The 61,838-nt window shown below is 32.1% G+C and overlaps 5 protein-coding genes across 5 annotated transcripts; 3 read left to right on the top strand and 2 right to left on the bottom strand.

Moving 5' to 3' along the window:
• The first annotated feature begins 10,550 nt into the window (after positions 1–10,550).
• Positions 10,551–23,389, top strand: LOC132740294 (uncharacterized). The gene is made up of 2 exons (XM_060728173.1): positions 10,551–10,837; positions 22,322–23,389. Exon 2 carries the CDS (start codon positions 22,351–22,353, stop codon positions 23,320–23,322), a length of 972 nt encoding a protein of 323 aa, XP_060584156.1. The 5' UTR covers positions 10,551–10,837; positions 22,322–22,350; the 3' UTR covers positions 23,323–23,389.
• Positions 23,390–28,945: 5,556 nt separating this feature from the next.
• On the top strand, positions 28,946–33,182 carry LOC132740292 (multidrug resistance-associated protein 1-like). Its single transcript, XM_060728171.1, has 3 exons — positions 28,946–29,083; positions 32,304–32,470; positions 33,035–33,182. The coding sequence occupies exons 1-3, from the start codon at positions 28,946–28,948 to the stop codon at positions 33,180–33,182; spliced, it is 453 nt and encodes a 150-aa protein (XP_060584154.1).
• A 432-nt stretch (positions 33,183–33,614) lies between these two features.
• Positions 33,615–37,022, top strand: LOC132740295 (multidrug resistance-associated protein 1-like). The gene is made up of 5 exons (XM_060728174.1): positions 33,615–33,641; positions 35,017–35,183; positions 35,764–35,878; positions 36,164–36,288; positions 36,596–37,022. The coding sequence occupies exons 1-5, from the start codon at positions 33,615–33,617 to the stop codon at positions 36,705–36,707; spliced, it is 546 nt and encodes a 181-aa protein (XP_060584157.1). The 3' UTR covers positions 36,708–37,022.
• Positions 37,023–38,770: 1,748 nt separating this feature from the next.
• LOC132740291 (uncharacterized) lies at positions 38,771–42,438 on the bottom strand. Its single transcript, XM_060728170.1, has 3 exons — positions 42,293–42,438; positions 39,130–40,487; positions 38,771–38,866 (listed from the first exon to the last, which is right to left on the bottom strand). The coding sequence occupies exons 1-3, from the start codon at positions 42,345–42,347 to the stop codon at positions 38,816–38,818; spliced, it is 1,464 nt and encodes a 487-aa protein (XP_060584153.1). The 5' UTR covers positions 42,348–42,438; the 3' UTR covers positions 38,771–38,815.
• An 8,178-nt stretch (positions 42,439–50,616) lies between these two features.
• LOC132740293 (uncharacterized) lies at positions 50,617–54,158 on the bottom strand. The gene is made up of 3 exons (XM_060728172.1): positions 54,070–54,158; positions 51,418–52,802; positions 50,617–50,800 (listed from the first exon to the last, which is right to left on the bottom strand). The coding sequence occupies exons 1-3, from the start codon at positions 54,122–54,124 to the stop codon at positions 50,720–50,722; spliced, it is 1,521 nt and encodes a 506-aa protein (XP_060584155.1). The 5' UTR covers positions 54,125–54,158; the 3' UTR covers positions 50,617–50,719.
• Between the last annotated feature and the right edge of the window lie 7,680 nt (positions 54,159–61,838).

The following is a 61,838-nucleotide window of genomic DNA, read 5'->3' as shown; positions in this document are numbered from 1 at the left end:
AGTAGTAGTAGTAGTAGTAGTAGTAGTAAGTAGTAGTAGTAGTAGTAGTAGTAGTAGTAGTATAGTAGTAGTAGTAGTAGTAGTAGTAGTAGTAGTAGTAGTAGTAGTAGTAGTAGTAGTAGTAGTAGTAGTAGTAGTAGTAGTAGTAGTAGTAGTAGTAGTAGTAGTAGTAGTAGTAGTAGTAGTAGTAGTAGTAGTAGTAATAGTAGTATAATAATTATTATTATTATTATTATTATTATTATTATTATTACAATGAACTATTATTATTATAATTATTATTATTATTATTATTATTAAAGATTTGTTTCTGTCATAGATAAGGTATGCTGCACCTAGAATATTTTATCCGTTGACCCAAGTTTGCTATGATGAGTATAATTGACAGGCATTTTTGCATAATAAGCCGGGTGTAATAAATCTTTCAGGACACTATGCGAATCATTACATTCTTCCGTGACAGCTCTTGTATTGAATAATAATTGAGCAACATTTTGCAAGGCGTCTGTGATTTAATCGCATGTGTGTATTTATCATACAAAGTGATGATTTGATTGATACGCATAAATGAAACCTGTAACATTAAATTCTCTGAATATGTTCCAAGAAATGTTGCAGATATTTGCAGCTAAATTCCAGTATTATAATCCAGCATTCATGCAGAAAGAATTCTCTTCAATAAACGATTATTTGTCAACAGGGGCGCTTTAAAGGAAACGCTTTCTTAAGCTGTGTCTACTTTCTTGTGTGAATTTATGAAGAACCACTTTTTTCACTCCGATTGATAAAAATAAAATCGTAATGTTTCTTACTAGTGTAGGGAAACATGAATTTGTTAAGAAGTTGATATAAAACTAGCAAATGAGATTAGTCCTTCTATTTCGCTAAATTTTAGCGGTCCGATCAAATCATGATACTGCTCGCACAGGCGGTCACTAGGCATGAATATTATACAATTTAAAGGCCCACTGAGTCTTATTTTAAATTTAAAAAAATGAGCTTACATTGTATTTAAGTTAGGTATAATATAAATGAATTATGACAACACAAAATCAATCAATAAATCAAAGCTAAATAAATCGCTTTGCTAAAACTTCAGCAATATAAAACAAACTGTTCACATCTATTTATTACAGACTTGATGTAGCAATAATTAGAATTTCTTTAAATTCGGTTGATTTGCTAAATTGAATGAAATTTCAGCGTTTTCAAAGAAATGTTACAGGTATTTTACGATGATTCATCGACTTGAATGCTATGTTTAAACTCCAGACAAGTTTATTGAGATTATTTCATGATTTGAACAGGTGTTAATGTTTAATAAAGGAAACTATTTCAATATAATTATAATCGTACAAAAAAGATATATTACAGTTTTAATGGAAAATGCCATTTGGATAATTTGGCTATGCATACTCTGATGTTGCTCCGTGTAACACGTGATGTCCTCATGGCATGTCCATGCGTTTACAGATAAAAATATCAGCTACATTAGATGAATTCTTTATTTGCAAACTGAGAAAAACATCTTCGTGAGAACAATCGGAAGCGAACGACATATGTTGTTTGATTCTGTTGAAATCATCAAAACACCTGTCAAAACAGTAAATGTGAGCATTATTATGATTCCCGACGGTCGCATTGGTGAAGGGAAAAAATAAAGATCTATTTAAATGTTCTTAGAAGTGGTCACGCATACTTCAAAGATTTTTTTTGTTTCACGTCAGAATGATGAATCTACAACGCATCATTTAGCGCGAAATGTGAATTTTTAAAATAAACAAGACCAATAAAATAGAAACGTTACTATACTACTCATCTTTCGCTAAATGACAACGTTTTAGTGTGAATATTTTCAGCAGTGATTTGATAACCTTCGTACAAATGAATTTAAGACCCACTTTAAGATTTTGAACACCCAACTTTTTCAAAATTTCACAACCTCATTCATGTTTACAAGTTAAGACTCACTAGTGCGTGTGTGCACCAGGTGAGCTGATATCCGTATCTGAAACTCATATAAAGTATGCACAATTTAATTCAGATCGGGTGATCGAGCACGCCAGTCAGGGCTCTCCATACCCTTTTCCCCTCTTTACGTAGTCACGGCCCATCCAGGCCCTATTGGACCGCGCATTATCGACCATTAAAATGAACTGATCGCCGATTGTTATATCGGATATTCAATTTCTCTGCTCCCCACTTAAAAAAAGAGACATACGCGGGTTGCAAGCTTTCCGTTACCACGTTGCGAGACCTAACCGATAATCATTTTGCGTTAGGTTGGGGTAATCTTAAAACATTGCTTAATCAAACTATGCAAAAAATGAATCTTTTTTAATACTATCCATAATATAGTGAGAAACTGTTGGTACTTAGCAAAATTTGAGAAGTATATATTTTCCCCCACATCAAAGACTTAGAACCCTTCAAACACAAACAAACGTAATCATAAAAGACTTAAGATGATTTATTTTTTATTTCTTAGTTCTCTCCATTCATAAATCTCGTTTGAAGTTAGACTCGACAAGTTATAGACGAGAATCAAGTTTAGACTAGTGTAGTTAATTTTTTACTTTAGTTTATGCTCAGGTTTATTTCACATCCTCAAATATATATCACGACAAAATGAAAACACCGACACCATAGGAAGTGTAATTTCTGTATCAATATCACCAAAAATGCCTTTATTCATAATTTGCTTCTATTTCATTAAAGTGTCATTATGTTCATTATTTAATTGCCAAGTTGAGCTGAATTGTCTATCTTTCAAAAGATTGACTGTTGTAATGGTGATTGACTAACAGGTGACATTGGCAAATATTTAGGATCAAGTATAAATCTGTCTAAAATGTAAAAGAAAGTGCCCCATTACATTTCTGGTAAATTCTGATGGATATTTACAGAAATTTCCAGAAGCCATGTTAGTTATTTATCACTCATGCGAATGTGAGGGATTATGGAAAAATGTAAAGTTATTTTGACTTCCACCTGTTCACTCACTGTATACCCTTCGATGGGTATAGTGTCACTTTAATTTTATGTTGAATGGAAATAATGTTTAATTGATCCGTTTTGCCAGTGCTGAACTTTATGACAAAATATTCATTTACTTCTGTCCCATCATATATATCATACATAAAATGAATCATATTGACTGGTTTGCTGGTTTATGGACGGTACTGGAAAGTACAAGCTACTGTCCACGCATTCCCCATCGGCCTTTATTCAGAAAACATATGATATCAATCCGGTGATGTTTTAAACACAATTAAAGCTAGAATTACTTTTGCCTGTTAAACAGGCAAAAGTAATTCTAGCTTTAATTGTAGAGTTTATCATTTTGTCCCACATGTCTGTGATTTCTTTATAGTTATTACTAGCAACATTCAAGGCGCACTGAACATTAATTCTAATATAGCTAGCAAATTACATGCTGGTGCCATTTGTTTATCCATGATCTTACTTGAATCGGTCGACCCGGGTTCGATTCCCGGACGTCGCAGGTTACTTTCGTTGTGATTTATCATGAAGTCTTTTCTACGGTCATTCGCATTATACTTCTGCTCTTGATTGTACAGACGTCATCAGTTCCTTGCGAAAGTGAAGGCAACTTGTACTGGTAAACTGGTTGACAACCTGCGGTTGCTGAACTGAGTAACTCTGGTAAATTCAGTGTGGGTTACCGCCGTGATTCCGAGTAAAAACTACTACCACTACCACAACCACCACCACCGACACACCACGCTTTTCCCGCTGCTTCAACTGGAATGTTAGGGACTTTATTGTTTCTAAATTTATGTCACAATTTCTTTTTTATACTACTTTTATACGCTTTATTTAAACGTCTAACATCGGTTAGCTGCAGACTTGTTAAATTATTACAATGTGTTGTTTTAACTGTGTCATAAATAAACTGCATCCCCATGGAAAAGAAAGTATAAATATTCATAATGGAGATATCTTTTTACTTTACGAAAAGCTATCTATTTAACAAAGTTTATCAACCTCCAACGTTTCTTGGGTTGGCTGTTGATTTACTAATTTTATTAATTAATCAATTAATCTTCTATTTTATACTTTGTTATCTACAGATTGATACAGGAAATCAGAAATTACATTTTCCTATATTGATTTGTATATAACGTTATTACAAAAACACAAAACATATACCCAGAATTATGATCATGGACCTTCAGAGGAGCAAAACGCATTTAGAAAGAGATCAAATAACTCCACGTATTGACTGTTTTTAGTTGTTGTTGTTTTTTTTCTATATGGAACTTGTTTACAGGAAATATACAAATGAATGACTTTAAGTTCATTGCTATTTGTTCTTTCTTTGTTCTGGTATGACTCACTTCATAGACCTTGTGACGCACTTTGTTTATGGTTTAATAAATTTTTGTTAATATCATTATCATTATCTTCTACTGTTTTTTTAAAGCAAAATGAATCAAAGTCAAAACCAAATAATATTTTTCGAAACTTTGATAGTTTAGATCAATATTGAAATTAAAACATGCATCGATCATGAAAAGTGCAATTATAAATAAATGATAATATATTCTGATGTAAAATGATGCATGCTTGTAAATATGCTAAATAAAATATGTTTAAACTAAATCTGATGCTCAAATGAAAGTTTATCAACACTGTAAGTTTTAAGAAGCATATTTTGTAAAGATATTTTCGAATTTAACATTTCATGTAAATTAAGGAAGGTTATTAAAAAAAAATATGATAAAGTATAAACCAGTTCGTTTTATTTCCTTTATTTTTTGTTGTTGTTGTTTTGTTGTCTTTTTGTTGTTGTTGTTGTTGTTGTTGTTGTTGTTGTTGTTGTTGTTGTTGTTGTTGTTTGGAAATTGTTTTAGAAGAATAACTATAAATATAAATAAAAGTTTGCTTAAATGTATGTTACATCCTTAATTACAACATATAGGATCTTTAAAAGACAGGTAAATCATTTAAGTCCCCATGTAAATTTCTGTGCATGCAGCACATGAAAGCATGATAAACGAAATAGACATAAAATACAACCCTTAAGTTTTGAGTTTCTCTTACCGGTTGAAAAACTCATCATCGTGCACAAGAGGAAGGAGGAAATGTAAGCATTATCAATTTTTTATATTTTAGATGCCTATACAACATTGGTAATTTGATTTTATATAGTTATAAAATCTGCAAAGGAAAAGAGAATGTACATCTTCCCTTATGACCAATAAAGTCAGATTTCTTAATCAGGCCACTACCTGTCTCAGATAAATTTCATTTGATAATACAATTAGCAGTTTTTCATAGCTTCTTGGTATATTAGTTAAATTCATGTGAAACGATATCAATTCTGTAAAACAATTTTAAATGTGTCTGTCAATAATGTTCAATTCAATTCAATATCTTTATTGCATTAAACATTTTACAATGCTTATAGCACATACAAATATATAGATTGGCAAATGAAAACGTATCCAAAAAGAGAAAAAAAGCATACAAATTCTTTTAACAAATATATTTTTGTGTAAGTTTTTTTTTTACAAAGACTTGTGTATATATGAATATAGGTTATAGGTAATCCTGGCAACGCTATGACTATACTGGCTACCAGCAATATGAAAGGTCTACATCATTAATTTAAGACAGTAAAATATGGAAACGTTAATGGTTTTTCAAAACGACAAATTTGACAATGTTGCAGGCTCTTGCTTGAGACTGTTCATGGACTGCAGTGGTAAATGTCAGCTGCCGCATCAATCCCTGGCACTGTCTAGAACTTACTTCAAAATTCTATAGAATATGGTCACTAAACAAATACCAGAATTGTGGTCATGAACCTTCAACGGAGCAAACAATACTTAGAAAGAGGTCAAAGAGTTCTCTCTTTTTTCTTCTTTTTATGGAGATTGTTTACAGGATATATACAAATGAATGATTCATGTTGAAACTGTAAACATTGATAATAAGCTCGATCTTCGTGTCCGTCGTCATTGCTATTAGTTCTTTCTTTATTTAGATACGACTTACTACAAAAGACAGGAAACACATGAATTATTTTAGTCACCATGTAAATTTTTTTTTGCAGTACATCAAAACATAATAAACGTCTATTCTGCTTACCGCCTATATAAAAGGTCTACATCATTATTTTAAGATAGTAAAAGGTTAAAGGTTTGCCAAACAACAATGTTGCAGGCTCTTGCTTGAAACAGTTCGTGGACAGCAAGGTGCCGTCAACAAACCCTAGAACTCTTTTGAACATATTTTAAAATTTCAAATATGATATGGTATGAAAGTTTACAGGAAATATACAACTGAATGAGGCTATAAAAACCTGAACAGATTTAATATAAGCTTGTCTCTCTTGACACTGAGATCATTTCTATAAGAGATCATGAAATTGTTTTATTTTAGTATAGATGAACAAAGGAACTCATCGTTGTATGAAAGCTAGTCACCAAACTGGCAGAATAAAAAAGGATTAATATCCATTTGAGTCTCATTATAAGACACTTGACTGTAATAAGCTATATACAAACTCTTACTAGTTGTCGATTTAGAATTAAAATTTATTATTTAGTTGATAGATGCCTTTTTACATGATTGCACGGAAGTGTCACGTTCTTTAAACTTGCTGTATGAACAATTCTATTGACGATATACAATTCTAAACACATTTTATTTTCTTATTAAAATATTGAATTCCGCATTGGCTGACGATAGTGGCTTGCATTTATAACAGTTGTCAATGAAAGATTCAATTCAGCCGACCCTCCAACATTTTGTCGTATTTGTCCTTCAGCATTTCCTCTTTTGTCTATTCAAATACAAAAATCATATATACCCTTCTTTATTTTGTTTTGAATAAGAAAATGTGGATTCCCTAAAGAACGAAAATGTAACAAAAATGTTGCAGGCTCTGTTTTATAAGTTCTACGATTTTTTTGGATTTTTTTTTCTATAAAACCAAGATGAATGGCGATTAATTTGGTTGAGAACCGATTGGCAATTGATTGTTCTAAATAGAATCAGTATTTTAATAATGTACTAAAAACAATGATATAGACTGTCTTTCGTTCCATGGTTTCCAGTCAATATATAATTTTATATAAATACAATAGCAATGATATCAATGGTTAGTGCATTTGAAAATCACAAATATCGTGAAGAACACTTTATTGTATCTGCAGTGCAACATCTGTTTCTATCCATTAAAACGTTTTTAAGTGCATGCAGTCAGAGATGTTCTTTTTTGAAATCGTTCGGAACGACCTTATTGTTGTGTCTGTTGTACTTTTTGTTTAATTCTTGTTTACTGTGTTATTTCTTTTTTATTTCGCCGTTTCTACCGGTTATTCCAGTGCTCCTAAATTGATATTGGATATTTTCTCTGGTATTGGTACGCGTTTAACTTTTGAGGCATGAAGGAACACGTGACCTGTTTTTGGTACATGGAGGAGCATGTGATATGTAAACCGTACATGATTGGTTAATTGACCTTTTCGAAAACCTAGCTAAATACCGTTTGCCGGTACGTTACGGATTTACCTGTAGGGAATTAGTAAGATCAAAAAACTATTACGTGATATTTCTAATTTTCTATAATTATTTTACCGTTTAAGGTGGAAAAACATGAATGATGTGTTTGAAAATTATCAATGTTTCTTTAATATCTATCTCAAATTTTACAAACAATAAATTGTTTATACTGAAAATCTACAAAATTAAAATATTCGTAGTGGCATCTGCCATAATAAATAGAGTTATTTTCTGCGTTATTTTCTGCGTGAACTTGTGTGTTTACTCTCGGAATTATTCATAAAATGGTAGGCTTTTCTTAAAAAGGAATAATTGTTTTATGTTCGACCTTCTCTGGTCTTCAACGGTCTCCAGTTTCCAAAGACCTTCGTCTATAGTGATCGTTTATTCAATTGCCAACTATATTCCTGATACAAACGTTTATTTATTCCCCCCCCCCCCAAAAAAAATGTTAAAAATAGTTAAATGAAATATCATTATATCATTAAAATGTTCACCACAGGAAACCGTTTTACTTGTATTGTCTTTATGTTTTCTTTTTGACGATTGTATGAGTTTGCAGGTTTTATAATTCCGATTCCCTCTCAAAGACCTTTTCTTTTCGGTTTTGTCCATTTTTTTCCTTTCGGGTCTTTAAATATTCTTGGGTGCCACTCATAGATTTTCATAAAATGCACAACAATGTCACATATTGGGAGTTTCGTGATCATGATTATATGTCTGCATATATTACTGATTTCTATATTATATGTGTACTTATTTCCACATTTAAATGTTTCAATTTTACTTTAGTTCTAGGACAGAAAGATACATTTTTGTCCCAGTTTAGTCGCTTTGTTAATTTTATGTTTTGTTGTTGTTGATTTTTTCTCTTTTCTATATAAAGGTATAACTAAATTTAAAAGAAATGTAAATCATCTAAGCCCTTATCAAAATTATATCAAAACATGATGAACAAAATTTTACATAAACTACAACCCTAACCATTTAAGAAGTCAGTCGACCATTAAAAACATAAATAATTGACTATTATTCAATCAAACAAAGTGCAAGGGGTTTCGGAAGCTGAATTAACCTACTGATCTAAATTTTAAAGTTTTGAATTTCTCTCAACGGTTAAAAAGCAGTGCACTAAAGAACGGATATCAAGAATTGAACCAAAAAATAACAAGAATAAAGATCAACAAGGTAAAGGCAACGTTCACAGGACGCTGCCCCCGGACACACCAAAGTAGGACACCCAGAAGGCACCAAACAAAAACCTGTGGACACAAGGGCGAAAGGAGAGGGACATGTAATGTGAAATAATATAAACAAAAAGCCTTGTCATTATATTTATGTACGTACATGTCCATACAATATTGGGAACTTAATTTAAGCTTTGAAATCTGAAACGATCCAGCCAGATAAAGAGGGTATATACATACATTAATAATCGAGAAAGGCAGATATACGTTAATGTTCTGGGGGTGCAAAAAAGCACTGTTTGACTACAAATCAAGAAACGACAAATTTAAATTTTCTTTAGGAAATACAATAAGTCGTTTGTTGGTATATTATTTGTATTTATATGAAATGATTTTTCTATAACGCTCGTTTATATGTAGTTATCTGAAATGATGTGTATGTATTATAATTGTTATAACCTAAGATCATTGTATGTATTATCATTTAAAGTATTATGCACCTTTTGAAATTGCTTTTTAAGTCGTCAATGGTTTTAGATTTGTGTGACCTGAAGAGAAAACGGTTTAGTGGACAAATACTTGATAGTTGTAAACATGGACTTCATCAACCTGAACAAAGTCAAACTTCATGCAGTCTTATTCAATTTTAGGCCTACCTGATTACACATCAGTCACTCCTTGTGATTGAGGGGTTGACTATTAGGGTTGAGGAATCAGGATTGCAGCTACCGTTTATCCGTGATTGATCGTAAAAGGCGACTAGATGAGTTTGAATAATTGGAGTCTATGTATCCCTAAACTCTAGCAGGTCAGCTGGTTTTGACCCCTGGTGTCGCTTTAAGTTAGAAGTTAGAAGTAAGTAGTTAGTTTAGAAATGATCCATAATTTTACAATGTACGTGTGTCATTTAATAAAACATGAATTGATCACTTTTTGTAAAAACAAAAAAATGAAAAAGTACATCATGTCAGGAGAAAAAGAACAAATCGAGAAACTACTGAAACTGCATTTTTTCTATTAAGAATACTAGCATTGCTACTGGGTTTATGCTGACATAGTAATAGATTTATATCTTTTGCTCAATAACCAATTTTAATTTAAATATTTTTACACGGTTATGTATTTGCACTCTTCTTTTTTCAAATAATTTAGCAAGCAATTGTATAAGTTTCTATACATATATATATACCCAGCCCGTCTGGAAATAGGGATATAAAATGATACTGACAGCAAATTGGCAGATTCGTTTATTACCTTTGAAATAGAAACGGGTAATTAAATCAAGTGTTATTTTATAGACATGATTTGATGGCATGTCCCTGAATACCTACCTACTTTTAACGCACTGAAGTTTAGTTAGGATGAAGTACTAGTAGATCTATATAAAGATTATATAGAAAGTAATCCAAGGTAAATGAAATTACTGTTACTAGCATACTTTTCAATATTTGTCAAAATTGCACGGGGTAGATTTGTTTTCAATATGGTCCTTGATTAAAGTCTATCAAAGAGTTAATATGAAATCTCAGATATTTTTACATGGGATTCAGCAAAATTATTCATCTAAGCTTTGCATTTTTGTTTGTAAATTTAATGACGTCAGTGTTATTTTCTATGCTTGTTAAATTTTACTGGTTTTCACTAGCTCGAGACATTCCTATCTGAAGAATCTTGAAAATCGTGTCTAGCTTTTTTCAACCCATTATGCTGGTTCCCACATATTTCACAGGTGAGACTACTTACAAAAATTTGCTGTTATTTCTCCCCGAATGGGAACCAGACAACGATGAAGCATACCTGGAATTCCTGAATGATAAGAAGCCGAACAAAGATACAACCGGTGAATGTATTGATGTCAGGTAGTCTTTGGGGTAACACTAAACAGACTATAACGATTCTGCGGAATATTTGTAAAATATTTTGACATTTCTTGGAAATTTATGATGAAATATTTCTGAGAAAAAATAATATTTTTGAAAAGAAGCATAAACTTATTATTTTCATGCTCTAAGAGAGATTTAAGTTGGAAAATGGACACTTGTTTTACTATTTTCATTTAAGAAAGTAGCTTAATTCTAAGTTTAAAACATCAGTTTCTGGATTACACAAAACAGGTAGGTTATGTTGCTGTTTTATAACATTCTTTATATTATGAACGTATATTCAATACATGTTACAAGGCATCAAAAGTATAAGTATGTTCTTTACAAAGGCTTTGCCATATACTCCGGGTAACTAAGAACAGACAAAATTTATAAATTTTATATAGAACTGAATCGAACGGACCAACATTATTTAGTACTAGTGGTTGAACCGTCTCATTACATAATGTGTTAGATAAAAATAAAATGAGTGCGCAGGAACCATTCTTATTTACTTGTACTTTTGTTTGTTTCTTATAACAACAAGAAATCGAGATAAAAAAACAATAAACGATTAGATCAAACACCATAAAAACCTGTTAAACCACTAACAAAACGTGATTTAGTTTTATATTTATATTTCAAAATAGAGCAAATGTTTATCTATACTGTAGTCAAATCGCGTTGCGAATGTATCAAGCAATCGTATTTTACATGTTTAGAGTTTCAAGTTCATATTCTATTCGTTTCATATATATAGTCAGTCCCTTCCCGCTGTGGGTTTGAAACCCGCTGAAAACTTCGAATTCTTTCACGCCATGTGCCCCGGTTTTTGTCTAAAAGAATGAACAGATGGGCACCTTTGGTCTTCCTCCATAAGTAAAGTTTGACCAGCGGTACCCCTACATATGGTACTGCATAAACCATTTATTAATAAAATCAAATCTATATTACATTAACAAATGTGTGTACAGTATAAGTGAAGATAATTGGAACAGTATACTGTTTCAGTGCTATTTTAGGCGACATAAGAGTGAGGCAGTAAAAACAAATGTTTTCGAATCACTACACTGAGTGTAGTGTTTGCAAAAAGTGTAATTATTCGCTTTGAATAACTACAAAGAATGTAGTGATTTGTTTAGAGATAGTAGAATAGAGTTATAAGATTTTTAGTGCAATAGTGTAAGTGTTGAATGAATTGTAGCGTTTTAAAACAGTGTTTCTATTTGTTTTGAATTACAGTGTTGATTCTATTGAAAAGGCGATTCAAATCGATAAAGTTGAATATACAAATGTAATAGCATCGAGAACACATTAATTATATATTCGATATTTTTGTTAACTTTTTATTAATACATATACATGTACAAAGAATTATAAACAAATCGATATCACAAGCACCAGTAAACACACACTATATACATTTTCTCTGTACATTTCTATCTTAAAACGCAAACAGGACAGCCTAGCTCGAATGTGTTCGAATGTGTTCATACTGGTAGTCTGTAGGAAATGTATAATTGTTATTCTGTAAAATATCTTAAATGATAATCTTTCAATCTGGACAAAATCATCACTTTTAGCTGAAATGTTCAAAATATGTACTGACTAAATAGCGAACAGTGCAGACTAGCTATGATCAGATATCATGGTCCTGTCGGCTGCTCTTGGTCTGCGTAAAATCAGTTGCCAACAGCAAGCTGAGGGTTAACTGATATTGCACGGTTCGAGTAAAGATGCGTATAATATATACTGTAATAATACTGGTATACTGAAAAAATCCTTAATACAAACCGAATAAAATAATTATAAAATATTAAGAAATTCTAGTCCTCATTAAGAAATGGATAAGGAATGGCTTTTTTGTCTTAACTGCTCGTGGTAAGATATTTTGTATTTTTTGTAGTGTGAAGAGGAAGATGCCATGTTAATGATGTAAAAGTCTGAATAAGTTTTTGTATGCAAATGTGTTATATCTTTGAGATCCAATATTTTTTTCTCTTAATATTTCAAAAACAATATTTTTTCGCATCCTACGGAGATTATTTGATGTCGGTATACCTGTTAATGCTGTAGCTGTTGTTATTGTTACACCTTTTGCTGGTGATTGTTGCACACGATAAATGTTATATAAACAAAATGATAGACGGAAATAACATTGATAACGTTAATTATCTGATCCAGGCATACAATCATGCACTCTTTTCCGGAAATAATCAGATCAGACCCGTACCTGAAATTGTTTCTGCGTTTAACTGTTTAACTGTTTGTTTCTGCTACGCACGTGCGTCTAGATTTGCATCAAGTCTTTATAGATTATCGCATTGTCACTTTTGAAGATTCAAAAATAAAAATTCAAAGTTTGGCAACCAACAATTAAGAGCCTGGTCAGAAGTAGCATTGCACCTTGTGTCGAAAATAATGACTAGGGTATTTAAAGACATTTATAAAATCTTTATTTTACATCATTTATTTATAGTAGTCTAGGAAATACATTGGTACTTCAGTTGTCATGGTTACGTAATATGTTTTTTAAAGATTTGTAAGCATCGTTTATGTAAAGTGTAAGAAAATACTCGTATATTTGTAGGTTATAACCTACGTCCGATATATATACATATAATTTGTCACTGAAGAAACAGGCATAGTCTCAGAGAAACACAAAAGCACTGCAGGTATTAATTAGGTTGGTAATAGGTGGGCTTTGATTGATGCTTTTATTATTATTATTATTATTATTATTAATTCACCTATAACTCATAACAATTACATTTACATTTATATACAATGTCAATATTAGCATGGGGGGTGGAGGGGAGAGAAAATGGGGTCGTTCCTTAACTTAACTGTATTGGGAAAGCATGATATTAAACTTCGAAAATCATGATCATAATGATGGGGGAACTACTTAGTATACCGTAGTGCTAAGCAATCAAAATATCTATGATATATTTTATTACTTTCAGTAATATTACATGGGGAGAAACAATCGAATCTTTTCTTATGATTAATAAATACCTGTACGTTGCCAAATCACATATACATTTAGAAACTGCATCTTTTATTGGCTGCTGCACCAAAAGATAAATTGAAAATGTACATTAGATGAAACAAAATGGCCTTGATACGGAATGGCTGTGTCTATAGGGAAGTAAAAACGTAAAAAAGCTGTTAATTACGAATAAAAAATTTCAATGTTTCTTATAAACCTCCAGAATCTATTTAGTGAGACAAGTTGAAGGAAACCTCCTGTTTTATAAGATATTAATGGAAATTATTTTCATGTTTTTGAGGGAAATGGTGCACCAGATAAGGTTGATGTTTTTTGATATTTCGCTGAACTTGACATATGAATGGAAACGCTCTGATCTTATCTGATAATCATATGCACTCATCCTTGAATAAAACATATTACCTGATATTATCTGCCCATTGCCCCTGGCTAGACTAATAGGTATATGAATTTTGATGTACATGTATATATCTAGAATTTTAAAAAACATCTTGATCGCAATTTTAGTGTAATCTTTGGTAATCTTCATATAGCACCAGTGAAAGAGGATTGGTCTATATACAATGGGTATATTTCCATAAATATTTTTAAAAAAATTGATAAATATAGAAATGTATCATTTGGATATTAAAATGAGATGAAATATTGCTTGAAAAAAATGTTGATAAAGTTCTAAGTGATTATAGTATGAGCATTTATATGAATAACAATATTTTGTTCATGATTATTTGCTATACAAATAAATTTAATACAGGATCATGTATCTCATACGTGCCAGCATCTTCCATAGATAATTATTTCGTGGTGTGTTGTTATTTTAGAAGGTCCTATAATTCTAGAAAATTGTCGTACATGTTTTCTTTGATGTTAAAAGATGGAATGAAAAGTGAATAGTAGAATTTTAGTAATTCAAAGAAATGCTGAAAACTGATTCCACTACAGGTCATGTGGAATAAAGACAACATGCAAAGTCTTTTCAATATGTTAACGGTTTTGTTTTTTGTTGTTTGTTTTTTTTTTCAGTCAAAATTTATTTAACCTGTATGTACGAATATATTAAAATTCAAATCCAAAATTCAAATTTTATGGAATATACTTGCATGTGAAACTTATAGATATGAATGTCGGAAAATAGTATACACCGGTATTCCTTTCATTTTGATATTATTTTTCTTCTGTATTGCCGTAAAACTTCGGGGCGAAATGGGGAAATGCATTTTGCGTAGTAAAAAGCTAACCTCGTTCATTTATCTTAAATGTTTATATCCAAAAACTAATCACGTAATCTCCGTTGATATTACAGACAAGAACACTGATCTCTATTTCCCTATGTGGTCCAGTGTACTTGAACTTATTTTATTTTTCTGGATTTCTTGTTAAAAATGTACTCCTACGATGAATTCTAACAGGGGTAACTAGGTTTACAGAGGGTTGGATATTGCTCATAAAATCTTTTTAGTATTAATCAAGAATTATACGCCCAAAAATTGATAAACAAAACAGAATATAGCAACGAAATTCCAAAGTTTGCATTTTACCCCAATGATTCCGTACACAAGGTTGCCGAATGATGAAATACTGATGTTGAATGGGCTGTAATTGTAGGTAGCATCTGGAAAACAGGTACTGCTTTCAAATTTCTTGGCAAAGAAAATGAAATTGTAACTAAATGATACATAGATAAGTGGGTATATTTGTTTTTACTAGTGATGGTATATGCGGTTACATAGCAAATTATGAGAAATAAGGCACAAGCAAAGTGGACTTATTATAACTTCGCATCTCTAATAACTCCCATTTGATTCTGTTCAAAATAAAAAAAATGCAAAAAAAGGTTGACAACTGTTGCCTGTTTGAATATAATCATGTTCGTTCGTTTATATTTGAGACTGTGTGTTTATAAGCTTTTGTTATTAATTAACGTAACTCCACCGAGGTACATAGGCCTGAAATATGGAATTCATACATAGATCAACTAGGGCATTTAAAACGGAATATTATTATTATTATTATTATTGTTATTATTTTTATTATTATAATGATGATGATAATGATGATGATCATGAATATGATAATGAAGATGAATTGATGATGAATATGATGATGAATATGATGATGATGATAATAATGAAGATGATGATGATGACGACGACGACGGAGATAACGATGACGATGATGACGACGACGACGATGATGATGATAATGATGGAAATTCAAATAGTTTACAGCTGTTATGAAAATCGCCATTTCTATTCCAATATAAACAGTACACAGCTGTTCGTCTGAAAGGAAATGAAGCGAGTAATAGAAGGTTGTTATGTTTATATACATGTTTATTAATGGCAGACATTCATTACTTACCTGTATCTACAAAATCTTCAGGTGGCTTCTTCCATTCTTGATCAACGGATGCAGAAAAACAGTTACAGCTAGCTGCGTAAGAATAAATTTCGTGCATGTTTTGCATACTTATTCGACAACTTGAGTTTATTTTAAGACGCTTTCAAGTCCTTTGTACTCACGATTAAAACACATCTTACGAAAATTTGTCAGGAGTATGCCAACTTGGTTTCCAAACATACTTGATGTAATACTGTAACCCAACGAATATTCGCGACCAATTAATATTCGCTTTATTCGCGGATGGCCACGAAGCGCGAATATTTGTTTGCGCGAATAAGTCCGCACGATTTCGCAGAGAAATTTTTATTTTAGACGTTGTTCATGCAAAGCTACTTGACCGGATATATTCGAATTTTCTGGGCACCTGTTTATAATAGGAAGTAATGAAATGTTATGAATATTGCCATAAAGCAATAAAAACACAAACTAAGTAAACTACTACTATTTTATAAATATCAAAAGAACTCTATGTCAATATAGCAATCAAAATAAACATCCACATTTTAATACAGTTCATGAACTATTGTCAATCACGTTATGTATAGGGTACTATACGGAGCATATGTCAGTTTTAAGTTTCTTCATATTTACACTTCTATACTAAGTATTGTATCGACCTGTTTGGACCCTATAAAATAAATGTTTGAATAAATCGTTTGACAAAAGTGGGAAAACTATCGAGCATCACAAAAGGCTATTGTTTTTGGATCCTATAAAATAATAGCATCACAAAAGGGTATTGGGTGTACATAATTACAAACAGTGAAATACAAGATGGTTTCATTTTACCCGTCCAACTTAACAGCCTGTGTAGCTCAGTTGGTTAGATTGCGGACTCATACAACATACTTTTCTCGGCGTTGGTTCGATAGGTATTTTTTTCTGAGGGTTTATTTTTTATCAACCACCCTTTTAACGACATGTTTAGAAATGTGTTGAATATATTGTCTTGAAGTCAACAAGATCTTTGATTTAAACATGAATGTAAAGTTATTATTTTTCAATTAATTACTGTGATAAAAACAATGTGATAGATATATCTGTGATAAATTGTCTTAATTTGTTTTGTAATATGACATATATATATAAACAAATAAATCAATCAAAAAAGAAGACGAACGATGCGTACATGTACATATATAGAGAAAATGTTTTGCTGAATTGTGATCACAATTCACTTACCAAACTTACCAATACAATATAAGGCTAGCGTATTGTTAATCCCATTTAAGACACCAATAATGACCTCACTTATTGAAGATTAATAGTCGGCTAATGGATTTTACAGCCCCATCGGACTTTCCAATCCGCGAATTTTTTTTCGGAAATCAAGAAAACGCGGAAATTAATATTCGCGAATATGTCCGACCTCGGCAAAACGCGAAAATTTGTATTCGCGAATATAAATTGGGTTACAGTAAACTGCATGAAACCAAAAATATTTAAGCAAACTCTTTTTCAATATTTTATTCTATAAAATGTCAATAAAATTGAGATGGACTGTCATAGTTCATTTTAGAGTTGTTTGTTCGACTTCTGGTTTTCCACTGGTTTCACGTATTTGAAATCCATCATTATCGAGCATCGGTTTTCCCTTTAAAACAGTTCATTATAAGAACTTATGCAAACCACTACCTCTTGATTAAGATCACCCGTTACAATACAGCCGTTTCATTTCCCATTTTAAATGGTTTGACTATCAGAACCTTTGCTAATCACCATCTCTGGATATAGGTAACATATTTCAAACCCGTCTTAAACGATCATTATTTTATTTCCGATATAAATAGAACACATGTTGAAAAAAAAATATGGTCATTTGCACCATATACATAAAAAAAACTGATCCTGCTGAATCAATTCGGAACTACCCTTTAAGTAAGTGGAGTTTCGTGTCATATGGCGGACAATTATATATTTTTGTAGGGCTTGTGGGGCTTTTCTCAGTTGATTCGTTCCAGCATAAAAAAATATGATTATAAATATATGATTGTACCAAATAACACATTTCTATAGTGCCAATGACATTACACATATTATAGTGTAGCTGTCCTCTAGGACGTAGGTTATTTACGTGACCTCTCGTTTATTCAACGTGTACAGGGATTGTTGTTTTCTTTCCGGTTTTGCTCACACATCCATCCCTACCGTCCGCTATCAAGTCAGAACTTTTTTTTAAATTTTCCCTTTCGTCCATATTAAAAGACGAACAAAACCAATTAAGAAAATTGAAAGTGATTAAGGTTTATAGTATCAGCATTGATAAACAAATTTACGTTCAGGTTACTCTATTTCGTTGAAATTGTAGATGATTTTGCATGAAAAAGGCTAATAATTACATCGGAAACTGGTTGCTAGATATTCAAAGTTTAGGACAAGTCAGTTTTGTTGGATTGATTTTCTGACGAGTTCGTTTTGGATGTAGTACCTTAAATGAAAGGTGTATCCTATCTGTGTTTTTCTTTATGTTTTATCAGATAAGAAAGACACATGTTCAGCTGCTGGCCTGTATGTAGGAATTTAATGAGGCGGGTAATTTGCCAACCGTATATAACTACTATGCGTGCGTGCGTGCGTGCGTGTGAAGATTTCAGCCGAAGGTGAATGTGCTTTGATGAATATAAGGATATATTCTTTCTTTCTTCCTTTCTTTCTTTCTTTCTTTCTTTCTTTCCTTAACGTCGATTGTAAGACATTTGAGCCGCGTCACGACAAAACCAACATAGTGCGTTTGCGACCAGCATGGATCCCGACCAGCCTGCGCATCCGCGCAGTCTGATCAGGATCCATGCTGTTCGCTTACCAACTCTATTACAAGTAGAGAAACTGATAGCGAACAGCATGGATCCTGATCAGACTGCGCGGATGCGCAGGCTGGTCTGGATCCATGCTGGTCGCAAACCCACTATGTTGGTTTTGTCGTGACACGGCTCAATTTTTGTTCATATTTCGACTTTCGGTCCACCTAAACGGGTTTTCCTGGAAAACTAACAAGTTTAATTACTAAGACCGACTATAAATACACGTATGCATTTACTGAACGAGTGATCATGGTTATTATTGTTTTACAAACTACATGTATATATATCTCTTAAAAAAATTAATGATTTTCGACATTTTGTAATTTACAAAAGCGATAACATGTAGTCCAAATATTGAGGAAACTAGAAAATCGTTAAATGGGCTTGAAATAAATTTACAGCTGTAGACCTCACGCAACTTTGCTTTAATGTACGTTCTCACTTACTTGCTATAAGTAATCGTGAATATAAATTGATTTGTTTTTAAATAAGATGCGGTAAGATGATATTTTCTGCATTTTATTTCCCATCTTTATCCCTATCATAGTTTAATGTGACAATAAAATTGCTGACAAAACAGAGTGCTCTTTGTAACATCTGTTATTTTAAGGATCACTTTTTATAGTCACAATTGTTTTGATATTTAAAGTGGTAAAATAAAATATTTATTACTTACAAGCAACAAATACATTTTTTACAATTACTGCTACATCAGAATTAAAAAGACACTAAGTTAGATTGTTTAGTTAATTGCACAGTGTATATCTATTATCATCTTGAATTCCACTTTAAATATTTCAAGAGTGCAGATCAAAAATAAGACAGTAGTCAGTATTTAAGCAGAACTAAGATGACACCTCCAGACCTTTCAGAAACCAAAGTATGTTGATATGTACCATATGAACGCACTGTAGGGTTCTTTTCATGATTTTGACCCCAAAGACTGTTTGACCCCAAAGTGCGTTGTGAAAATTTTTGTGTTGGACTCGAACGTGCGTTTGACCCCAAACTACTCCTACGTGATAAATGACATGTATGTTCAAGTTGTTCTAGTTTACTCGTAACAAACAATTCATCCTCTCATGCCTTCTCAATGTCTATAAATGTATTACAGGATGGACATTGAAATTATTGGAATTGAGTAAAAAAGGTCAAAAACGGAAAATACGGCTAGGCTCGGGTATGCTCTTTGGGAAATTTCTTTAAACTGTATAATAGTTCTTCCCAAAACAGCTAGCATTCTATTTTCTTCAAACATGTCATAGCCTTGAAAAATAAGATAACTGCCTGCATTACATGCACTGTCTTGATTTATGTTCAACTTTTGAAATAATTGCCTTTATTAGTGAGTGAATGTGAATGACATTATTCTTTAGTTTAACAATTTTTGATTATTCATGATGAGTGTTTTAACTGGGAGAGGGGGTTCCTGTGGTCCTATTAGATTGTTTGTTTATTTTTTTCTCTCTTTCTTTTTTGTCGGGTTGCGTTTTGTGAACGCCGCTTATGATGCCTTGACGATTATAGCGCATATATTTCTCGTATTTTCGAACCGTTTGCCATTTTGAATGGTTAAATTAGCACGAATGATTTACAATATCCATAACGTTTGAATGTTGTTAATTGCAATATCTTACATAAAGCATTTCTTTCGCGTTTAGACCTACTGTTTATTTTTCATAAAGTTGTCGGGGTCCACAATTAAATGACAGTTTGTGGAGTTGCAGAGTTTTTAGTAAAATAATATTATGTTCTTAAATCAATTAATCGGACCTCATTTAAATATTTAAATGAAAAAATGAATAAAACTACTCTCTCAAACCGTACATTAAGTAAAACTATACGTGATGGGTACGGCTATTATCAACTCTGTTCAGGAAGATATTTTTTTCGTTTTCGTTTTTAACAAACAGCGCGCTTTATCTTTTTCTGATAAAAGAGGCTACAACTCTTGTTACAAAAAATCACTATCGCTGATATATCCTAAGATTTTACCCACACGAACACATTTCAAAGTCCAAATCAATTAAGACTCATCTCTCAACAAGTAACCTAATTATATTCCCCAGACACGGTGCCGGGGTACCTTGGAAAAAATGTTATCAAAAGTTCGGGGAAACCTGACATCAAAAACGAAATTATGCCAATTCACCTGTGGTTTCCAAAACTGAGATTTTTATCATGGAAAGTTATTTCAAAGCTCTTGTGATAACGAACAGTTTATATACCCCAGGAATGTCTCGGAAGTTTTCATTTCTAATGGACGTATTACCTATTGGATTTAGTTTTTTTATCAATTTGTTGGAATTTTAAAACCACTATGAATCAGGTTGATTTCGAAATAAGCTTAGTTAATACATTTTTTCTAGTACAAAGAGATATATGTTATGCATTTTTTCTAGAAACATATGATACTATATGTAATTGGTAAACCCATTTTATAAACACAATTTATACATATTTTCCTACAAAGATACAGTTGTGTTGGTGGACGAAGTTTGTTTATTTTCTTTCCTGGAAAATTATAATATTTTTTAAGACGTGATAAATGCAGTACTTCTTAGACAAATTATGACATTTTTTGTGGACGTAGTCAATGCATTTTTTCCTTGAGTATTCAATGCATTTTCTGGAAGTGTCGTAGTTTTTGCAATTTTCCTCCGTAAAAAAGGATATTTGTTGTTAAACGTAGTTTCTGCAGTTTTTCCCGGAAAATGCATGATATTTGTTGGTAAACAACTGTTCCTTGTAATAAATGATAATTTAGGGTGGACATAGGTTTTTTTTCTAGAAAGACGTGGTATTTGTTTTCGGTTAAAAATATTATAAAATATACGGTTTATATCTACTGATTATGATCAATCGCTTCAACTATCAGAAAAGAACAGGATATACACTATCATAACCAGTAAACTGGTTAACACAATCGTTTTTTACAGTCTTATTAGCAGAGCCAGCATAATTATACTGGATATAATCACATTATCTTTGTCTAATTGTTTTCATAAGAACAAAGATTTGCTGAAATAATATTATTTGAACAACAGATGAATTTTAATCATATTTTGTTTGATACATTTTATTGCACTATCCATAAGCTGCAACGAAAGCCTTTCCTTTTTTTTCTATTTTTTTTATTAATTTTAAAGTTTATTTTAGCATTGTGTATTTTGCCGTGGCTGTTTTTAAGTTTATTGGATTCATTTCATTCATTTTTTGTCTCGTTTCTGTATCAGAAGTTGTTTTGAATTATAAAGGGATTCTCTAGCAGCAATTTTTTTATTTTTTCTAGTGAATTCAGGAAAACCGATAAATTGTTTGATCTCCCGTTGGCAATGAGGTTTTAAATTTTGATTAACTTTTCACAAAACAAACAAATATCTGTTTCAGCAAAATACAGGTGAATGAAACTTGCACAAAATTCGTAAGAGAAAGGTAGACTAGGCGGAAACGCATGTGGTTTATTATCTAGGTATGTCATTTTCGTAGATTAATCTGGGTACTGTTTCCTTTTTTCAGACATTTACTGCAAGAAGAATTAAAATACGATGGCAAGATTCCGTTCAGAGCTAAGTGTTCCCATTAAACGAGACGAGATGGACTTCCAAGATAGACAAATAAAAGTATGGGAGGACATGGAAACTAAGATGGAAAAAAGAAAGAGAGAATGGAGCGACGATTTTGATAAAATGAGGGACGAATTTTTTACATTAAAACCTGGACTTGCAGATAGACGCGCTAGTACTATCGGATTAGATAAAATTGGAGCTCTTAGGACTGTATATGAAACAGAAGCGAATGGACAACAGCGTTTTAAAGTAAGATTTGATGTGAGTGAATTTAAACCTGATGAAATTCAGGTCAAAGTTCAAGATAACAAGGTGATTGTTTACGCGAAACACGAGGAAAGAAATAACGCACAGACTGTTAGTCGAGAATACAGCCGACAGGTTGACATACCACCAAATGTCGACCAAGAAAAGCTACAGTGTGTCTTAAGTAGAGATGGAATCCTTACAGTTGACGGTCCTGTGTTCAGCAATCAGCTTGTTGCCCAGCACCAGGTCTTGCCGATCCAACAGGCAGTCCAGCCTGACCGAACTCTACAGCTTGCAACGCCGGTTAAGAACCCGATTATCACGGAACCGGACGGTACGAGAAAACTTCGTCTCACTGTCGACGCGGGGGAATTCCGTCCAGAAGAAGTTGTAGTCAAAACAATGGAAAAGAAACTGGTAGTCCATGCAGAACACGTTGAGAAAACTGCAGGGAAAACTCTTCACAAGGAATTTAATAAAGAATATGAGCTTCCGGACAGCGTAGATCAAACGGCGATTACGGCATATATCGGAGACGAGGGCAAATTGATTATTGAGGCGCCAATTAAGAACCAAGTAAGAAAGTATTCCGTCACACAGAGCCAAGATGTAAGGAAAGTTGTTGTTACAAAGGAATCTACCGTCACTATCAATGATTCACAAAATCGCCCTATGGTCACAATCAATGTACATCCAAGATAGATAACTCATGCTTCAATAAATATCACAGCATTACCACGTGACAAAAAATGGATCTTATCTAAAGAAAGACTGAGAAAAAAATCGTCCGACATTTAAAGCTTTTGATGGTATAGAATAATTCAAGAAACTATAGAGAAAACTGGACCTAGAAATGAATACATGTATAATTGTATGAATGTAAAACATACAGGAGAATAGCACATGCTAAATATGTTAAGTATATCAGCGCATAAAAAGGGGGAAATAAATTAAGTTTTTACCGATGAGTTTAACATTCAATTTGAATCACATAGAAATATGTTAAAAGAAACGAATATACTTAGGATCAACTAATTTACATATTTTGAAATAAAAAATTGGATTAAAGAAGAAGGAAAGTTTGACAGGAAAGTTTTGTGTACAAATATAGAATATAGTTATTGTATAAAGTAGGATATTTTCGTTATAATTTATTAAATTAAAAAAATATATGTAGCATATCAGCACAACGTTTGTGTTCAAAAAATTAGAAAAAGAAATATATTAATGTGCTTTTGAATAAGTTATTTGTACATAATACTCGTTCGCGCTTTGTCTTAGATATGTGGTTGTTTCAAATGTTATGTTGGAAATAGTTCTGATTCTGCCAAAAAGATAAAACTTTAACACAAAAAAAGAAGATAGATCTGTACCTAAAAACAAGTGAAGTTACCAAAAGATGGTTATATGCTCGAAAATAAAAAGACACAAAATTTTTGCTAGATATGGCGATCAGTATGGCGACATGAACCGGATTAAATGCAGATTAAGATTGTTGCAAGAACGTCGCAAGGGAGGTAACTAATGAATGAATGGAAATTAAATTCTCTGAGAGTCATGTATCTTTAATTTTTCTAAAAATATTTTTTTCGAGTGCATGTACATGTATTTTTTTAAAGGAAATCAATTTGATATTTCGCTATATAAAATTTAATCAAACATATCATTTATACATATATATTGCTTATGTTCAGAAATGTTTCTACCCATTGCACTGCAGTCTAACCTAAAACCAATGCGTCAACATTCAAAAATTATTTTAATCGTCTACATACACAAAAACGTGAGTTGTTCGTGTAAATAAAATACATTATATATTGGGCCGATATTAGACTAATGTTGTATTTGTATATTGATCCAATGATTGATAAGCGTTTAAAATAGATCATTAATATCGTCTCTTAAAGATATCTTAATATTATTAGTCTTAAAATAATATGTTGTAACGAATCTTATAATAACATATAGTAACCAGTTTTATAATGATATATGGTAACCAGTATTTTAACAATGCATGGTAACCAGTCTTATAACAATATATGGTAACCAGTCTTATAATAATATATGGTAACCAGTCTTATAATAATATATGGTAATCAGTCTTATAATTATATATGGTAACCAGTCTTATGGTAATATATGGTAACCAGTCTTATGGTAATATATGGTAACCAGTCTTATAATAATATATGGTAACCAGTCTTATGGTAATATATGGTAACCAGTCTTATAATTATATATGGTAACCAGTCTTATGGTAATATATGGTAACCAGTCTTATGGTAATATATGGTAACCAGTCTTATGATAATATATGGTAACCAGTCTTATAATTATATATGGTAACCAGTCTTATGGTAATGTATGGTAACCAGTATTATAACAATATATGGTAACCAGTCTTATAATAATATATGGTAACCAGTCTTATAATAATATATGGTAACCAGTCTTATAATTATATATGGTAACCAGTCTTATGGTAATATATGGTAACCAGTCTTATGGTAATGTATGGTAAACCAGTCTTATGGTAATATATGGTAACATGTGTTATAATATTATATGGTAATCAGTCTTATGGTAATATATGGTAACCAGTCTTATAATTATATATGGTAACCAGTCTTATGGTAATATATGGTAACCAGTCTTATAATTATATATGGTAACCAGTCTTATGGTAATGTATGGTAACCAGTCTTATGGTAATATATGGTTACATGTCTTATAATATTTTATGGTAACCAGTCTTATGATAATATATGGTAACCAGTCTTATGGTAATGTATGGTAACCAGTCTTATGGTAATATATGGTAACATGTCTTATAATATTTTATGGTTACCAGTCTTATGATAATATATGGTAACATGTCTTATAATTATATATGGTAACCAGTCTTATGGTAATGTATGGTAACCAGTCTTATGGTAATATATGGTAACATGTCTTATAATATTTTATGGTAACCAGTCTTATGATAATATATGGTAACATGTCTTATAATTATATATGGTAACCAGTCTTATGGTAATATATGGTAACCAGTTTTATAATTATATATGGTAACCAGTCTTATGGTAATATATGGTAACCAGTTTTATGGTAATATATGGTAAACAGTCTTATAACAATATATAATATACTTTACTGAGAACTAAATGCAGCATATCTTACAGCAAGTCGTATTTTAATTTCATGGTGTTAAATTGTGGCCGATCAAAATTAGTCATTGTTCATAAATTAGTGAGGCAAATCAGAATATTTTTATTCAAATTGAAACAATAATTTACTTATATGTGTTCAATATATTTTACTTGGGAGTAATAAGGTAATTAATTAAAAACAATCTCATTATATTTCGCAAATATGAGATATATCTTACATTAAAGAAAAATGTTTCATTGTTCGCTGTTAATACTATTCTATATTTTCAAAATCAGCTGTGAGATAAAAGCAATATATACTCTGCTGTGAAATATAAACAATACCAACTCTAAACCGTACATGTATGTCATCAAAATAATTATGTCATTTAATACATATTATATACATTTAAATCACCGTCATTTTGCTATACCATACCAAATATTTCACTCGTGTATATTTGTTGTTGTTGTTATTGTTATAATGACGATGCTATTGTGAATAAAGAGTAATTCTAGAACGTTATTGTCTGCATACAAATAAATTGCTGCAAGTTATATTTCAGCGTTCATCTTTGTTCCCTTTCCCTATATACGTCTAACGATTACACATAAGTCTTATATACGAGTATAAATAATTCTTACATACGATTATAAATAAGTCTAATATACGAATATAAATAAGTCTTATATTCGAGTATAAATAAGTTTGATATACGAGTATGAATAAGTCTTATATACGAGTATAAATAAGTCTTACATCCGAGTACAAATATGTCTTATATAGGAATATGAATTAGTTTTATATACGAGTATAAATAAGTCTTATATACGAGTATGAATAAGTCTTATATTCGAGTATAATAAATAAGTCTTATATACGAGTATGAATAAGTCTTATATACGAGTATAAATAAGTCTTATATACGAGTATGAATAAGTCTTATATACGAGTATGAATAAGTCTTATATACGAGTATAAATAAGTCTTATATACGAGTATAAATAAGTCTTATATACGAGTATAAATAAGTCTTATATACGAGTATGAATAAGTCTTATATACGAGTATAAATAAGTCTTATATACGAGTATAAATAAGTCTTATATACGAGTATAAATAAGTCTTATATACGAGTATAAATAAGTCTTATATACGAGTATAAATAAGTCTTATATACGAGTATAAATAAGTCTTATATACGAGTATGAATAAGTCTTACATACGAGTATGAATAAGTCTTACATACGAGTATGAATAAGTCTTATATACGAGTATGAATAAGTCTTATATACGAGTATAAATAAGTCTTATATACGAGTATGAATAAGTCTTATATTCGAGTATAAATAAGTCTTATATACGAGTATAAATAAGTCTTATATACGAGTATGAATAAGTCTTATATACGAGTATGAATAAGTCTTATATACGAGTATAAATAAGTCTTACATCCGAGTACAAATATGTCTTATATAGGAATATGAATTAGTTTTATATACGAGTATAAATAAGTCTTATATACGAGTATGAATAAGTCTTATATACGAGTATAAATAAGTCTTATATACGAGTATGAATAAGTCTTATATACGAGTATAAATAAGTCTTACATCCGAGTACAAATATGTCTTATATAGGAATATGAATTAGTTTTATATACGAGTATAAATAAGTCTTATATACGAGTATGAATAAGTCTTATATTCGAGTATAAATAAGTCTTATATACGAGTATGAATAAGTCTTATATACGAGTATGAATAAGTCTTAATATACGAGTATGAATAAGTCTTATATACGAGTATAAATAAGTCTTATATACGAGTATGAATAAGTCTTATATTCGAGTATAAATAAGTTCTTATATACGAGTATGAATAAGTCTTACATACGAGTATGAATAAGTCTTATATACGAGTATAATAAATAAGTCTTACATACGAGTATGTATAAGTCTTATATACGAGTATGAATAAGTCTTATATACGAGTATAAATAAGTCTTATATACGAGTATGAATAAGTCTTATATACGAGTATAAATAAGTCTTACATCCGAGTACAAATATGTCTTATATAGGAATATGAATTAGTTTTATATACGAGTATAAATAAGTCTATATACGAGTATGAATAAGTCTTATATTCGAGTATAAATAAGTCTTATATACGAGTATGAATAAGTCTTATATACGAGTATAAATAAGTCTACATACGAGTATAAATAAGTCTTATATACGAGAATATAAATTAGTTTAATATACGAGTATAAATAAGTCTTATATACGAGTATAAATAAGTCTTATATACGAGTATAAATAAGTCTTATATACGAGTATAAATAAGTCTTACATACGAGTATAAATAAGTCTAATATACGAGTATAAATAAGTCTACCATACGAGTATAAATAAGTCAAATATACGAGTATAAATAAGTCTAATATACGCGTATAAATAAGTCTTATATACGAGTATAAATAAGTCTAATATACGAGTATAAATAAGTCTACCATACGAGTATAAATAAGTCAAATATACGAGTATAAATAAGTCTAATATACGAGTATAAATAAGTCTAATATACGCGTATAAATAAGTCTTATATACGAGTATAAATAAGTCTTATATACGAGTATAAATAAGTCTTATATACGAGTATAAATAAGTCTTATATACGAGTATAAATAAGTCTTATATACGAGTATGAATAAGTCTTATACTAGTATACGAGTATAATAAGTCTTACATACGAGTATAAATAAGTCTTATATACGAGTATAAATAAGTCTTATATACGAGTATAAATAAGTCTAATATACGAGTATAAATAAGTCTAATATACGAGTATAAATAAGTCTTATATACGAGTATAAATAAGTCTTATATACGAGTATAAATAAGTCTTATATACGAGTATAAATAAGTCTTATATACATGTATGAAATAACTTAGGTTACATGAACATGATTAAATTAAATTTTCTGAGATTTTAAGTATCTCATTTTAAGCATATTTTTATAGAAGGACTGACTCTTGAAATGGTAACCAGGGGAGACTATTAGAAAAATTGATGATAAAAATTCTGGACGTACTTTAAGACATGGCAACTCAGGACTTATCGTAAAATTTTAAGTACTAGTGTACTCGCATCCGGCGTTTCTTTAACTATTAATGTCACGAGCCATGCAACATGGAGTCAGACAAGAATCAAAACATACCAAAATTATTTCATTCTTGCAGAAACAATTACAAGCTCGTAAAGTACAAGGACACGGGGCTCCTATGTTCAAAATGTTACCGAAATACAGAGTATTTTAGTTAGAGGAACGCGAGGATTGTAATAAAAGTAATTTACCATAAATCATGATGTTATCGATATCGCTTCAATCAATACTACATATGACCGATCATGTGATAAGAAGGGTTGAAAGGAGATTATATCACATAGTGCAAACCGCACCTACATTGTAGAACAGCTTTACTGGTGGAGTAAAAAAGCAGGTGCCCGTTCATGAGCAGAGCCAACTAGTAAGCTGACTGAATAGCTTACAGAGTTCAGATGGACAAGTTATCTGTAGTCAAATGACTTGTTAAATGTTTTCACTTCATATGGCATTAAATGTACGTGTGAAAGTCCAAATGTCATACTGATAAAAATCCGAAGACACGGGGGATATTTAGGTGATTCCTTAACAATAATCAGCTATGTATAACAATTTTAAACTATATATTTTTTTAAATAAGCCGACTCTCACACGATTAAATAATATGAAATCATCACCAAATGCTTTCGAGAAATTTGAAGCACTTTTACTAGAGTATGTAAACCGTTATCCTGCTTCCGTTTAGCCTGCTAAAAACGTTTCAAAGGCTCTGGAATTTTGTTGATCTAAAGTCAACAATGCATAACTATCTTAAATTTAAATAGATAATACTTTATTGGATCTTGTATCATAGTTTGGAGACCTTTCTGTTGAAAATGTGTCAGGGTTAAATCGTATACATATACATGCACAGTGCGTTAACTGGAGTGCGGGTATTAGTTTACCCGCACTTCAGAGCCTGCCCATTGATTGGCTCATTTTTGCTGGGGTTTACATATTGTGACGGCAGAGAAAAGAAAAGCGACAGAAATGTCATATTCAGATGTTCGTTCATTGGTTCATTTTTGCCTGGGTTTCATATTGTGACAACAGGGAACGTGCTTTTATGTTTGACTATGATACAAAAGAGAAAGAACACCAAAACACTCGGCAATCTGATTAATACTCGGGGGCTACGCCCCCTCGTACAAATCAGATAGCCTCGTGTTTCGGTGCTCTTTCTATTACATATACATATAAAATACACTGCACATTTCACATGTATCATTATAAAAAGCTTAACAAAAAGGATAGGCCAATGGTTATTACAACAATAACTTGAACGTTCTGGTCAGTTAGTCGTTATTGCTTACACAATGATACTATACTGTACAAGCCGGGAACCAGGCTTTTGACTGGTAATACTGGTAACATTCCCTGTGGCTGAGGGGTTGCCTCTAGATAAGATTTGAGGTATTAGAATTACAGCCGCCGTTTATTTCTCCGTGGTCGTAAGAGCGACTAAATGGGTTTGTATTACTAATCTGTCCATTTCTTAGCTCCAGCATAAGATGTGGCTTTGACTCCTGGTGTTGCTTTAAGTTAGTAACACCCGAATTTAGCCAAAATCATCTTTCTTGTCCGGCGACATGTGAGCTAAGTTTTAAACTAAACAAAACAAAGAAACAATATTTATGCATGTACTAGTATATATAACTAAAACTCAGCAGGGTTTCTCAGAAGCTTTTTTTTGTTAAAATATCCATCATATCACTGTATAGATATTATATTCAGATCACTATATGGGGACCTGACCTAAATATTATATTTTCATTTGGATTTTGGGATAGAAGTATAATTATCTTCAAAATTTTATCATGTTTGCAAGATGGGGGCGCACGCTGGTTCAGCCTTTTCTATAGACCTTCATACGACGCAGACCGTTGCTATTAAAATTTCGGCCGGGTGCAGTATTTTCTCGCAGATGCGCAATCTGCGTAAGGAAAAAGATCATCGCCCTGCATAGAAATGAAGGAGAAGTTCATTGATTTGAAGATACAATGTATAATATTATATTCACTAGCTCTTAACAAAACAAAAAACAAAAGATATCCTTGTAACTTTGTGGCCAAGATTGCCATAAAAAAGATATAGAAAACTTTGATCTCAAAAATGATTTGACGTAGAGTCATGAAACTTTACAGGAATGTTGATCAGCATATGTAGTTGTGCACCTTGGGTTTCGCTTGTGTATTTATCCAGTATTTTTAGAGTTATTGCCCTTGACTTAGTAAAATTTTGCAATTTTCAACTTGTGTCGCATGTAACTCAAAAAGGATTTGACATAGAGTCATGAAACTTTACAGGAATGTTGATCAGCATGTGTTGTAGTGCACATTGGTATTTTCATGTGAATTTATATAGTATTTTTAGAGTTATTGCCCTTGATTTAGTAAAAATTTGCAATTTTCAACTTGTGTCGCATGTAACTCAAAAAGGATTTGACCTAGAGTCATGAAACTTTACAGGAATGTTGATCAGCATGTGTGGTAGTGCACATTGGTATTTTCATGTGAATTTATATAGTATTTTTAGAGTTATTGCCCTTGACTTAGTAAAATTTTGCAATTTTCAACTTGTGTCGCATGTAATTCAAAAAGGATTTGACTTAGAGTCATGAAACCTTACGGGAATGTTGCTCAGCGTATGTAGTTGTGCACCTTGGGTTTCGCTTGTGTATTTATTCAGTATTTGTAGAGTTATTTCCCTTGACTTAGTAAAAACCGTTTCATTATGTTGTGTTATTTGTTCCTTGAGTGCTTGAGTTAGAATCAACCAATTTTACAGGAATAATGATCAACATCACAATAAAGCTATGCACCTGAGACTTTGTATGTGGATTTTTTTTTCAGTTTTGTTAGAGTTATTGCCCTTGACTTACAGTAGTATAAATTTGCAATTTTCAACTTGTTCATGCATAGCTCAAAGAGTAATTGACTTGTAGGCCTGAAAGTTTACAAGAATGTTGGTCGGCATGTGTACTTATGCACCTTGGGTTTTGCTTGTGATTTATTCAGTATTTGTTCTTGCCCTTTACTAAGATTTTTAGTTTTCAACTTTTGGCACATGTAGTGCAAAATATTTGACCTAGAGTCATAAGATTGACAGAAGAGTGGAGTGTGGGGGCACCCGTGTCCTATGGACACATTTCTAGTTATCCATTTAAATTATTATGATAGATGCCGTTTCTAGGTCATTTGCAGCTAACGTATTAACAAAGGAAAATCAATTTGTCCTATAGTGGAAAAATTATAAAATCGGGAGTAAAGTCCCTCCTCCGACACTTACGTTCTTTAATCAGTAATGACAAATGATGTTTCAGGAAAACAAGAAAGTTTAGTTTCACTGTGTCATATAACGATCGTTTCGCATTTTGTTAAATTTAGGACCCTGTGCTATTTTCCGGATCGTTAAGGAACAATTTAGATCCATTCAACCACTATAACGATGAGAGTATCTGGTTTGCCATCGAGTGTGCTCATCTAAAGGAGTTTGTCATGGGCCAGGAGGCGAGGCTAGAGTTTGAATGCGGCGAATCCGGACAGACTTTAAGGTACCTTTAGGTAATCTGTAAAGTCCAAATATCCCTACAGAGCACAGGAAATAATTTAGTAGCCCAATGCCGGATTTTGTGATTTTTATAGTTTATTTTCCAATGATTACAATTGCAGAACCGAAAAAGAGCTGTTTAGTAGTGCATTGGTCTTATGATACAAGTAGCAGTCATCTGGCCGAAGGGCTTAGGGTTTTATATCTGTGGTTTCTCAAAATTGGGTCTGACACCAATGGGAAAAGCAACAAACAAAAATGGTTAAACGCTCAACACTATTTAATAAACGATTAGAATTTTAAGAACTAGTGATTCAGGTTACTAACTTGAAATTACGCCTCCCTCTTTGCTGACGGTTTGAATTCCGAGACTTTAGACTCGTTTATTAAAAGGCCTAGGGGAGCTATATGGTTATGAAGGTCGATAGTTCAACTTTGATTCTAGAGTGTACCTGAAATAATGCATGAAGTGGCACATTAGGTCTTGTCCCACATTTTAATTTATAAAGTTATATGAGTTATATATAAGTTCATCATCGTAATTATCTGACTTTTGATCATATTTCAGTGTCGGACAAAGACAATTAGTTTGTTTAGCACGAACACTATTACACAAAACAAAGATTCTCATACTAGATGAGGCAACTGCAGCTGTTGATATGGAGACAGATGACCTTATTCAAGGTAAAAGATTTCAAAAAATAATTGTCCATTGAGGTATATTAATAGATACCAAATAGCATACATAAATCAATATTAGAGTTGTTGTATTAGAAATAAAAGTAAATAAAATAAAAACAAAACAAAGAAACAATATTTATGCATGTATATATAACTAAAACTCAGCAGGGTTTCTCAGAAGCTTTTTTTTTTGTTAAAATATCCATCATATCACTGTATAGATATTATATTCAGATCACTATATGGGGACCTGACCTAAATATTATATTTTCATTTGGATTTTGGGATAGAAGTATAATTATCTTCAACATTTTATCATGTTTGCAAGATGGGGGCGCACGCTGGTTCCGCCTTTTCTATAGACCTTCATACGACGCAGACCGTTGCTATTAAAATTTCGGCCGGTGCAGTATTTTCTCGCACATGCGCAATCTGCGTAAGGAAAAAGATCATCGCCCTGCATAGAAATGAAGGAGAAGTTCATTGATTTGAAGGTACAATGTATAATATTATATTCACTAGCTCTTAACAAAACAAAAAACAAAAGATATCCTTATAACTTTGTGGCCAAGATTGCCATAAAAAAGATATAGAAAACTTTGATCTCAAAAATGATTTGACATAGAGTCATGAAACTTTACAGGAATGTTGATCAGCATGTGTAGTTGTGCACCTGGGTATTTTCGTGTGGATTTATTTAGTATTTTAGAGTTATTGTCCTTGACTTAGTAAAAATTTGCAATTTTCAACTTGTGTCGCCTGTAACTCAAAAAGGATTTGACTTAGAGTCATGAAACTTTACAGGAATGTTGATCAGCATGTGTTGTAGTGCACATTGGTATTTTCATGTGAATTTATATAGTATTTTTAGAGTTATTGCCCTTGATTTAGTAAAAATTTGCAATTTTCAACTTGTGTCGCATGTAACTCAAAAAGGATTTGACCTAGAGTCATGAAACTTTACAGGAATGTTGATCAGCATGTGTGGTAGTGCACATTGGTATTTTCATGTGAATTTATATAGTATTTTTAGAGTTATTGCCCTTGACTTAGTAAAATTTTGCAATTTTCAACTTGTGTCGCATGTAATTCAAAAAGGATTTGACTTAGAGTCATGAAACCTTACGGGAATGTTGCTCAGCGTATGTAGTTGTGCACCTTGGTTTCGCTTGTGTATTTATTCAGTATTTGTAGAGTTATTTCCCTTGACTTAGTAAAAACCGTTTCATTATGTTGTGTTATTTGTTCCTTGAGTGCTTGAGTTAGAATCAACCAACTTTACAGGAATAATGATCAACATCACAATAAAGCTATGCACCTGAGACTTTGTATGTGGATTTTTTTTCAGTTCTGTTAGAGTTATTGCCCTTGACTTACAGTAGTATAAATTTGCAATTTTCAACTTGTTCATGCATAGCTCAAAGAGTAATTGACTTGTAGGCCTGAAAGTTTACAAGAATGTTGGTCGGCATGTGTACTTATGCACCTTGGGTTTTGCTTGTGATTTATTCAGTATTTGTTCTTGCCCTTTATTAAGATTTTTAGTTTTCAACTTTTGGCACATGTAGTCCAAAATATTTGACCTAGAGTCATAAGATTGACAGAAGAGTGGAGTGTGGGGGCACCCGTGTCCTATGGACACATTTCTAGTTATCCATTTAAATTATTATGATAGATGCCGTTTCTAGGTCATTTGCAGCTAACGTATTAACAAAGGAAAATCAATTTGTCCTATAGTGGAAAAATTATAAAATCGGGAGTAAAGTCCCTCCTGCGACACTTACGTTCTTTAATCAGTTATGCAGGAAACCAAGAAAATATAGTTTGGCTTTGTCATATAACGATCGTTTAGTATTTTGATATATTTAGGACCCTGTGCTATTTTCCGGATCGTTAAGGAACAATTTAGATCCATTCAACCACTATAACGATGAGAGTATCTGGTTTGCCATCGAGTGTGCGCACCTCAAGGAGTTTGTCATGGGCCAGGAGGCGAGGCTAGAGTTTGAATGCGGCGAATCCGGACAGAATTTAAGGTACCTTTAGGTAATCTGTAAAGTCCAAATATCCCTACAGAGCACAGGAAATAATTTAGTAGCCCAAAGCCGGATTTTGTGATTTTTATAGTTTATTTTCCAATGAAAACAGTTGCAGAACAAAAGAAAAAGAGATATTTAGCAGTGCATTGGTACAGATATTGCCCCTTATAAAACAAGTAGCAGTCATCTGGCCGAAGGGCTTAGGGTTTTATATCTGTGGTTTCTCAAAATTGGGTCTGACACCAATGGGAAAAGCAACAAACAAAAATGGTTAAACGCTCAACACTATTTAATAAACGATTAGAATTTTAAGAACTAGTGATTCAGGTTACTAACTTGAAATTACGCCTCCCTCTTTGCTGACGGTTTGAATTCCGAGACTTTAGACTCGTTTATTAAAAGGCCTAGGGGAGATATATGGTTATGAAGGTCGATAGTTCAACTTTGATTCTAGAGTGTACCTGAAATAATGCATGAAGTGGCACATTAGGTCTTGTCCCACATTTTAATTTATAAAGTTATATGAGTTATATATAAGTTCATCATCATCATTTTCTGACTTTTGATCATATTTCAGTGTCGGACAAAGACAATTAGTTTGTTTAGCACGAACACTATTACACAAAACAAAGATTCTCATACTAGACGAAGCAACTGCAGCTGTTGATATGGAGACAGATGACCTTATTCAAGTTAAAAGATTTCAAAAAATAATTGTCCATTGAGGTATATTAATAGATACCAAATAGCATACATAAATCAATATTAGAGTTGTTGTATTAGAAATAAAAGTATCCTTCTGCAATGGCATTGGTCCTAATCTTACCATATAAGTTAACTTGTAAGCAGAAAAAAACATTGTTTGTGCCCCGACTTCTTGGGGGTAGCCGGGAAGCTGTCCTGTCACGCTATAAGACGATCGTTAACCAAACAAAGGGAAGTAACTGTACGAAGTAACAGCAGTATAATTTTTTTTATTTCTTCTGTTTTATTATCCAAATTTATCATTTTTGTATAATTCAGATACCATCCGTAAACAATTCAGTGAGTGTACAATATTAGCAGTTGCTCATAGACTTAATACAGTAATGGATTATGACAGGTGAACAAGTTTATTATATACAACTAATATTTAACAAACATTGAGTACGATATGTTATTTCGTTCAAAATCAGTTTCTCTATTGCTCCCCGCTTGCCAAATTTGTAAATATTAATTTTGAAGTATTATAAAGATACACTGTTGAATTTTCGATAGAAAAAACAAACTTTATGAATCTTTTGCTCAATCTATACAAAATGAATGTTTTCCTAAATGTATAGAGCTATTTATTTAAATGTAATATACATGTGTAATGACAATATTAACTTATAATCGTAGTAATGTATTTATATTTGTAATATTTCAAGGATAATGGTCCTGGACAAAGGTAAACTGGCGGAGTTCGATACACCCGCATTCTTGTTAGATAACACGGAAAGCATATTCTATGGAATGGCGAAAGACGCCAGCATTGTGTGACGTCATACGTGTCGATCTGGAAATGTGTGACGTAATGTACCAGAAACAAGAAGCTTACAGTTGTCATTATTCTCAGGCAGTTATTGATTATTTTATTCAAGATGACACATCCAACGTTTACTTTATTATTTTAAAACGAGATACGAATATTCCACGCTATATTGTTGAATATAGGCCTATTCTATCTTTTATTTTGCACGTTTGTAACGTCGCTTTTCATTGGATAATCTTGATGTTTATATAAATTATATCTAATATGTGAAACTTACAAATGAACGTTAATTTAAGAATAAAAATTTAAATGCAGAAATTATATCTCACAATGTTTTTGTTTTGTATTGTTTTTGTTTTAAGTCACACCGACACCAAAATAGTCATATAGTGACATTAAAGCCGGTGACCGTCCGTGCATTATTCAGTCACGAAATGGCACCTGACTAGAGCAAACGACAATCCCTAAGCTAGCTGGATAGCTTTTGTACAGAGAATAATGTATAATTTTCATAACTTGTTCAGTTACAAGTATATCGTTATAACAAACTAATTAATGTCACGTGATGTACAATTAAGAGAGAGAAAACACAATACAGAGCAACTTATTTAAATGAGAAAAAAACGTTCTATTTCTGGGGGTTAATGAGCTTTAAGCTGAGCCGATGCGTTCGGTGCTTTCAGCGCTTTGATCCAGTTTGCAGTGTATAACGTATCACGGAGGAAGGTAGTCTAGTACTGGTGTAACTCTCCAGGAACGATGGTTAGAAAATTACCCGCCTATATGACCGAAAAACTGTTGGGAAAAGGCGTAAAATGAAACAAACAAACAAACAAACAATAACGTATCAAGTTAATGTCTGCTTAACGTTTTGAGTTATGCCCAATAAAATTTTACCGACAAAGTTCTTTTTAACTCTATGTTATATTAGAACATCAAAAAAAATTGAACGATGAATTTAAAAGAATAGTGATTGTGTGTGTTAAATAAAATCCACTGTGGCCGAAAAGTCTAATTTTAACTTAATTATGGATGGATTTCATATAGTGCGGATTTTATGTCAGTATAATTAGTTATTATTAAAGGGAGGTAAAAGAAATTCATAAAAACATAAACCATAGTTCTTTTACTTAACAGAACATTCAATCAATATAAATTGTTGAAAAAATGTAATAACATTCAATTATTTTTATCAAAATCAGATGATAAATTTATACTTAATAAGCCTGATTTATTTACATTATTAAGATTGTTTATATACACTAATTTATCATCATTCTTCAGTAGAACCACCGATCAATAAACGTCTATTGACGGTATTTCTTTTGACTCGTTCACAAAGTTGGAAACAAATTTGATGGACGGGAAATTTATAAAATCAGTCTTTCTTATATACCACTGTAAAGCGCAGTGCAGAATGTTTGTGTTACAAAGTCAAGAAAGCACTGATCAAGTGTCCTGTGCTCAATTCCTATTTACAGTGATACTTCCTCATAAAGGGCATGAAGGGGACCTTATATCCGAGTACAAGTAATGATAAATTGTCAGTCAAAACCGCCATTATAGGATCCCTTTAAATCAATTATGTATTTAGCCTATAAAAAGAGACCAATAATTTCTTGAAAAAGCCGTCCGGTTAGCTCAATTGTTAGATCATCGGGAACCACGTTTGATTTCCGGACGGCGCAGGTCACTTTCGTTGTTGTTGATCGTGCATTCATTTCTACAGTCATTCGCACTGGTACCTCTGCTCTGGTATGTACAGAAGTTTTAGTTCCTTGCGAAAGTGAAGGCAACTAGTACTGGTAAACTGCTTGACAGCCTGCCCCGGAACGATGCGGTGGCTGAACTGTGCTCTGGTAAATTCAATGTGGCTAACTGCCGTGATCCGGAATGAAAAATACCAACACCACTGCTACAACAATTATTTATTTTCTTGAGGGTGTATGTTGGGGGAGTGGTGTATCTATTATTTACATTCAAAAACTATATAGATCGAGCTATACATATCAAGTTATTTTTGTAAGATTTAGATACAATCTATGGCTGAATAAAAATAACAAAGTTGAACCTATGTTCCTAATCTTTATTTAAAGAATGTTGAAAATGAAAAGAATTAATATCCAAAGTCTTTCTTCTGGCCACAGTGCTCGGTTGATGCTTGTATCTGAAATAAATAAATAAATAAATAAATAATGAAATGTTATGAAATGAATGAATGAATAAATTTAAAAAATAAAAGAATGACTAAATGACTGAATGAATGAATGAATGAAGAATGAATGAATGAATCCAGCTCTTGATAACAATAAATTAGTATTAGTGATTCTTTGTGCTCGTGTATCAAATCAATTAGTCAATGGAAAATCGTTCAAATGCATTTAAAGTTACAGTTATACAACATCAATCATTAGTGTGCAAAGTACTTACGTTATGTAAGTCAAAGTGTAGATCACTCTTTATGTAGATGTCCATGATACCAAACAGATTATCATCATCGTCAACCACATTGTTGATTGTAATATAAGTATTATCAGTTTCATTCCTAGCTGCTGTTATGCCCACTTCATCTTGATCATCTTGGAGAGCTATTGCATCTATGTCTACAATATCGTCATCTGATTCTATAATTTCTACAATTTCAGTACCGGATTCTCTATTTAAAATACCAGCTAGTGTGTCACTGTCTGACATTTCATCAACTGCTACTTTATTTATACTCATTGAAAGATCTGACTCCACAGCAAACGTATCCGGAACGATAGCATCCAAATTCTCGCTGTCGTTTGGTGCTCTATCTACAATTGAATCATCTAAATTTGGACCACTTTGACCTTTATCTAAAACGTCATCAAACACATTGCTGTCTGTGTAATCTTTATCTATAACTACAATTTCACTCGTCGTACCGCTTTCGGATATATACTCTTGCTGTTTGTCTTTTCTTGTCTTCTTTGTAGTTGCTGATACATATTCATCAATCATTTGAGAGTCTCGTTTCGAGGTTACAAATATTTCATCCATATAAACATACATATCGCCTGTAAGTGGAAACCCAGTTTCAGTCGATGACCGAATGCAGTTTGGTTTGTAGACACCTGGCTCTTTTTCAATTGCAATCTGTAACATTTCCTCTTGATAAGCTTTATCAATGGCTTCAAATGAAGTTGTCCTCTCTGCATTAAAACGTGTTTCATTAAGCTTGTACAAATGATTGTTCATATCTGACTCAACCAAGGTTTTTTCTTCCAAGGCAATTTCTTTATCATGCATAGGTTTTCCCTGTACGTCACTCCTAATGTCAGATGATAAAACTGTCCCAATTATTGATCGAATACTTTTATCAGCGGCTCCAATGTCGCTTTCGATATCTACAGATTTGCTTTCTTTCAAAGGTTTAGTGTCTGGTATTGTATCAATACCACTTTTGTTTTCCGTTGTTTCCTGAACCAAAAGATGGTCCAATAGCTTAGCCATCTGTCTATCAATCTCTTTCATACTTGGAATGCCACTCGTAAACCTTTCACCACTTTCATCTACAATCTTCTCAATATCTTCACTTGAGCTTGCTTTTAGGTCTTTACCTTTGTTTTTTCTTTGCTTACGAGCGTCTGTGAACTTTCGGGTGGCATATTGCACCGAAGTTTTCAACTCCTTACCATTCTTCACACCAAACTTCTCTATAAATATACCACATCCGTTTCCTATACCAATGTGTAATACAGCCTTGTCAAAAGTCGCACTGATTGGAATGATGACGTCATCATTGTTTGGACTAATAAGGATATCTGTAACCAAAAAAAAACCATTAAAAATGTAGAAAAATAAAGTCAAATATTGATTGCGTATTTTAATATTTAGGAAACTTCCTTGATTTAATACTAACATTGACGACGGATTATAATTTGATTTATGATATTTATCAAATAATTCAACTTATTTTCCATGGAAAAATAGTCTACAGTCTGACCATGTACATCACCTCGGACATTATTTAAATATCTTAGTATAATAGTATAATAGTATAATAACTAAGACAATTTCTATATAAGAACACATATATGTATATTTCTTTACACCTACATCAGTCTAATATCTGCATGATAGAAGATAATAATTGATTTTCGTTTATGACTTGAAATCAAATTTATACCTATTTTGTTTTGTATATCAAAAAAGTATGTAGAGTATTTTCGATTTATCTAAAATCTTTTAATTACCGATATAATACAGAAATTTTTATTGGTTAATCTGTTGGGTCATTCTTTAGGTGTTTGTATTTTTCGGGTCACTGATTTAGTTGTATTCCTACGCGTTGTTATAAATTCAGTCATCTTTTCGCGGTCTTTACAGTTCTTAGACACATTTTGGTTGATACAGATCTTTTTTCGCCTCTCCCTCCCAACCCATTTTATTTTTGTTTGCTTGTTTTTGTAAAGTCAGTAAGACTTTCTTATTTTTGTTTAATTTATGTTTAATTTAAAGTCAGTTCGACTTTTATTTTATGTTATTTTCTGTTATGTGCGATTTTTGATCTGTGTTCATTTAATTCTATATTTTCATTGGTCTGAAATTAGTCATAATTATATCTGTTCAAGTTGATGATTTGTCTTACCTTTAGACTGATTGCATAGTATATTTCATTGTTTATTCAGACATCACTTTAGTGTTCATTTGATATATATTATATATGTGTGTGTCTAAGCTCTGATTAAATCTATATCTATTTCATCTGTGTTTTTTCTGTGTTTGAGATAATTTGTGGTCTGTTGTTGTTGTTTTTTTATTTATCAAAGCTAATATTATTTCAAATATTTCAATAATTTGGCCAATGTTATTTTTTCTGTGACATGCGTCTTTAAACAAATATGTTTGTATGTTTCCTTGTGAACGATTGACACAGGCACGAAATCACTGCTAAATTGCACTGCTGATTAACCAAACCCCGACTTAAAATAGCAGCATATTATTTTAAGTAGTGGACCATTTTATTCTGTTTACGTTCATTATTCATGTGCGTTAAGTAACAAGAGACATTCAATGTCACATACAATTTATTAAAAAATCGACCTTTATATTATGAAAAACAACCTAATTTTACCTTTCATTAACATATTATCAAAACATTTCATTAGATACAGTATTTTGTATGTTCTTTAAAGGTCCATAATGTCCCAACATGCCTTTATTTCTTCTTTAAACCTGTTATTTAAACATTATTGAACTCATGTTTGCTCTTTCTTAGAACGAGAAAAAATATTCATTTGTAAGATATAATGAACCTCTTTAATTTCACTTATTTTCATAAAAACTCTCATAATTTTAGTTATCATATTATATAGCAAATTTGCATTTGTCATTTTATGGCGACCAGAAAATCTTAAGTTCATCTACAAGTACAACTATCTTACTGCTTCAAATTCCTTAAACGATCACAAAGAGGATCAAACTTGTCAGACGTTAATGACCATATAAATAAAATTTTAAAACTTCTCATCGAAAAGAGAAACGAAATGCGAAAATAAGCTAACAGTGAATTTCCTTTTTCAATAATTATTATGACCGACATTTCAAATAATAATAGAGAATCTACCTTTAAATGTGCTATTCGCTACAGGTCGGTTGTCATTTGCCGAGATTTCTTCCATTTTCCAGGTATTTTGTCTCTTATTAACTTTAAATAGCTATTTATTCGTCTGCACTGTAAGAGTGCGACATTTTTAGTTGCGGTAACTATGTTCTGTTTGTTACGTCACAATCAATACATGCGCCGTCCAATCATATTGCAGCATTATTGGACGTCATGACGTCTTTCCGCAACAGACGTTATTTCGTCAAACGGTGAATCAGTAAACATGTTTTAACTTTGACGCTGAATACTTAAATTGAATTTTTACTTGTAAAGTATTGTTCCAAGTTTGAGAAAAGATGAATTCGTTTCGGAAAAGATATTGTAGTCAAATATGTGACCTTTCAATTAAGTTACATGTATATGCATATCGAAGGGGGAAATCATTATTGATATAGAACAGAGGGTCGAACATACAGCAATGCGATACTTTTTCTAATCATGCGATATTGAATAATGGCGGAGGAAAGTGACGAATAATGTGGGTTAAAATCAGTTTGCTTCAAATATTTGTTGTATGTTGTGATTTTTATTCGAATAATTATAGTGCCTACTGAACCGAAGTTACACACCTCCTCTACAATCGCAACTACTCGGCCCTTTCCGTCAGTCTTCGAACACAATAGTATGAATACACAGAACGGATGCGGTATTCCGGTCTAACCTACGCTAAGAAACTAAACATGTAAACAAATAGTAATTTAATGCTGGGAGTTGTTGACACGTTTATTTCCAATATATGTAGTAAAAGTCCACCTGAAATAAGTGAATTCATAGGTACAAAAGCAAACAATACATTATTTATATATTTACTAATATGGCTGTGAAACCGAAAGTACACAAAACCAACCTGTTGACATTTGGTCGGATTTATTTAAAATTGAACATCAGATGTCATATTTAAATAACAAATTGTTGTCGGACATATTTTAATGCATAAGAGTACCGGAACAGACATTAGATGTCAAATATATACATTCGTTTTACATTATCTCTGTTTCTGTTTACATCAGTAAACCACGTGGTAGAACTACTTTCAATCCGTATTGTTTCCGAGGTTAATATTGTAGATAACAGCCGAGGCAGTTCCGAATGACCTCCTCTATTGTTTGTGACAGGTCTATATTTTTAGGATAGACCTGTTTTAACAAAAGAAATTCCGTTATGAGGTCTATCTTTTGCACGTGCACAGGTCTGTGCTAGTCAGACAGACCCGGTCATGAAAAACACGTGAAAAAATAGACCTGCCTATGCGTAGACAAAGAAAACATGAAATGCAATCAAAAATTAAAAATAAAATGTAAATAAATGATTGTCATAATATTCCTGTCTGACAAAATCTGGATACATTCTTTTAAACAAGATAATGTTTATAATTATTCCAACATCTCTATATTAAATCTTTGAATGAAATAAATGGATAGCATATCAAAGTTTTTTCTAATCGCGTCATTTTTCAAAGTAATAGTAATCTAAGCGCTTCTTCTGCCATTAATTTCACAATATAACAAAAATGGGTGCTTTAAGTTCATTTCTATGAAACTTTAACAGTTATCACCGCATACATATCACGATTCTAAATCATCTAATCCATAAAAAAATTCATAGTACCAAACCCCCATATCGAAAAAATATAACAAAAATATTTCCGTTTCATTTGTGATTCAAATAACGTCCATTTGATATACTCTTTGCCTAGGAAACCGCAGCTACCTACAGTTCATAGCAAAGTCCCTGGTTACATTCCCACCATCAGGATCAATCAGATTGTTAAATCCCCGTTAACCCGTCCCCACCCCCTCTTTTAGTTAGGCTTTATCCTACCTTTCTATTCAACCCGCGAAAAATCAAAACTGATTTCCCCTGAAAACCTTCGAGTTCAAAGAACGTTAAAGATATAATCCAAACCTTGCTTATAGTGACATGCAGATACAAGTACTCAAAGTGGATTGGTCTACAATGGACGCATCTCCCATTAGTTAAAATATCGACAAAAACGATTAAGATATTATTAAAAGCAATATTGAAAAAGAAATGTTAATATAAAGTTATAAGTGATTTAGTTTAAAAATTTATTTTCATCATTTTTATTCTAGAACACTTTATAATCTGCTATATAAAATATAATTTCGGATCATGTATCTTACACATTACTACACATGCAACAATATACATAATTATGTAAGTCTTTCATGGTGTGCTGGGTATCGGACTTTTGCCCCTCAGACAGTTGCCCCCTCGGAGTTTGCTCCCTTTTTGCAGTGGCGGACATTTGCCCCCCCCTCCCCCATATCTTTGGAAGGGTTGGACATTTGCCATTAAAAATGTTAAAAAAAATTTAATTGTTGAATTGTTTGTTACAAAAATTAAAATTCATTGCCTATTGTCGAAATTCCATTTTGGTTCAATTAACAAAAACTCTCGCGCAAATTTGTGAAAACTTAAAAATAAGCATCCATAAATAAAAAAATAAAGTACATTAAATATATACACGAGATGACCTCTGACAAGTTACAAGCAAAAAACAGGGGGCAACGTCCGAGAGGGCAACTGTTCGGGGGGAGCAAATGTCCTAGAATTTGAAATGTCTGATACGAAATACTTTCAACATAATTATTCATTCTTTTACATAAATTCAATTACAGACCCATTTACTTATTTATTGACAAATTACACATTTAGCCTTTTTATTATTATTTTGAAAAACAAAGTTAAATGCAAAATATATACTATATAAAAGCAGAACATTGATAAAAGCTTACCTGTTTATGCGCTGTGTTAAAAAATTATCTTTATATGCATTACATGAAATGTTTCGGATCAGCCATTGCTCAAGCCAATAGTTTGACGGTGTGTAAGTTGGATATCGGCCTCGTACATCGATCTTTCTGTTTAGGAAAGACCTGGTCACGAATTTCATGAAACACCTCGAGCGCTACGCGCTCTCGGTGTCACATGAAAGTCGTGACCAGGTCTTTCCTAAACAGAAAGCCCTCGTACTCGGTCGATATCCTATACATATAATTGTATATGATGGTCAAAATGAAAGAATCAATTTCATTGCTAGGAGAAAGTTATTGATGTATTTGCTACTATAAATGCCACCTGTAATCTGACATACTTATAAAATGGAAAAAAAAAGAAAAAAAATCAGATATTATGGAACAGATATTTGATTAGTTATAGCAACATGTTGACTCTAAATAGCAAAACAAAATACACTTATATGTTTTAATTATCTATTTCGCATATATCTACAATATTTCTGTATTTCTTACTGTACGCATTATAACTGGTCCGATAAACTATCAATGTACGCAAAAAGTTTAGTTCATTATCATGTATTTTCATGATCGAGTGATCAATCTCTGTTCTCTACGAATTGGCAATTAGTTCCAAAATAGTTGTTAATCAGAGCGGAGGTTGTGGTGCAGTGGTAACACTGACTGGCTACGAAACAAGGGGTCGCAAGTTCAATCCCCCGCTACACCTCGAAAAAGACTAAATATACAGCTTTAGAGACAGATGGAATAAGAATAAAGGACATATCATATACTGAAAAACACATACGTGGACAGATTATACATGGGAAGACTAAAACTGTAATACACATACATGGCCATACTATACACAGAAATACACATACGTAGATATACTATATACACTAAAGTACACACATAGACAAGCTATATACAGAACCACACATACATGGCCAGACCTATCAGCACATAAAATGTACAGTCTTAATGGAAATAACGGAAATACACAAACATGTACACTCGTAACGTAAATACACAGACCATACAACCAATACATTCACCATATTATGCTAAACAAACATACACATACAAAGACAACCTTAACAGTAATACAAATACATGAACAGGCTACACAGAAATACACATACATGAACAGGCTACACAGAAATACACATACATGAACAGGCTACACAGAAATACACGTACATGGACAGGCTACACAGAAATACACGTACATGGACAGGCTACACAGAAATACACGTACATGGACAGGCTACACAGAAATACACACACATTGACAGGCTATACAGAAACACACGTACAGGGACAGGCTACACAGAAAAACACACACATGGACAGGCTAAAAAGAAATACACGTACATGGACAGGCTACACAGAAATACACATACATGAAACGGCTACACAGAAATACACGTACATGGACAGGCTACACAGAAATACACACACATGGACAGGCTTAACAGAAATACACGTACATGGACAGGCTACACAGAAACACACACGTACATGGACAGGCTACACAGAAATACACGTACAAGGACAGGCTACACAGAAACACACGTACATGGACAGCCTACACAGAAATACACACACATGGACAGGCTAAAAAGAAATACACATACATGAACAGGCTACACAGAAATACACGTACATGAACAGGCTACACAGAATACACGTACATGGACAGGCTACACAGAAATACACATACATGGACAGGCTACACAGAAATACACATACATGAAACGGCTACACAGAAATACACACACATGGACAGGCTACACAGAAATACACATACATGAACAGGCTACACAGAAATACACACACATGGACAGGCTAAAAAGAAATACACATACATGAACAGGCTACACAGAAATACACGTACATGGACAGGCTACACAGAAATACACATACATGGACAGGCTACACAGAAATACACATACATGAAACGGCTACACAGAAATACACACACATGGACAGGCTACACAGAAATACACATACATGGGCAGGCTACAAAGAAATACACGTACATGGACAGGCTACACAGAAAATACACACACATGGACAGGCTACACAGAAATACACATACATGAACAGGCTACACAGAAACACACATACATGGACAGGCTACACAGAAACACACACACATGGACAGAGTTAACAGAAATACACGTACATGGACAGGCTACACAGAAATACACATACATGAACAGGCTACACAGAAACACACATACATGGACAGGCTACACAGAAATACACACACATGGACAGGCTTAACAGAAATACACGTACATGGACAGGCTACACAGAAATACACGTACATGGACAGGCTACACAGAAATACACATACATGAACAGGCTACACAGAAACACACATACATGGACAGGCTACACAGAAATACACACACATGGACAGGCTTAACAGAAAAAACACGTACATGGACAGGCTACACAGAAACACACGTACATGGACAGGCTACACAGAAATACACGTACATGGGCAGGCTACACAGAAATACACATAAATGGACAGGCTACATAGAAATACACGTACATGGACAGGCTACACAGAAACACACTTACATGGACAGGCTTAACAGAAATACACACACATGGACAGGCTAAAAAGAAATACACGTACATGGACAGGCTACACAGAAATACACATACATGAAACGGCGACACAGAAATACACGTACATGGACAGGCTACACAAAAATACACATACATAAACAGGCTACACAGAAATACACGTACATGGACAGGCTACACAAAAATACACGTACATGGACAGGCTACACAGAAGTACACGTACATAGACAGGCTTAACAGAAATACACGTACATGGACAGGCTTAACGGAAATTCACAGAAATACATATACATGGACAGGCTACACAGAAATACATATACATGAACAGGCTACACAGAAATACACGTACATAGACAGGCTTAACAGAAATACACGTACATGGACAGGCTTAACGGAAATTCACAGAAATACATATACATGGACAGGCTACACAGAAATACATATACATGGACATGCTACACAGAAATACACGTACATAGACAGGCTAAACAGAAATGCACGTACATGGACAGGCTTAACGGAAATTCACAAAAATACATATACATGGACATGCTACACAGAAATACATATACATGGACAGGCTTAACAGAAATACACGTACATGGACAGGCTTAACGGAAATTCACAGAAATACACACACATGGACATGCTACACAGAAATACACGTACATAGACAGGCTTAACAGAAATACACGTACATGGACAGGCTAAACGGAAATTCACAGAAATACATATACATGGACATGCTACACAGAAATACACGTACATAGACAGGCTTAACAGAAATACACGTACATGGACAGGCTTAACAGAAATACACATACTTGGACAGACTAAACAGAAATACACATACATGGACAGACGGACGTTCTAACAACGTAACATACAAAACGGAATCGGACATACAAGGTGACTTATCGCAATATGCATATACGCATATAAAGGATAGACTACGGAAATGGACATGAAAAGAACGGAACTGAACATAAAAATTCTCTTAATGACATACACAACCATACGCAGACGTACATGTACACATAACGGAAAAATCAACGAAAAAAAAATCAAAACGGAAGCACTAAAGAAAAAACACATATATACTTTATACAAAAATTTATGGTTAATAAATGTTCACTTCTATTTTTGCCTCTGTCCTTCTATAAAGCTGCAAGTTAATACCTCCAAGTTATGCTCTTAACGAAAATTAAATTAAAAAAAATACAAAAGGTATTACCTCCAAAATTATGCAATATTGCAAATGGAGTTATGGTTCTTAGAAAATATGTGTTTTTTTATCTATAAAGTTTCAAGTTACTGCCTGCTAAACATTTTGAGTAATGCCAAATAAAACTTTACCGTTACGTAATATGTTATATAAGAACATCACTGGAAATTAAAAGTACAGATGAATTTAAAAGAATAGTGATTGTGTGTGTTAAAGGAATTCCACTGTGGCCCAAAAGCCTGAAAACATATAATTTGAATTTCTTACATAAATTTGCTTAGACACTTAAAAAAAGAAATATATATGCAAAATGTAATTAAGAAATATATTCAGGAATAAATTGAAAAGTGTATTGTTTGTTCTATTTTTAGCCCGATTTAAGTGAAAAGCGTTGCAACGCTTTTCAATTTTGTGTCACTTTCTCATTTAGAATATTTATTCTGGAAAAACGGAGTGAGCGAGTGAAAATAACACAAAATAACTAGACCTACATCAAATGGAACATTTATAACGAAAATGTGACGGCTTGCAATGTCTTTACAATTCCCTAAACAAATTTTTTGACTAAATATACGCCTAAACGCACCTAAGGGAATGCTTCCAGACGTCCCAATGAAGTATAATCAATGGTTATTATAAAAGGGAGGTAAAAGAAATTGATAAAACACTAAATTCTATTACTCTAACTTAATGAAACATTAAAATGTTATGAATTATAGAAAATATAAAATAACATTGAATCAGTTATATCAAATTCAGATAATATTTTATACTAAATGAGACTGGTTTAAGTATATACCATAATTTATCCTCATTCTTCAGTAGAACCACTGATCAATAAAACGTCTATTGACGGTATTTGTTTTGAATCGTTCACAAAATTGGCAACAAATTTGATGGATGGGAAATTAATTAATCCAATCTTTTTCATATATCAGTGCCATTTTGTGTGATCGCGCAATACAAGCGTAGCTCAAACTCAAGTCGAATGTTTTTGTTACAAAGTCAATAAAGCACTGATCAAGTGTCTTAGGTTCGATTCCTATCAAGGGGACACTGTCAATTTCCTGTTGACCACCGCAGTTTGAACTTAAATCCGAATGCTTGTAAAGATAAATTGTCAGTCAGAAACTCCATTATAGGATCTCTGTATGTAGACTACAAGGAAGATACCAACTATTTTCTTTAGGGGTAGGGAGGCTAACAGTTATTTACATTAAAAAACTATTTAGCACTAGTAGCCTTTAAAATGGAAGAGACCATTTATTTTGGGAGGTTTCTTGGGTCTGAATCCTCGCCTTTCAGTTTCAATGCAGTTGACAGTACTTCTAGCCTATTTGAATACTCTTCAAAGTGGAGGTAATGCATACCTTAAGTTGTCTGTTGTGTTTGAAGCTATAACTGAATGGACCTTTCCAGTGTTTACAGTTTTATGTAAATTGGCTAACTTTTTATCCAGTTGCTACACTGAGATAATAAATAGTCACTGGTTGACCAGGTTTGCACAAAAGAACACGTGTTTATGTTTGTGATACTGTTTTGAGCAGTTGACCTAGCAATGAATGGAAAAGGTGTGGCTAAATGTTCCGCTACGAAAAACCGGAAAGGTCCTTCTAGAAAAGGTTAAAACTTCCGTTTTAGAATCCATTTTAATGAATTATTTTCATTCCAAAACTGTAAAGAGCTATACATATATAGGTTATTTAGTTATTTAGGTAAGAGTGTGACTGATTTAGATACAATCTATGGCTTAATAAAAATAACAAAGTTGAAATCAAATTTCCAGTCTTTTTTGTATTATTTGAAGAATGTCGAAAATGAAAAGAATTTATATCCAAAGTCTTTCTTCTGGTCACAGTGCTCGGCTGATTCTGGCATCTGAAATAGATAGTTAAATAAATAAATGAATGAATGAATGAAATGAAATGAAATGAATGAATGAATGAATGAATGAATGAATGAATTGGTGATTGATTGATTGATTGATTGATTGAGTGAGTGAGTGAGTGAGTGAGTGAGTGAGTGAGTGAGTGAGTGAGTGAGTGAGTGAGTGAGTGAGTCAATGAATGAATGAATGAATGAATGAATAAATAGATGAATATATAAATAGAAAAATAAATAAAAATGATTGACTGAATGAATGAATTGGCGCATGAATGAATAAATAAATGAATAAATAAATCGAAACGGAATGAATGAATAAATTAATGGATTGGTGAATAAATAAATAAATGAATGACTGACTGACTGACTGACTGACTGGATGAATGAATGAATTAATGAATGAATGTATGAATGTATGAATGAATTGGTGAATAAACAAATAAATAAATGAAACGGAACGAAACGGAATGAATGAATGAATGAATGAATCAATAAATGAATAAATCAATCAATAGCTCTAGATAACAATAAAATTAGTATTCGTGAAACGTTTTGTTCGTGTATCAAATCAGCTGCAAAAGACATCAATCATTAGTGCATTAAGTACTTACGTTGTGTAAGTCGAAGTGTAGATCACTCTTTCTGAAGATGCCCATGATACCAAACAGGTCGTCATCATCGTCAATCACATCGTTGTTTGTAATATATGTATCATCAATGTCATCCCTAGCTGCTGTTAAGTCGACTTCATCGTGAACTTCTTGGAGGGATATTTCTTCGATGTCTACAATATCGTCATCTGATTCTATAATTTCTACGACTTCATCATCTGATTCTATATCTGTGATACCATCTAGTGTGTCACTGTCTGACATATCGTCAACTGCATCTACATCAATACTCTTTGAACCATCTGACTCTATATTTAGAATGTCATCAAACGTATCCGGGTCGACAGTATCACTGTCCTTATCGGCTGCAATTGTATGAGATGAAATTGGATCACTTTTGTCTTTGTATAGAACGTCTCCAATCAAATTTCTCTCTGCTACTGTGTAATCTTTATTTATATATACAACTGCACTCGTCGGACCGCTTTCGGATACATCCTCTTGTTGTTTGTCTTTTCTGTTCTTCTCTGTAGTTGCTGACACATGTTCATCAAACATTTGACAGACTCGTTTTGAGATTACAAATATTTCATCCAGATATACATGCATATCATCTGCAAGTGGAAATCCTGATCCATTTTCTGTCGATGGCCAAATGAAATTTGGTGTATAGACACCTGCCTCTTTATCAATTGCAATTTGTAACATTTCCTCTTGATACGCTCTATCAATGGCTTCAAATGAAGTTGTCCTCTCTGCTTCAAAACGTGTTTCATTAGGCTTGTACAAATGGATGTTCATATTTGGCTCAACCAAGGTTTGATAATCAAAACCTGATGTCGTATTTTCGGCAATTTCTTTTTCATGTCTTGGTTTTCCCTGTACGTCTCTCTTAATGTCAGATGATAAAACTGTCCCAGTTATTGATTGAATACTTTCATCAGCGGCTCCAATGTCTCTTTCGATATCTACAGATTTGCTTTCTTTCAGAGGTTTAGTGTCTGGTATTGTATCAATACCACTTTTGTTTTCCGTTGGTGCCTGAACCAAAAGATGGTTGAATAGCTTAGCCATCAGTCTACTAATCTCTTTCATACTTGGAATGTCTCTCATAAACTTTTCCCCACTTTCATCTACAATCTTCTCAATATCTTCACTTTCACTTGCTTTTAGGTCTTTACCTTTGTTTTTCCTCTGCTGACGAGCGTCTGTGAACTTTCTGGTGGCATATTTCACTGAAGTTTTCAACTCCTTACCATCCTTCACACCAAACTTCTCTATAAATATTCCACATCCGTTTCCTATACCAATGTGTAATACGGCTTTGTCGAACGTCGTACTGATTGGAATGATGACGTCATCATTGTTTGGACTAATGAGGATATCTGTAACAACAAAATTAAAGAATTTGTAAAATAAAGTCAAATATAGATTGGCGTATATTTATCGATTTAACACGAATTATAGATGTTTCCGGTGTTTCCCTAAACAGAGAAGTACTTCTTAAAGTTATATGCAGTTAAATATACAGACTGATATGGGAATTGATTCTTTCAGATAAAGCATAGAATTGTATGAAATTGAAGGTGGACTGTAAAAGAGAAACAATGTATTAGTGATTTCAATATATATCAATGAATGAACGCGGGCTGTATATGTTTTGATATATACAAAGAAATGAGCACCGAATGTATAAATTATGCCACAATTATTATCAATATCCAATAATGAACGCCAGCAGTGTTTCTAAATATACCTATTGGAATGAACGCAGATTGTATCAGAGGGCCCATGATATATACCCACGAATGAATGCGGACCGAATAAGAGTGCATAGCCATAAATCAAGCGTGCGTACTTGAATATGAAAGATTTTAAGATATTTTTTGTACATGAAAGAAAATAAAATGTACTTTCTGAATGGCACATACCATTTAATCGTTGCTAAAAATTAAAACCCCTACTTAAAATAGCAGCAAAATATTTGGTTTTGTTTTGTGCCTTTTTATTCTATTAACGTACAATTTAAGATTATTGAAAAAAAAATAGTTCATGAAATTATGTGACAAATCATTCAAGAATCATCGACAATTCGATTATTGAAACAACATAATTTTACTGTTCATAGATCTTATTATCAATTTTATATTAAAGATATTTTATTAGATACTGTGTCGCATTATACTCTTTAATTTTAGTGCTAATTTCATAAAAAATCTCTCTCATGATTTCGGTAATTATATGGCAATTTCAAATTAATGGTTTAAACATATCTATTTAAGCTCGATTGCGAAACAAGTTCTTGCAACTTATATTAATCACTTTCGAGTCCGCTTCCTGAAACCAACCAGTACTGGTGTCATATGGCGAAACATGGTCGTGACCCGAGTAGGGCTCGAACCCATGATCTCTGGGTTGAGAGGCAGACACCTTAACCACTAGGCCACCGCTCCCCTCAAATTAGTGTATGGACTATCGCAATAGAATCCCTTCAAGTACTTTTCCATATCAGTAGAACTTTAAATGATTATTACCCCCCCCCCCCCAAAAAAAAAAAAAAAACAATTAAAAACGAAGAAGTAAAAATCTCATAGAGTTTCTCTTTTTGATAATCATAATTAAAGATAATTCAAATTATAATAGAAAATCTACCTTTAAATGTGCTAATCGCTACAGGTCGGTTGTCATATGCCGAGATTTCTTCCATTTTGTAGGTATTTGGTCTCTTATTAACTTTAAATTGCAATGGTTTAAGTGACGCTAAATTAAAAAATAAAGACTTTATTTCTAAAATTTCGGAAAATGATATATGTATTCTTACTGAATCCTGGACTGATGAAAATTCTAATATTGAAATTAATGGTTATACATGCTTTAATTTTTATAGAAAATTTAAACATAAAAGGGCTAAAAGAAACAGCGGTGGAATTGTTATATATGTAAAAAACAATATTAAAAATGGAGTAACTATTGTAAGAAACCATTGTGACACAATTATATGGATGAAACTGGACAGTGAGTTTTTTAAGACAATGACTGATATATATTTATGTGGAGTTTATATGTGGTTTGATGACTCGCCTATTGCGAGTATTGAAAATGTAGATTTATTTGAAATGTTAACTAATGATGTTTTTTATTTTGAAGACCTAGGTAAAGTGTTATTAGTAGGTGACTGGAATGGGAGAGTAGGCAATAAATCAGATTTTATAGTTTGTGATAATAATGTAAAATATATCGATTCTGACGATTATTTTCCAGATGCACCATTATGCAGGGCCTCTTCCGATCCTATTGTTAATGCGAGAGGTGAAAAGATCCTTGATTTTTGTAAAACTACTTGTATGAGATTAGCTAACGGTCGTTTAGGTAAAGATTGTAACGTAGGGGCATTTACGTATTATAGCCGTCAGTCAAACAGTACAATTGACTATTTATTATTGAAAGAGTGCAATTTTCAGATTATAAGTGAATTCGAAATATGTCAATTTAATGAATTTAGTGATCATGCACCACTTTCGTTTACTGTTAAATACTTAGATACTAAATTTAATCCAAGAAATTTAGAAAGTGAGAGTACATATTTTAAATGGCGTGATGCTGACAAAGATAAATTTAGAAGGGGTTTATTAGGACGAATGGCTGATTTAAACGATATTTTTGAGAATTCTTCTTCGAGCGACATTGAAAATATTGTTTTAAAGTTTTCAAAGATCATTCAAGATGTAGCCGAGCCTCTTTTTAAGCGAAAAGGTAGAAAAAAGGGTGGAAACTCTGATTGTTCTTGGTTTGATGAAGAATGCTACGAAAAAAAGCGTAATTATCTTAATGCTTTGTCGATTTTTAATAATTATAAAAACGAAACTAACAGGCATATTCTATGTGACTTGAAAAAAGAGTTTAAAAACATTGTTCGTAAAAAGAAACGACAATATAGACTTAAAAGGGCACAAGAATTGTCTGAATTGAAAAAGAGTAAACCAAGAGAGTTTTGGAAACATTTTAAAAAAACGAAATGTATCACAAAGTTCGGATATACCTATTTCAGATTTCCAAAATTATTTTTGCAAATATGTTTGAAGAAATAAGGGCTACAACTGATTTTGATGCAAATATTTCAAATGATAATATTGATCCTAATATTAGTAACCCTACTTTCGAAGAGCTTAATATTCCATATCTTGCGAAGAAGTTAGAGATGCGGTGAAGCGATTAAACCGCAACAAAGCGTCTTGTCCAAGTGATGACTTGTTGAACGAATACTTTATATTTTCTATTGATATATTAGTAGGCCATATCACTGATCTTTTTAACAGAGTTTTTGATGCAGGCTATTTTCCAGAAATATGGTCTGAAGGCTTTATTATACCTCTTCATAAAAAAGGTGATCATACTAATGTTAATAATTATCGTGGCATCACATTACTAAGTAATTTTGGGAAATTATTTTATAAGTATCTTGACAAATAGAGTGGAAAAATGGTTTGATGAGAATAACATTTTGTCAGACGCTCAATTTGGTTTCAGAAAGGGGTGTAGTACAGTAGATGCAATTTTCGTGTTACACAATTTAATAAACCATATGTTAACTCAAAAAATGCGATTACCTTGTGCTTTTATCGACTTAAAAAAGGCGTTTGACTCTGTGAACCGCAATGCATTATGGTATAAATTGTTTAATATGGGATTAGATGGGAAGTTACTTAGAACTTTTAAATCAATGTATTCAATTGTTAAGTCGTGTGTTAAACATTGCAATACATTTTCAGAGTTTTTCAATTTATCGGTTGGGCTACGACAAGGCCAAAATAATTCGCCCGCCATGTTTGCACTATTTTTGGAAGACCTAGAATTATTTTTACAAAACTCGGTCGATTGTGGATTGTATATATTTGAAATATGTATAGTAATATTGTTATTCGCTGACGATATGGTAATAATTGGTAACTCGCAAGAGGATTTACAGCAAAGATTAAACTCTTTATATATATACTGTAATTTATGGGGCTTAGAGATAAATACATCTAAAACTAAAATAGTTGCTGTTTTCGAAATAGAGGACCAGTACTTCCTCATGAAAGTTGGTTTTATAATAATGAAGCTTTCGAAATTGTTGACGATTTTATTTATTTAGGTATTATAGTATTTATAAACACTAGGTCCTTTGTACTCCACAACCAGTATCTTATAGGTAAAGCTCTGAAAGCAATGAATGTCTTAATATGAAATAATAATAAATATGAAATATCTCCTTCTGTTGTCTTGCAATTATTTCATGATTTTGTCAGTGCTATCATAAATTATGCGTGTCCAGTCTGGGCATTTAATAAATCTAAATATATAAAGAGATTACATTTGAAATTGTGCAAGTTAATTCTTGGTGTGAAAATAAGCTCTTGTAATGCAGCAATTTATGGTGAGCTAGGAAGATATCCAATTTATGTTAATCGATATGTTCACATAATAAAATATTGGTTTAAAGTGATACATTCAAGCAATATCATTGTTAAATGTGTGTATATAAATACATTAAATCAGTGTAAAAAAGGAGTGAAAAACTGGGCATATAAAGTAAAAGGAATTTTAGATGAATTTGGTTTTTCTGAGGTGTGGAATTGTCCTGAACTTTATAATCCAAAAGAATTTGTTTATATTTTTAAACAAAGAGTCATTGATGTTTTTAAACAAAAATGGTTTTCAGATATTGTTAATAATAACGTTTTAAATACATTGTATAGACATATCAAGGATAATTTTTCTATGGAATGCTATTTAGATAAAATTAAGTGTATGAAATCAAGACAACAATTAACCCGTCTCAGAATATCTGCGCATAATTTAAGGATAGAATCTGGAAGATATGGTAGAAACAGACTTGAAAGACATGAGCGCATATGTCAACTTTGTAATACACAAGATATTGAAGACGAATTCCATTTTATACTTGTTTGTAATTTGTACCAGGAAATACGCACTAAATTCATTAAAAGATATTATTATAAAAAACCTAGCATGTTTAAATTCATAGAATTACTTCAGTCATGTGAAAAGTCTATATTATTAAATTTATGTAAATTTATTTATTTTGCAAATAGTAAAAGAAAAGATATGTTGATAAGCTTAGGTTATACATAAATGTAATGTTAAAATGTTGTTATTATTTTCATTAATATTGTAAACGTTTAGATTTCGCTAGTAATTTTTATATTAAAATGAGATTATTCTGATATTAAAAATGAGATTATTCTGATATACATTTATTTTATACAAAATCAATTTTTTTTTTCGCAGCAATATATGTTCATTCTCCAATATACTGTAAATCTTTGAATTATATCATGTGTTTATCTATTTATAATATTTGATATGTGTAATGTAACAAGATACTGTATTGTATACGTTACGAAATAAAATTTCTGTTCTGTTTCTGTTTCTGTTTAAATAGCTATTTATTCGTCTGCACTGTAAGTGTGCGACATTTCAGTTGCTGTAACTACGTTCTGTTGGTTACGTCACAATCAAGTAATGCGCCGTCCAGTCATATTGCAGCATTATTGGACGTCATGACGTCTTTCCGCAACAGACGTTATTTCGCCAAGCGGTGAATCAGTAAACATTATATTTTCACATGTACTTTGACACAGAATACTTAAATTAGATTTACACTTGTAAAGTATTGGTGTCAGTTTGGGAAAAGATGACTCTACTTTGGAAAAAAATAATTTAGTCAAACATTTAACCTTTCATTTAGCGTAAATCTATATCGAAGCATGGGAACAAGAACATACTGTTTTTCATTTTCTATTAATTTAAACAATATCGGATCGTCAAATACAAATAAATAAATAGATAAATAAATAAATAAATAAATAAATAAATAAATAGAACAATAAATAAATAAAAGAACAATAAATAAATAAATTAATTAAAATAGAATTTTAAAAAATTAAATAGATAAACAATGAATAAATAAATAAATAAGTAAATAAATCAATCAATCAATCAATCAATCAATAAATAAATAAATAAATAAATAAATAATGAATAAATAAATAAATAAATGAATGAATGAACGAACGAACGAATGAATAATGAATGAATAAATGAAAAAATGAATAAATAATTAAAAAAATAATAAATAATAAATTAATTAATTAATTAAACAAAAAAATCAAATAAATAAATAAAAAAATAAATAAATAATAAAAATAAAAAGATTCTTATGGGACCTTTCACATTCCATAACCTCTATTTTGTCCCATTATATACTTAATGTCTGAATCTTGGTATACGTTTTTACGTGTCGTATAAACTCTTCAAGACAAATTTCTTATTCAGGACAATTTACAAAAGCATTAAAAGTATTTTACACATGGAAATACATTATTAGCGAGAAAAGAGGTCTAGTTAATTGTTCTTGAAATAGGTCATATAAATTTCTAAAAAGAATTATATATAACGTATGAAATCGAAGTTAATTATCGTTCTGAAATAGGTCAGAACATGTGTTAATGCATGATCATGACTTTTTTTTTAGTTTTCAGGAAACCTGATTTTATCCTTCATCCGATTTTACTGTAATGCTAACAGACAAAAATAATGTCGCGTAAATATATTTAAGTAATTTAACAAAATCTTTAATCAGGTTAATGCACTTTTGGACCATTGATTTGTTAGCCACGCATATTTTCTTATATATGTTATGAAAATTCAATCATGTTTACTTACTTACCTCTTCAAGTCATGACAAAGGTATTGTTTTCCGGGATCACATTTATTATATCCTTTAAGTATGAGAATGGCAAGAGCATTTTACTCAAAGATTTCGCATTCGCGACCTCTAATTTAGAAGTTCGTTGCTTTTATAATGACACTACAACTATTTAAGTAATGAAAAAACATCGCAGGATATTCTTAATTTTGGGATTTATATTTATTTCCTGTGAAGGTTTCATGTTGCTTTTTAGATACTCATGAATAAAACGTGTATCGCAAGGAACTGATCTGCATTAAGATCATTAGATCATATATGATCATTTTCATTACCATTTCATTTTAAATTGTGTGTTCATCTAAAGGTATTGACCAAATGATTGAACATTTGTCATATTTAAAAGTTTAATCCTGTATGTTCGTGAAATATGGTACTAGTAAGGACATTGGTATTTACAGCCTTACCAAGCGCTTCGTTCATAGAAGCTTTTAAAATGTTCAAGCATGATTGGTTCTGTTTCATTTTCTAACTCGGTACTATGGTGCAGAAAGCACACCCGGTTGTTGAAGATTTGATTGATAAGTACCAAAGTTGATTTTGTTACTCAATATTAATGTGTTTATAGCAGTATACATTATCTGTACAGAAAGCGGCTGGTTGAAAGATTGTGAACAAACTCTCTCAATCACACCAACGCTTTTTAATTTGATACGGAAAATGTTGAAAAATGCCGAATTTTCCGGAAGTGAACATGGAAGTATCACATTTATCATGCAAAATGTGTACTTGTCGTAAGAAAATTAAAAAAAATTAGATGACTCATGAAGGTCCGTTTCCAACAATCGTTACACATTATTTAGCTAGGTTTTTTTTCCAAATGAATCATTGTTTTAAGTTTCAGCTGAGTCGTCTAAACTAAACGGATGTGATGTTTCTATAAAGGTAAGATGCCATTTAAACTTTCCTTTTTTTAAACTTTAAAAATGTTGAGAGAACTTTGGTTAGTTAGTATGAGGTTAACAGGTTGTAATATCAAAATTTATAAATATATATTTATTAATTGTTTAATATATAGCGCGTTTCAATATTTGATATCAAGATATTTTAATACTGTATATTTTAATTGCTTTTCTTTTTGCGAGTTTCAGATTGCATTGCAATATGGCAGTCATTTTGTTCGTACTTCGGATGGCTTAAGAGAAATTCACAAATAACACATTTTAATAACTGCTTTAATATAAGCATTACAAAACTTTGACATAAACAAGATATTCACAAACAATGTAAAACATGCATTCAAATGTTATAAATTTTTAACTAAACTTTATGATGGAAATAAACTCAAAACAAAAAATTTTATTCAGACGATAACTTACTTGTAAAGGGAGATGACTAGTATAAACTCTCTTCTAATAAACTGCATAAAAAAATTTTTTTTTATGAAATTCGAGATGTCGTATAATGCTAATTTAAGAACAACTGTACATTGATACTTTACACTGTGCATGTTAAAAATTACTGTACATTGATACTGTTAAAAATTACTGTACATTGATACTTTACGCCGTGCACGTCTCTCCAAAAAAATCTAACATCGGCCAATATCGAAGCAAATCGGTTATTTCCAGAATGTTATTTTTTCAAATTATTGGGCATTAGATTATTTACATTCGTTATGTTCTAAATTTCGGTTATAAACGGTAACCGAAGATTGTGAAAAATGATATTCCGGAAATAACCGATTTATTACGATATTGGCCGATGTAAGAAATTTTTGGCGGGAAAGCATCACAGTCTAAGTGTTACCGTGCATTAATACTGTACACTGTGAACATTAACGAACTACTGTTCATCGATACTGTACATCGTCTACGTTGAAGAACAACTGCACATGTGTAACATGGTGTGAATCTAATCGTTCTTTCCTTTTTGCTAGATAAATCGTTCGTTCGTTCGTCCGTTTAAACGTACTTTGGGATATTAGGTGATAATAAGAAATGTTCGAATCTCAGCTTGAAAATGTGGACGATTATTTTAGTCATGTACAACATGTACAAGTTTAACTTCTCGTAATAAGAGTGATAGTGTAGACTACGAATCTCTGATATTTCAACAGCTAGAAAATGTTCATCATTTGCACAACAAAAGAAATTACCAACTAATTCTTCAAACAGTATATTTTTATAACGATATATGTGTTCACAACATAATGTATGTGCGGTTGTAACTTACCGTAAATTAAGATAGCGATAGAAAATACATCGAATTTTTGCCTGTACAAGTATGTGCAGTTGAGAGTTTCGAAATTTCCGCTTTAAACGTAGGCGACGAAATTAAATTACGAACAATGAGTGATGAACCTTCGCGTTCAAAATTGTCCATATACATACCATTTCTAGCGGATTTAGTATGACCTTAGTATAGTGGCTGGTTTACGCCACTTTGTATCTTTGCTTTTTCGTCACCCAAGTTTGTTTAGTTTCAATATATTTATTTGAGCATGTTTTTTAAAAAGCCTGCAGCTTATCAATTAGAACCAATATAAGTTCAATTTACTTTAACCAAAGACCGCAATTTACTGCAATCACATGAGGAAACTTGGTAGCTCGAATCCACAATCCCTTGTGTTCATAGGCATGCGCGATAACCATCATTTAGTAAGTTTTATAAAAAAAAAATCAAGTGATTGTTTTCACAATGACAAACC

Source organism: Ruditapes philippinarum, unplaced genomic scaffold (genome assembly GCF_026571515.1).
Source record: "Ruditapes philippinarum isolate M1 unplaced genomic scaffold, ASM2657151v2 ctg3279_1_1_1_1, whole genome shotgun sequence".
NCBI classification, from domain to species: Eukaryota; Metazoa; Mollusca; class Bivalvia; order Venerida; family Veneridae; genus Ruditapes; species Ruditapes philippinarum.
This window is presented reverse-complemented; position numbering and strand designations above follow the sequence as displayed.

Coding starts and splice junctions, on each gene's coding strand:
- LOC132740291 (XM_060728170.1), bottom strand. CDS start 42,347: ATGGAAGAAATCTCGGCAAATGACAACCGACCTGTAGCGAATAGCACA. Junction 40,488..42,292: donor AGCGAATAGCACATTTAAAG/GTAGATTCTCTA, acceptor TTTTGGTTACAG/ATATCCTTATTAGTCCAAAC. Junction 38,867..39,129: donor TACACTTTGACTTACATAAC/GTAAGTACTTTG, acceptor TATTTATTTCAG/ATACAAGCATCAACCGAGCA.
- LOC132740292 (XM_060728171.1), top strand. CDS start 28,946: ATGTCACGAGCCATGCAACATGGAGTCAGACAAGAATCAAAACATACC. Junction 29,084..32,303: donor AAATGTTACCGAAATACAGA/GTATTTTAGTTA, acceptor TGTTAAATTTAG/GACCCTGTGCTATTTTCCGG. Junction 32,471..33,034: donor GAATCCGGACAGACTTTAAG/GTACCTTTAGGT, acceptor ATCATATTTCAG/TGTCGGACAAAGACAATTAG.
- LOC132740294 (XM_060728173.1), top strand. CDS start 22,351: ATGGCAAGATTCCGTTCAGAGCTAAGTGTTCCCATTAAACGAGACGAG.
- LOC132740295 (XM_060728174.1), top strand. CDS start 33,615: ATGAAGGAGAAGTTCATTGATTTGAAG. Junction 35,184..35,763: donor GAATCCGGACAGAATTTAAG/GTACCTTTAGGT, acceptor ATCATATTTCAG/TGTCGGACAAAGACAATTAG. Junction 35,879..36,163: donor AGACAGATGACCTTATTCAA/GTTAAAAGATTT, acceptor TAATTTTTTTTA/TTTCTTCTGTTTTATTATCC.
- LOC132740293 (XM_060728172.1), bottom strand. CDS start 54,124: ATGGAAGAAATCTCGGCATATGACAACCGACCTGTAGCGATTAGCACA. Junction 52,803..54,069: donor AGCGATTAGCACATTTAAAG/GTAGATTTTCTA, acceptor TTGTTGTTACAG/ATATCCTCATTAGTCCAAAC. Junction 50,801..51,417: donor TACACTTCGACTTACACAAC/GTAAGTACTTAA, acceptor TATCTATTTCAG/ATGCCAGAATCAGCCGAGCA.